Source organism: Argopecten irradians, chromosome 6, assembly GCF_041381155.1.
Source record: "Argopecten irradians isolate NY chromosome 6, Ai_NY, whole genome shotgun sequence".
In the NCBI taxonomy this organism is placed as follows: domain Eukaryota; kingdom Metazoa; phylum Mollusca; class Bivalvia; order Pectinida; family Pectinidae; genus Argopecten; species Argopecten irradians.
This window is the reverse complement of record NC_091139.1, coordinates 31,685,922-31,758,010: the sequence shown is the minus strand read 5'-3', so window position 1 is coordinate 31,758,010 and position 72,089 is coordinate 31,685,922. Positions and strand designations below refer to the sequence as shown.

The window sequence follows — 72,089 nt, the reverse complement described above, 5'->3', positions numbered from 1 at the left end:
GGTTTTGTAATGTCAACCCGTCCCGTATGTTTGTAATCATTGTGGAGTCTGCGTATAATGTCTACTCTATTGGAACGATATTTCCCGTTTTATAATGACAAAAGTAACAATGTAGGAATACAGTTCTATAATTACAAACGTTACTATAGTGACAATATTTGTTTACTTTCTTAGCAGTATAACACGTATTCAATCAGAATGGACGACTTTTTTATTTGAAGTAGTTGTTAACTTAATGTTTTGTCATTTTTTCGCTATATTTTATTTTACCTTTCTATATGATTTATTTTGTTAAATATTCGATTAGATTTTCAGTTAGAAAGCGAGATTATTTTAGGACGAACATCTATAACGGAAATGGACCCTATTGAACTTAATCAGGGGGTGTGACGCTTTAACTGCAGTGATTTCCGGTTTTTGGTTAGAATTGCCATGAATGAGTACATGTATATAAAAACGTTAGGAATGTGAACTAAAATGGTACACAAGACATTTCGTTTAAATGCTACAAGGGATTAACTTGTCATACACATGTTTAAGGACACCATGTTGTGTTGTCCGGTGTCTGTCTTTTTGCCTGTCCACTGTCATATCCGCACACCTATTTTCTTGTTCTGTAATCATGTCACGTGGTCAACAGCCTCACCAACCCACACCCGACACCGATCATGTGACCATTGACCTCTCAACTGTCACATCCAGAGAAAGAATTATAGACTGTGCCCTCTCAGATTTCCTGTAATTACATGTCACAAATGTTGTCAGAATTTAAATGTGTGCTTGATCGAAATACAACGACCAGATGGCCAAACAGTTTACGTGTCCAACTATTTGTAAGTCTACTTAAGGAAACATTAGAGATACTTAGGTGGCTGAAGGGTTAATAAAACCACATATCTACCTCATTGTGTGAGGTTCTATCTGATTACTGTGATAGAATATCGTTTGCCATTCCTGCATCTATTTAACGTATTTTATACGACGTTTATAAAATAATAAAATAACTAGACTCTAGCGAGTATTCAGTGTTGACTATAGCAAGAGATATTGGTTTAAGGCTTAACTTACATGTAATGTTATGCATTTGGAATATACTGTACATGTTTCATGTTATTTGTTTTTGTTTATACCACCTTAATAAGGTAAGAACAGAAATAGGCGTTGCCTAAAGTCCAATCATATTGACATCTTTTTTTTGTCAATAAAATATTTGGAAACGGAATAGAACCTACTACTCAATCCTACTTAAAATACATTTTACAGAATCATTATAAAAGACTAAAGGAGGGGTATCACTTTTGGGAGTTTTACGGCCACTCAGTGTTAATGAACATACATTAGGGTCAGCTGCATATTCTATGCTTCTCAGAATATCCGATTTTTTCTGCGCTCACAGTAATTTCAGAGGTCAAAAGTCAAAGGGTGAAAATCACTTGTTTATTATTTAAGTCCTAATTAATTAAATATTAGAATAGAGATAATAGTTTTTGCAGATTTTGCCTGTAAATATTGGATTTGTGAAGTTTAGTTAAGGAAACTGATAAAAAGTTCAAAAAGTAGGTCACAATGACCTAGTAAAGCATTTAATCTATTTTAGAATTAAACACTTTTGCTGAAAACTTGGATTTTTTTAGTGATTTGATAGCTTGAAATTGATGTTTAGTACTGCATAAGGATCTTGACACGACCTGCTTAAAATGATTACATCATATGGTCACATTGGCTAGGTCACGTGCATAAATTATGTCATATTCAATGAATGGTATCATCTGTCCACTTAGCATTGGCTGTGTTCCAATGTTTAAAACGGGATTTAAAATTGTTTAGACTTGTTTAATGAGCTTAATCTAAGCAACGTCTTCACTGAGGTTGGATTTTAGAATTAAGCCTTCTGTCCCACTGAATGATCGTAAAAGGCGACTAAATTTGGAATCTTAAGTTCATGGTTACCTATATGAATTTTTTTTACATTTTCATCCATTCCATACCTTCAGAGTGACGTTTAGAGTTTTATTTAGGTTCTGTAATGATCTGGTTAAGATGGTGGCAGCTAAGGGTCATATGAGCTGGGTGACGGGGATGGATTAGGTCATATTCAATAACGTATATTTTGTCAATTATGTAACTTTTGGAATTTTTTTATAAATCATATTAAGCAAATGTTTAAGCCATTTAAGTTTGTTTTATAAGATAATCTCAATCAACACATGTATTGCAAGTATTTTGTTAGCATTGTGCCTGCTACTCCATTGCATGATCGTAAAAGGCGACTAAATATGGAACCTTTATCTCGTGGCTTTAAGAAGCAATATCATGTATTTAACATCTAGTGTTCATTATAAGAGAGTATTATCTTAATATCAATAACTTGTATAAAGTGACAGGAATGTTTTCTGAGAAAGAAACATTCTCTATGATATTTCAGACAGAAATCCAATATATTTTGATCTAGGTAGCCACTAGAATTGTTTAAACACTGGGGTTGATTTAGTGCACATAGCATGTTGGGTCGAAATAACCCGCCGTATACATCAAACGGGCCGAGACATTTCGTACCTGCACACAATAGATGTAAACAAACATGTAGACGAACACGTTGTGTAAGTTTTATTTCGGACTGAAGAAGGCCCTTTAGTGGCTGAATATATATTCCATAGAAATGATTTTGATTTTACTTTGAATTTATTTTGGCCTTTTATTTCGGATTATTAATATACTAGCTTTATACCGTTTTTCCTCACTAGAATTGAGATCCCAGATTTAGTCGCCTTTTCCGATCATGCAATGAGGCAGCAGGCACAATTCTATCATCATACTTGCAATGTAGGTGTTGCTTAATATTTTCTCTTAAAACAAGCTTAAATAGCTTAAACACTTTCTTTAAACAAGGAAAATCCACAAGATACTTAGTTGACAGACAATAACATTTATTGAATGTGACCTAATTCATCAACGTGACCCAGCAAATGTGACCATATGATGCAATAATCTAAAGTAGTTCGTGACAAATCAAGTGCTAAACATTACTCTAAAGCTTTGAAATGGTTAAAAATTAAAATTTATTCATCTCAATAACCGTGAAATTAAGATTCCAAATTTAGTCGCCTTTCACGATCATGCAGTTGGACAGCAGGCATAATTCTAATATTCTACCTCAGTGAAGGCGTTGCTTGAAATTAAGCTCATAAAACAAGTCTAAATAATTTAAAATCCTACTTTAAACAAGGTAATAGAGCATATGCTTAGTTGACAGATGATACAATTTATTGAATATGACCTTATTTATGCGCGTGACCTAGCCAATGTGACTAAAGGATGTAATCATCTTAAGCAGGTCATGTCAAGATCCTTATGCAGTACTAAACATCAATTTCAAGCTATCAAATCTTTGAAACATCCTAATTTTCAGCAAAAATATTAAAGTTTTTAATGTTGAAATAGAATAAATGCTTAACTAGCTCACGGTGACCTACTTTTTGAACTTTTCATCAGTTTTCTTAGCTGAACTTCACAAACCAAATATTTACAGGCTAAATATGCAAAAAAAAAATTATCACTTTTCTCATATTCAATTAATTCGGACTTAAACAATGAAAATTTGAATTTTCACCCTTTGACCTCTGAAATTACTATGAGCTCAGATAAAATCGGATATTCTGAATAAAATACAATATGCAGCTGACCCTTATGTATCTTCATGCAAAATATTTTGCTTATCACTGAGTGGCCGTAAAACGGCCGAAAGTGATACCCCTCCTTTATTACATTATAAATATGTGATAGAAAGCAATATTCGGACTGATACGTATCGAATACTTATTAAGTGTCGATTACATATATGTTACCAGTAGATATTTCTTTTAATATTTTGTTGTAGGACCTAAGCTATATATGCTTCTTTAGATCTCGTCTTCAAATGGCGATTGGAGTCTCCGAGGCACTTGTAATCTTTAAACTTTTGTTGTGTTCTCGTTCTTGTATATTGTGTCATTGAATGATTTTCTTATACAACCGTCTGATTGTGCTTTTTTTTATAATTGTATTCGTATGAGACTCCCTAGCTTTGGGTGTCTTTATGGCAACCATCATCGCGTGGCCCTTCATCGGCTGTGTTTCCTTGATAACCGTCCTCTCATGACCCCTTCAGTGTTTGTATCTCCTTGACAACAGTCGCGATATGACGCTTTAAGTTTGTGATTCCTTGACAACCGTCCTCGTGTGATCCTGCATCACTGAGTCTCTTTGATTCTTCGTGTGACCTCAGCAGATGATATTTCTTCCATAATCGTCGTATACCGGTCTTGATGATGGCTGTTGGTGTTCATTTATTTCATTTTGACGGTTTGTTCCTTCTCGACACTTTCCTTCTGTTTAACCCCAGTTGTTGTCTTGCCTCCGACATTCGTTAAAGAACCTCATTTATACTAATCCACTGAATAAAGGTCAACGCCTTTAACACCAGTTATCAAAAGTATGCTATTCTATATCGGATTCACAAAAATATCTCATCAGACCGTCTTCGTCTAAAGTAGAATATTGCGTACCCTATGATGTCTGGGAGAAATTGATTCAATATCCGGCCGGACCAGAAACAATTAGACTTGATGTATGTCTAAACTGCTATTTTAGTCTTGCACGATCATTGTCTTGGTGCTGCATGTTCTTACAGACCAACATGCATTGAAGTAGTCTGTTTATACACGGTTTCAGATAAGGTAGATCACGAGGAGGCACTCGTATGTTAAGTACAGTTAAGTGTGAGAGGCACTGCTTTGTGTTGTCCTCTTATCATTGTGTTACATTTTCGGGGTCACTGGGTGAATCTCATTAAAACTGACGAGCTCAGTGATAGATATGTAATGTTTCTTCTGTAACACTTCACAGATGTCGGTGAAAACCTCCAGGGGCAAAACAGTTTTACATAACCTTGACGATGATTTTTCTTCTATGGTATTGCATTATATAAAGATTAGCAAACACATTTTACATTTGTTTTATTGTGAATATGACATATTTAAATGTTTGGTCTCGGCATAAGTCAGAAAATATTGAAAGTTGGAATCTTAAAATTACATGTTTCCACCTCTGTGTTACCTGAAATGACGTCTTACTATGTCTCTAATTTCAGTTGAAGTAGTCACTAACCAATTCTACTTTGAAAAAGTGATGCTTTAAACTAGATTTGTTTTGTCGTTTATGAAGTCGAGAAGGCTAGCTTTGCTGGAGCGCATTGTTATATTTTTATAAACCCATTTCACATAATTTGAATCAATGCGTCTTTATATCGTGTCCTTTTGCTTTGCTCTAGACGAACATTCACACGACAAAAGTACGAGACAGAGAAAATTTGAGACAGGATAAAAAAGTAACTCTTAGAAAAAGAAGACTGAACATAGGAGTTTTGGTTTGAAATAAACCAGATTCGGTGGACGGCGTTCAGACGGTCGTGTTGAGAAGTTTATCGAGCATGTAAAACTTAACGATAGATTAAACAGCCCTGATTATGACACATGTGTCAACATCAAGGTTATCTGCTGCCTGTGTCTCAGACTGTGGGGGAGTGAGAATATAATCCTCTCCACATATGATTTACTGTAAACTAACTTTTTTCAAGGCAAACTACTTTTAATAGCGGCTTAAATTCCTAATTATATTCGTATATTTCTACTACGGTATACAAATGCTTGGCACTTTTTCGTGACGTTTATTTACGTTTTCATTTATTTTGCTCTTTCTACTTGCCCTCAAAAATTTGAAATTCAATCGCACGCGAACGAAATCCGTTTTACTGCATCATACTAGTGTGAAACTAGGGTTGGAATGAAAGGAACATATATTTGGACAGAGGGGATAAAGTGAGTAATTCTCATAATTCGTATAAAGAAATGGAAGGTACAGGATTGAAAGATAATATTGGTAGCCATGATTGATATACAACCAGATAGGGTTTAAAAACTATGAAGAAAGGAATTTCTTTGTAGATAACAGAAAGTGAAATGATGATATAAAGAAAAGAATGGTATGGAACTGTGAAAGTTGAAGGAAGGCGGTGGGAATTAAAAGTGCACGTGCTAGATTGGAGTGGAAAACTTAGATTCTGTCAGAAAGAAAGCGTTCTACTTGAAGCTTAGATATGGGGAAGTTTATTTATTTCAGTATATCCAATTTAGATTAAATATAGTTTGGATTCGGTAAAAAAACACCCAAAAGACATTTAAAGCGTTTTTAAATCGTGCATATGAAAACAGCATGCTGACGTGGTAGTATATATCTGGTGTCGAGTTCAGTTATACTGTGCCTTATCACAACTTAATTACGCTATACATGGTATATCGCGTTAATATGATTTTGTTATGATCATAATGTTATCTAACACATAAAAATAACATTGCTTATCAGTGCGTGGCTAAACATAAAATATCTGAAGTCTATAATTTCAGTTTTAACCATAAACCATAAATTGAAACATCATAAAATGTAGAATTGAGAACGTAAACGATTTTCAAGCAATTCAATAAATACATGTATCTAATAAACGCTGTTTCATAAAATGTGTCCCGACTTAACAATATCATGACTTTCTTATGAATGTGAAGATATAGAAACAAAATGCTATCATTATTTATTGAAATAAATTAATTAAGCACATTTATGGTAATGTGTATTTCCAGTATCATGGTTATATCAATGTCAAGAAAGATGATTGTGTAACAAAGAGAAGTTCTTCGGATAGCGAGACGAGGAAAAAACGTTCCAATAAATTGATGCACAACATCATATGGGACATAAATTTTCTTTAATAACCAACATTCCAGTTACTTTATTATAATTCTATACTTTCGTTGACGTTTCGCAGTACATTGTATTTGTACTGTGCTTAGTCTTGATACGGTGTCATATTACTAAAAGAAATTGCTTGTTTGAGTTTACGGCTCATCGACAACTAAGGTCATTTAGGGCCAAATTACTATAATGATATGTGTAACATCATTATATTTTCCATCACAAGCTCTTAACCGGAGAGTGTAAAGTGAATGTTTGTTTAACAAACATGAATACGTAAGTGTAACACCGCTTGTAGGTAAAAGAAACTTCAGTGATGTTGACCCATTTACAGGTGTTAAACATTGAGTGTATCCAATAGAACTGTTTATACTGCACAATACATATAGGTATTTCTGGCTGATCATTGTTTGGTTTTTAACCCTATTTCTTTAAGACCATCCATCACTAAATATACAAAAGGTGTTGATTTATATTTATATTATACAATATTAAGTCATCTTTCTAAACGCAACCCAACACATGTAATTACGTATAATATTCTCCATGTCGGATTATTTAACTTAAAACAACGAATCGGCGACGTAAGCCTAATTCAATATTGTCTCCAAATTATCACATATTATGGTAACATCTATAAAGATTATGATCAACAGGATAAATCACACGAAATGGAAATCATAGAATGAGGTTGGAATGATTGATTAATAATTTTACCGTCTCGTTTTCAACAATGTTCGAGAACAGAACAGAATAAAAAATGACATAAATAATTGGTACTTTTGTCAACACATTTTCTGCCGACTAGACTCTATGTTGGTTTTTGTAAGATGACATTTATCTAACCTACATACCGACTAGGTAGTCAACAGTACTGTTACAATTTACGCTACATCATACACAGACTTCACCAAACTCTCATATTTCATGTGAATTGTGATTATCATAAATCTGGACAGAAAAGTTTTTATCCTCGAGATATAAACCATCAAGTATACACACTAAATATCTTTTTATACAAAATATTGTCTAGCGCGCGTCCCTTTGGAATGTCGTCTACTATGTCGTCGTCACGATGATAAAGTAGATGTTAGGAAAAGATGACAGGTTTCCTCCCACCCCAAATAACCTTTGTTCTCATCTCATTTTTTATTAATTATGTAAATGAAACAAGACTCTCTTGTAGATTTCTTTTTGGGGTTATTTTATAAGTTGGTATTTAAAGCACTACTAGGTAATTTATCTTGTTATTGTGTAAATATAGCAGACATACTTGTAGATTTCACTTTTTTTATCTTATCAGTCCCTGTTTTAATAACTGCTTGGTAATATAGCCATTGTTAGTATGTAAATGTAAACTATATGCTTGTAGATGTCACTTTTTATTTCACCAGTAGCTTTTTAAAGAACTACTTGATAATGTCGCTATTATTATTATGTAAATTTAGCGGACCTACTTGTAGATTTAACTTTCGATTAGATAGCAGTTACTATTTTAAGAACTTCAAGACAATATTGACATAATAACCGAAGTCCTCTGCTTTACTGAAGCGCATAGCCTCACACTGAAGGGCGCACTTACATTCTAATAGGGACAAACTCACAAACATTCCATAACTTTAATTTTCTATAGAAAAGCATTACAAAAGTCAAGAAGAGTTCCTTAACTATGGAGAAGTTCAGAAACATCCTTAAGCTGGGAAATGCTAGTTAAACTGAGCCCGGTATTTATTGCTAGATGACAAATTCACGAAAGCCGATTGGGCTCATTTTGGTAGAAGAAAACAAATTCGCGTAATTACGCGAAACTATCGCGTTATTAAGCGAAACTTTTGGCGTTATTACGCAAAACGTTTGCGTTATTACGCGAAACTTTTGCGTTATTACGCGAGACTATCGCGCTATTATCGCAATTAATTTTGTTTTATCATGTTGTACAACCCCAATTTACATAATCGGAAGTCTTTTTTTATATTTTACCGGGGCAGTATAACACCTATATGCACATTAAGCGAATCAAAGGCCTCTTATTTGATAAGATTTTTTTTCTGAAAAATGTCAATAAGATTATTTGAGGAGCTTGTTAGTAAGAAAAAGGATGGCCATAAGACACTACCCTGATGAACTCAATGTTTTGGATGGTGGAATTTAAAGGTTAAATATTGATGCGATTATGACGTCACAACACTAATATTAAACTGATGTTTCTAAAAATGATCCGAGTCCATATGCTATGCATCGACCTCCGCGTGACCATGGTATTAGTGGAAATTTTTGTCTTATACATTTGGATTTCCGACAATAAAATGTGATAAGCCGTAATGCGAACGCTTAAATACAATTCACTGTACATCATTGGATTTGTTAGGAAGTATAGATACTCATGGGAGTTATTTTATCAACAGTATAGATACAAGCAAAGAGAAAATTTGCTTCTTATAAATTGTGTGTAAAATGATAATCAGAACCTATTCTAAAATGAACATGAGAAGTGTGTGGATGCACGTGAGTACGGGAGTATATTGTAGCTTAACGCCTGAAAGTTAATAAAAGCAAATCAGCTGTAAAGCGGTATCTAAATCAATTGGAATTTAAAACAAGATGGAAACAGTTTTCAGATTTAAGCGATGTTTCAACATTTATTTTGAGTGAACTTCAGCATTCCGCACAACTTCATCATGTGTTTAGATGACAAAGTTCTTGCTCGTTCATATTAAATGTGGCTTCCGGAATCAAAATGTGGCTTCCGGTGGCTCAAACAATGTAAATATATATAGTTTTTTTTTCTTTTACCAAAATGAGCCCAATCGGCTTTCGTACAAATTAACTCCCTGGACCGTTATAGATATCGTTCATTATCTTTTGAATACATTGAAATAACTTTAGTCAACTCACAAGGTGTATTGAAAAGTGTGCAAAATAAGATTTGAGATTGAAACATACCCTATACAATGTATATTATATTGATGGACGGTTAAAAATGTATTTTGAGAAATAACTACATATATTCAACTCTAGAAGTGAATGAAATCCAACAATATTTTAATTCACATTTTATGGTCATCAAGTAAGTATTTAAGCCAATAAAAGTATCAAAAGAAATAAAAAATGATTATAATATTACTAATGATTTCCTCATTTAGTATGATAAGTCCGTTATGAAATGTTGCCTTTTTGATGTCTAACATTCCTTATGACATAGGTGGGTGTCAGCGAGGTGGCCAGGAGTTTCCTATCAACTTCGTCTTTACAGACAACTGTAACTCATGGTAAGTCTTTGTCTCTTACAGTGTCTTCAAGATGTATTTTTATATGTTTTCTAAAAGTATGAAAACTAAAAAACAAAGTGTAGTAGTATTGATGTTTTGATTTATTCCTTCTAAATGCGTTGATTTATTTTTGAGTTATCTACCAAATGTTTATTTAGCTATTCTCTATTTAATTATTTATTTCATTTGTAAACTTCTCGTAATATTTTTTTGATTTGATCGGTCAATTAATTTGTAAACGAGGATAGACGAAATACTTTTGCGAATGTTGTGTAAACGCCCATTAACATCAGATGTTCCAGTTACGAACCATTTATATGTAGGAATACTAATTGATAGAAATGCATATACATCATGCTTAGAGCTACACATTATTTGTTTTATAATTTCCTGAAAGGTTTCAATCATGTCTAGAGTCCAAAAGAACAGTGCAAAGTTGTGCAATGGCAAATTTGCGTAATACCAATATTTAATCCATTTACACAAATGTAGTGTCACGAAAGCGCTAAAATAAGGCGACTGCTAAAATATGTACGATTACAGTATCCAAGAAACAACAGAATAGAATAATGCCCTTTTTTCTACAGCACGTGTATCATTGATCCAGCATTCCAGAACCAGCAAAGATGGAACTGTACCAAACACGTGTGTCTCATTCAGACCAAGATGATAGGAGAAGTCAACAGCCATTATAGTGGGTAAGATACTGCGGTAGTTTGAGACATAAACGTCACTCGTCCTTCCTTGACCGTATCACAGGCTGGTGGTGGACAGGGAAACATGTCACATGTCGCTTTCTCCCTTGACAAAGTTAGAATAGTGTAGTCAGGGTAACAGTTCGTCCTTATCCTATATGTCCTTGATAACATCATGGTGTGAACAAACAAATGAAAGAACAAAATTTGTTGATTAAATCATGTGCTTGACAGTTGTCACTGAAATTGTCTTTATCTACTAACGTTATATACCAGCATGCATTTTCTCCCAAAATTAGGTATCTTACTCGGACAGTGAATATTTCTATGCCTTTATATACCCTAATTCTATGCCTATTTCTGTGGCTTGAGGCATTAAAAGTAATGATATCACTATCCCTAGTTAATCAGCCACATATTTGCGATCAAATTATCACTACCTCTTCTTAAGAACGTATTTAAAAAAACCCATCAATATTCAATATAGACTGGCGTAATGACACACCATAAAATATATATCAAGGCATTCATTAGATCTAGTCAAATGTCGTTGTGGCTCAAATAATGTGAATAATTTTAAGAACAATTTACAAGCAAATGGGGTTCTAATGTAATTGGAAATCCATGTTGTATCTAAGTCTTCTTGACATATATTTACTCTCGTAATATTTTGAGTTTAAACTGTGTTGCAAGATAATATTTATCGTGAAAATAACAACACCGCGAACTGTGGTGCTGTTATTATTCCAACAATTGAAAAATTCTAAGGACGATTACGACATATAAATCTATTTTCAGGAAGTGTACGAAAGACAAGCTATAGGCATGCATGAAAAATGTCCCTTTTGTATCGCTTTCCCATACGCATTCTTATTCATTTTTAATACAACGCGACTAGCGTTTGTATTAAAGTGAATAGTCGGGCAAAGAAAACCAGTCTAATTGCGTTCATTGGCCTTCCAAAAGTTCTCACATATTAATACGACGGTCAAGTTCTGCTTAGTTTCCCAGTTCTGACCAATTAAGTAAAGAAAAGTTGAAAGCATTGAAAGCGAGGCTGCGTGGAAATGTAACCACGGACATAGTGAGCCGGGAGGACGTTTTAGAATTTCCATACTTTAAATTGATTTCTTCGTACACAGACAGATTTTGACGAGAGATTTTATTTTGCCATTTCATAAGAAATTATACTGGGTACATTCACACCATTTTTACCGACTTTAGCCATCCTCGCCCGACTGTTCACTTTAATGCTATCCGGTTTACTATTGATGAGTAGGACTGAGTAGGACTTGCCCTACAATAACATCTAGTGGTAACCTGTTGAACTATTTCATTCATAAACTTCCATGCATAAATTCCCTATTCATTGAATAATATTCCTTTGGACCAATCAGTAGTCATGGGAAGACTGCCTTCTGATTGGTAGAACACATAGAGTGTTTATAGAATACACAGAGTGTTATATAATACACAGCCCATCTAGGTCAACTGTTGCCTGCTGGTGACTCCTTTGTCCAACTTACATCATCTCTGTTAATGATCATTCAAATTGGACTTACTATCTAAGGCTTATGGACAAAAGAGTTTTAACACAGATCTGAGGTAAAGGCAAAATAACTTATAAGGCTTCCCTCATATGCATGGTTTTACCAAAATAAATGTATGTGCAACGTAAGAAACAATAGTATATTAAGGATAAAAACTCATTTAAATGAAGAATTTTGTTTTCTTTGTAATTTTCATGTAGGAACTTTAATTAAGAAAAATGTCAAACAAAACATGTCTTTTCTGTGATCAGTTGAATGTTCTTGAAATAATTGATATTAAAGTCTTTATAATATGGTTTATATATTTTGATTTTGGAAATTCATTTTTCTTTTTTTTTCTGTTTCTGCTGCGTTGTGTTTGCAGTACTTTGAGTACTTTGATTTGTTGTTGTTTTCTTAATTGCTCTGATCTGTAACTATAGATGGCGTGCTGGTAACTACTCCGCCTTTTGGGGTCTAACCCTGGACGAGGGTGTGCGGTATAGACTTGGAACTATCCCACCTGATGAGGCCGTACGGAAAATGAAGCCTGTCAGGGGCCCCACAATACCTGACCTTCCAGAGGAATTTGACTCCAGAGACCAATGGCCAGGTCGTATCCATCCCATTCGTGATCAAGGCAACTGTGGGGCGTCCTGGGCATTTTCTACAGTAGGTAAGAGATCGTTGAGAATCGCAAAATAAGTATAATTAAGCAATTTATGTATTGACTGAAGTTTCTCGTTTTATACAAAATTAAGTAGAAAACGCGCACTCTTCTGGAAGCTGTGATTATGTTTCCTTGTTGCCTGATTCACGCTATATGCATTTTCCTATGTTTTTTTTATGTAGATGTTGTTAATTTGAATTTACATTGATATTCCGACGCGTTCAAAATATTGACTGTATGCACGTATTTATCTACAGTTGTCATGGATACAAATGGAATGAATTAACACGCACTTTTACTCTAATATTATGACTTATGTGTATTATGTTTGGTTTAGCTACTGCGTCTGACCGACTTGCAATAGAATCGGAAGGTATTCTTCAGGATGAGTTATCTCCTCAGCATCTTCTATCTTGTAACACCGCCAGAGGGCAGCTTGGCTGTGAAGGCGGATATCTCGATAAAGCCTGGTGGTTTCTTCGGAAGAGAGGGTATATTTTGATACACGTGCTATTAGTACGATAAATTTTATAATTATGTGATGTAGAAAATGGAACATTCTTGTAAAATCAATATATTAAGCATTATTTGAAGCTGTCGTTTTTCGTTGTAAAATTGTTTTCTTACTCTTTAAAAATCAATTTTCATATAAAATTCAATTTTCAATATCATCTTTCGAACAGGATAGTATCTGAGGACTGTTACCCGTACGTTAGTGGTGGCGATAACGAGGCTGGGATGTGTAACCTGAGGGCCAAAACGGACGCTAACACTGCCCCCTGTCCAAATGGACGGGTGAACAGTACTGGCCGGATTCTCTACTCTACCCCACCCTACCGCATATCTAACGACGTAAGTTACATAGTGTCTGGTTGAATCCTGAAAAATCGGAATTATTCGTGGCTTGGAAATTTTCGCTCATTTCACTGCTTCACGTCGCGACCATCTCGAGTTCAAATTTTGACATAAAAAAACTTAGTTTGAAAACTAACATAGCGAAAATATGCCCACGCAAAAATAATTACATTTATAGTGCAAGTGTCTTGCTTTTTGGATTCGGCTAGACGAATCCTGGGGTTTTGATTAGTATTTTGCTTCTGTGAGATTTATCAAAAAGTAAGCTCTTGTTACTGGAAATGATTTGAAAAAAGTTGTTTTGGATTCACCTTGAAAACTTCCACAGAAATAACAAATATCTTTATATGAGTTTTGTGATACATCATGACTATTATGCCATAGTTAAATGGCCATTATGGTTTTAAGCAATACATTTTGAGATCAGAATTACTTATTCAAAAGATATTGGTGTTTTCAGGAGAACGATATCATGAGCGAGATATACAAGAACGGTCCTGTACAAGGTAAGAGGTCCTATACAGCATTGACGTTTATCTCATCGCAGTGTTTGGTTACATGATTTTGTATCAATTACTTGTTTTTCTGCAATATGGGCAATATCATTTGGTTGACAGGTTTGAACGAATCTCTCTGAAGTTTTATAGAAATTTCAGTACAGTATCAACATTTGTCTTTCATAAAAATTCTCAAAAATTATAGTTCCTATGGTACCTAGAACAAAAAAAAAATTATTTTAATTGAAAATATTCTTTTTATCATTTGTTTGCCAAAGGTACCAATGAAACTTAATGAAGAATGTCGTGTCAAAGATATTTTTAAAAGCATTGCTAAGATTAAAGAGTCACTCTCTTCATGTTTTCTTCCTTATCTATGTTTGTGTCATTGTACAATTTGTCTGTCACCTTATTAAACAAAATGTATCTTGTCTTCTCCAGCTATAATGAAAGTAAAAGAAGATTTCTTTATGTATAAATCTGGTGTATACCAATATACAAATACGACTCCGGATCTACTTCCGGACGACGACGATAAGGGTTATCACTCAGTTCGGATAATAGGGTAAGTATTCTATTTATATCCCATTCCGGATAATAGGGTAAGTATTCTGTTTATATCCCATTCCGGATAATAGAGTAAGTATTCTGTTTATATCCCATTCCGGATAATAGAGTAAGTATTCTGTTCATATCCCATTCCGGATAATAGGGTAAGTATTCTGTTTATATCCCATTCCGGATAATAGAGTAAGTATTCTGTTCATATTTCATTCCGGATAATAGGGTGAGTATTCTGCTTATTCCCTACTCTGGATAATAAGTTGAGTATTCTGCTTGTATCCCATTCCTGTTAATAGGGTGAACATTCTGCTTATACCCACTCCGGATAATGAAGTGAGATTTTGATTATACCCCGCTCCGGATAATACTATGAAGATTTTGCTTATACCCCGCTCCGGATAATAGTATAAATATTTTGATTATACCCGGATAATAGTGAATAGCCTACTCATGATAATAGAATGTGTATTCTGCTTTTATTTCAAAGATGATAATAGGATGTGTATTGTGCTTTTATCCTACTCCGGGTACTAGGGTGAATATTTTATCCCACTCTGAATAATAGGATGAAAACTATTCTGTCGATATGTCAAATCGATTCAGTGATGCTGTTCAGGGATCGGAAAATAAAAAGTCAAATTTTTAATTGTACTTAATATACAATGTATTATACACCTCATTTTAAGAATTTACGTCCTTTTTGTACTTGTCGCATCGCCCTCATTTTGACAGTTATAATAAAGTGTTAGTGGACCAATAAGTGCCATTTTTCTCGGACGGAAACAAATGCGCATTTATTTATGAAAATGTAGTGTTATAAAATTGCTGTAGCGTGTAATTTCCTGAATCTTTTAAAGTCAGTGTAAATACCTCCTATTTGACTGTATTCGAGATACCCTGAATCATATTAAGGCTAATAAGTTCGTTTATATATTAGGTATTATCGAGCCCATCCTTTGTAGTTTAAAGTGTTGATATTCTCTTCGTTCACAAACCTACAGATGGGGTGTGGAGTCGAACACTACCGATGATGTCCCCGTCAAGTATTGGGTAAGTGTTATTTCCTTTCTAAACCAACAACACATTTCTAAAAGTTATGAACATCTGTTAATGATAAGATTCGTCATTTGGATTCCAATAACATATTATTTGTGACATTTGAATGTTACTTTGACATCGGCAATTATCATTAATGAAATTCGATTGTAAAAATAATTGAGATATCAAAAACATAAACAAACAAACAAATGTATTTATGGTTATTTCATGTCATTCATCAGTTACATGATTATTAATTTTGACTAATTGATTTTTAGTTATATAATAATGTTATTATGATATCACTGATGCTTCAAGTTTTCCTTACGCAAATTATGCTTATACTGTAATTTGCATGAATGTTTAGATGTACTACAGTCGAAACTCGTTATCTCGAAATTCAACGGACCAACGAAAATAATTCGACTCATCCGGAATTCGACTCAAACGTAATGCCATTAGGTTTGGGCAGAACGTGGTTTTCAACGGTCCTTATATCTTACATGTTACGACAGTCGGGTACATGGCCTATTACCGTGTTCAGCATATTATCGTGATTTTCCAACTCATAAGGTTTGTATTAAATGTTTTTAGTTATATGTTTTCAGATGTTTTCGGATTTTTTTTAAATACATTTGTAAATAAAAAAATTGAATTACGATAATATGATCGTCACGATAATAGGCATGCACCCTGATTGCCCGGTGGTATACGTATACTGACTTCAATGGTTCATACATCAAGCATATACGGAATATAGTACCTGAACAAATAAAAAAGCATCATTCTTATTTCAGAATTTAATGGTATTTCAAAATAGTAAAATAAACAATAGTTTTCACCTACCGTGAGCAGACTACACTCTCCGTTTCTATTGGTTAATATAATTTACGGTAAATGAAACGAAAGTAGATTTCTATTTTTCCAACGAAGAAATACATTGTATGACTAAGATACTAGTACATCTGCAACGACTAGTTAAACATTTAGCATTGTGGGTTTCTTAAATTATTTTACACTATCAACATTCCATACAAATCTTAGAAAACACTTTCGTTTCTAATGATTCCTAAACAAACACGCTTCCGGTCATGATCGAGCCATGCCGAGTGTGATTTTGCAAACACGCGTGTTTATGTACAGGTAAGTCACAATTTTAAAGTGACACTAATTAGGAAGCCAGCCTTGAGAGGATTATTAAACAATTATTTATTAGCAGTCATTGTTGTAGTATGTTCCCATAGGCCTGAATCTGCATATACCGATCGCGATATGTGCATGTAAACCAATCACGTGTTACGACAAACCACAGGTGAATTTCAATTGTTTGTATCCATGTTATATTTACGTAATTGTTGGGTTTTTTTATTTAAAATTTTGACTAAAATTAAATTCGAGATAGCGACTATTTTTTTCTCTGAATATCCGTTCTAGGGACCAGGAATTGACTTTGACACAACCGGAGTTTCGAGTCATCGAAATTCGAGTCATCCGATCTTAAAATACATACACAAAGAAGGACAAAAAACGGGACTTGAAAATTAATTCGACTCAACCGGAATTTCGACTCAAGCGATTTTGAGATAACGAGTTTAGATGTACTAGTTGTATGTTATATACAGAAAGGCATAACGATCCACACAGAATGCTGAGACATTTGACAATAAACAATTCCCATGTGGTGAAAAATATCACCGCTTGGGTAAGGTGACGCTTGTTTACTGACACTCATTATTTGATATTTGAAAAGGTATTTTCCTACAAAAAAGTTTTCTATGAAGAGTATGCTTTACGAAAAAAAAGCTGTTGAACTCTTGTCGATCGTTTTGCCTTTATTATCCCGAACTATGACAGTAGTTTGCATGAATACATATAAACATTTTACTGTAAATAAAGTTTTCAACCACTGATCCCTGCATTGTGAACTTTACCCTGATCAATGCATTAGTAAATATATTTGTACTGGCTATTTAAATAATGAACGTGTATGTCAATTCTACTGGATTGTTGCCTTGCTTCGCTTTGTTCCATGCTTTGCTCCATGTTTTGCTCAATGATTCGCTAAATGCTTTGCTTAATGCTTTGTTAGATGTTTTGCTAAATACTTAGTTTTACCAGAAACATGTAGTTTTCAAAGGAAGACATGCGCAGACTTCGGTGCATTCGATAAACACTTAGTCAGTTGTGAAGCTGATGCATTGTTCTTCACAATGGTTATATACAATGGACCTTTACACAGCAAAATGCACATCAATTGCACGTACATTATTCTATTTGATCTTGAAGTATTTTTAGACACCGGTGCACGTGTTTCAATGTTTAGCTTTAGTGTGCGGTACATATAGACATACCATATGTGTTTAAATGGCTGTCTGTATAGCTCATCACGGCCTGAAAAAATCTACAAGGATTACATCCACTGCAATATAACCCAAGTGGAATGCCAGCGGTTCCTCCATATATTGTACTGTATGCCGATTCCAGTATATCGATATTTTTTACCATTCAATATACCGGTATTTTATCAATCCATGCGTACTCCTGGACGCTTGACCCGAGCTGAATGGCAAATGCGAAAGAGGGAAAAATGAAAATACTGTGTGGTATGTAAAGTCCAATTGCACTACATAATAATCTTATTGAAATTATCCGACCAAACTAAACGGCCAACTAAACTCACAAAGATAGTAAAGTCGTTGTCATAAGCTCTAATGTCAATGTCTTGTCATACTTTATTTCTTTCGGATAATGGCATGGATTTAAATTTACACAATATCACTGAAAATCCATATTATAAAAATACTTCTTAACCCACACTAAAACATATCAATAACAAATAAATAAAGCAGGATCTTGATACCATTTGACACTTCAAAATGTGACATGGATAAAATTTACATATATAAAATACGTTTTCAAAATTAATATAAATTATCAAGAGTATTTTAGATTTCTTTTAATCGTCCATTCTTTTCACATTTCATTTTCAGCTTTCGAAATGTAAAATATTTAGAAGTTTGTATTTCAATTTCATCCAAGTATTATTATATGTATTATTCGCCGTTTCACTACTGACGAATCCTTGGGGAGGAGACGATCTTGTCTGTCACTTACACGTAGGGTTACTTCCGCTAAAGTCGTTTAAGTAGGATAACCCCCGCTAAAGTCGTTAAAGTAGGCTAACTCCACTAAAATCGTTAAAGTACGATAACCCCCTCTAAAATCGTTAAAGTTGGATAACCCTTTTTTAAGTCGTTAAAGTAGGCTAACTCCACTAAAATCGTTAAAGTAGGATAACCCCCTCAAAAATCGTTAAAGTTGGATAACCCTTTCTAAAGTCGTTAAAGTAGGATAACCCCCTCTAAAATCGTTAAAGTATGCTAATTCCCGCTAAAGTCGTTATAATAGAATAGCTCCCTCTAGAATCGGTAACACTACGTCTGATGTACGAGATACTGAAGGGTTGTGATTTCAGCGTAAACTACATGTGTACGTTACAGAAACGAAGAATATTAAACTATATGTATAATATTAAAGTGATTTGAATCGCATAATAAGCTTAGTGCATAAACGTTCGTCCAATAGTAGTTCTTAAAGCAGGCTAGTTTTTGTGCTTCCTATGTCGACAAATTATTCGGAAATAACATTACAATAATTTCTACAACTACCATCACCAATATCAATGGAAGACTATATCTTAACTCGTTACGCTACGCTATTACATGCGTGTTACCATTCTTAAATGTAAATGTACTCTATATTATTCATATCAGCGTCGGTGTTGGTTCATTCACCAAATGAAATAATGCTGCCAAACTTTGAATCAAATTAGTTTACCGGCAATTTCAGCTATGTGCCAACTCGTGGGGACCTCTTTGGGGTGAAAGGGGTTATTTCCGGGTCAAGCGGGGATCCAACGAATGTGAGATAGAAGAGTTTGTTATAGGATCATGGTGGAGTAGTCCTACAGTCGTCACTCACATCATTGACTTCCGTCAAACAGCTCAGGAACCCAGTTCTTTTATACAGCGGCCGTCCACAGAAGATGACAGTAATATCCCGCTTTATATTCGAACCCTCGGACCTATCAGATGGATACGAGATAATCAGAAAAGCAAGGTGAAAAGGAAACGAATAAATTAAAGCGGTAACTAATTCAGAAGGAAAAAACGAGCAAATCTAATCGCACCGGTTGTAACTATCGTCAACTGTGTTGTCGTCTTAAAATGGCCTGAACTTGTTTATGTTTATTCCAATTACCTGCCTTAGCGACCACCTCATATAAACACCACTTGCTTGTCCCAAATGATCAACTTTAACGCAAGTTAAGCCGTGCATAAGAAACACTTCGCTATAACGACCATTTTGGACTATTAACTATGTCCCATGATCAGTCTTCACACACAGATTTGACTAACGATGAATAAGGTAATAAATATTGTAGACAAATATTGTGTCAATTGCATTTTACATTTAAAACTACATTTTGTTTTGTGTAACATGTCTATAGTGCATATGAAACTTAGTCAACTAGGATACGTGCGGTTAAATGAATCTATGAAAACTAATTTTTTTGTTATACAATGTTTGCATTGTGCGTTTTATATATACAACATGCAAATATCAAATAAACTTGTGGTTGTAGTTTTAATGACACTATTTATCATACAGAATGTATTGAAAATCACTTATATGAATCCGTGCGTTTAATGTAAGCTTTATACTATTTCTACTACATATATGTGGTTTGCCTACCGGAGACACTCTATGAAATGCTCATTTATTGTGCACAATTAGAAATGACAACAAATGTAGTATCAGTCGGTTATGCATAAATTGATTGGTTTTCCGTATTGTATGTTACTGCAAATTGGTTTACGTAGCTGCATGCCAAAAAATCCTTTGCTTATATATCTGTGTAAAGTCCTATCCGATTTACCGCGTTAGAATCCTCCGATCTGAAGTAGACATTGTATTGTAGGTTTTTCGTAGTTTTTCATTTATTTATTTTCTACATAGAATCATATACTTTAGTAAAAGAAATCAACTTTTAGTTTAGTTATATTCCCATGCCTTGTGTAGATAGTTTACCTTATTTGTAAATTCTAATAGGTTTATGTTTCGTATGTTCTATGCACGTTGCTCCACTTCCTGGTCACTTCTACGCCTGTAGAAAATCACTCAAATCCCTATTTGCTCATACCTACTATAAAACGTCTAGATCACTTTGAATGTAGATTCAACATGACCACTTTTTCAACTCTTTCTCTACTTTATTGAAACTACGCATGTGCATGATGACCCCACTACCAGTTTAACATATGAATGTGCTACTTTGACCCTAATTTCAGCTGTGTATAAACTCATGGGGGACTGAATGGGGAGAAAATGGCACGTTTCGTATTTTACGAGGAGCAAATGAGAGAAGAATTGAGACTTTCGTTCTGGCTGTTTGGGGCCGTCGAAGAGTGAATCTGGCCCCTGGGGGTTTACGTGATGATGGCCTTTACAATGTGTACACTAACTACCGAATCAAAGGTCGGCGCCCTGTAACTCAGAGACCACCGTAAAAAGTCAGCCGGTCACTTCACTTCTTCTTTCTCATCACAGTTGCAAGTTTCGTTCGGGACGAAGTGACAATTTGAATAAAATACCGGTTTCACGTCACAGCAGGGATGATTTTCCCACTCATATGATGGTCAGGGTACTTAGTTATCCAAAGTTTTAGACATGTATGTTTTTACCATTTTCGTTGTTTTAGAATTTCAGTTTTCATTATTGTGTTAAATTATTGTTTTATTCTTGTAGTGCTTTTACGAAACAGATATAGTCTTATGTTAAATTCTGCATAGTGTGTATTGATTGCTATTTATAAGTGAGTACTGCGTCTTTTTTGCAACACGATATAGTCCGATGTTTAATATTTGAATATGTACCTGGCTTTTTCTCTGATTATGATATTAACAAACTTATATATTATGTAAAACATTGACAAAATAAATTGACAATTGATTCAGCTGTTTACAATGTAAATTGTTAAGAATATAAACTGTTACCTCATATTCCGTCTTTGCTTATTTTAGAGTTATCTCCCTTGCGTGAAGGTATCGATTTGAACGCCATTATTATGTGAGCAAAACTCACGTAGTTGAAGAATATTACGTTATGCTTTCAATAGGTGACGTCGGAATCTATATTTTTACCAACAAAGACAGATAGCTCTTTAAGACGCAAAGATGAGATCAACTAGCATTTCCATTCTACTATTGCTATGTTTTCATAATGCATATTTACAACTGTATCAGGTAGTGTTTAGCTTATATGTTAACATAGGTAATGTGTTATGATGACAATAGATTAACTCTAGATTAAATCTATACTTAGATTATATACTTTTAACAATGCATTCTGTTGAATTTTGTTGTGTAAAATATAAAAGTATATATCTGCCTTCTTAGAGGTATGGAGATAAAACGTCGCCTTTCCTTAACCCCTTCATTGCACATTTTTAACTAAACGTCAAAAACCGTTACTACTGTATTTATTATTTTGTAATACATAGCAAACATCTTATTTAATATGCATGGTACAAAAACCAATACAAAAGAAACACACTATAAGGAAATTGGTCAAATCTTTATTCTGAACATTTTGGATTATAGGATTGTTCCAAATCTAGAATTGTTAGTTTCTGTCATTTTGTCAAGTTCCAGACAAAACTTACATATAGATATAAAGGTAACCAACAATATAATTAACCAAGTATTATATTCCACATCGATTCTAATTTACACTTTGCATAGTTGTTTTGTTACAACGCTGAAAAATTGGAAACTGAACTTCTAATGCTACTGATAAGAAATATATTGTACATTTTATGAAATACATAAACATATAAGTAATAAAGAAGAACGCCGTTCGCCTATATTAGCATAGGAAAGCCAGGTGCTTAATATGCTTGTTTAATAGACAATATAATGTACAGATAAAGGAAGTGATTGAGTTTAATATTTTTTAACCTTTCGACATTCCATAGCACTAGTTTGGAAACAAATATTACTCACGTAGTATAAGGTTAGCTTACAACTAGTCAAGTCATTATTTTGATATCTATCTTAAAAAAACCTACGTAAATCCAATTAAAACGAGACAATCCTCTAATTGTATCACGCCATACCATCATCACAGGGGTAATTGTAGTATTCTATAATCTGTCTGAGGAAAATAAATTGATACAGTGAAATTTTCAACATTTTTGTATAGTATCACGCACCAATAAAACATTCATGAAATATCGTATGCAATCAAATATCAGTTTATAAAAGCTCTTCAGGCAATTAGATAATAAAATTGATTAAAATACCCGAATCACATAAATATCTTTTTTTGCCACATTATAATAATGCAGTCTATACCAAATTATGTTTTTAACTTTAAATAAGAAATTATCTCTTTGCCATTCTCTGGCGAACGAAAAAATATGCTGTATCAACTTATATATCTTGACGGATTTTAAACACTATATATATATATATCTTCAATTACCACCGAGAACATTCAAGGTAAGACAACGTGTCTTTCAAAGATATGTTTCAATTTTAAACAGTCGATTCATCATTTATATAAACCACGACATTTATGTAAATTAGTGTTCAATATTCTTAACTAAGGTGCAATAAAAGTTTTTTAAACGTTTCGTTTCCACCGTGGTCCTGAGTTTTGTATACCTCTTTATTGTATCGTTGTGTCGTTACTGCATTCAATGAAGATGCAATTAACTGCAATGGTAAACATCCTAGATTGCAACTGAAGTGCAAATTGAGATTCCTGTCCATGAAATTGAAATTTCAAGTACTGAAACTAACACTTTGTACATGCACATGCAGCTGAATTGGTTTGTGAAAAGAGAGCATGTGTGATCGTAACTCTTCAGATAATTGAGAAGGTAAATCCTATGCATAAGGATGCTTTGATGGACACAAGTAAGGTAAGATTCATGAGTATATCAAGTTAACTTGTCTATAAGACGACTATGTAAACTTTTACAAAACAGCAAAGATTGGTTGTCATTATCGATTGTCATCTATACCATAACCATTTTGTAAATAATAATTTCATATCGACATCATAGTTTTTTTTTCTCTCGAGAAAATAGAAATATCACAAATAGTGTGAAAAAACCCTAAATACACCATACCAGGTTTATAAATATTGTTTTGAATTAAGTGGTCACTGCTATTTACTAACAGCATTTAACAGATGAACTCATTTAGTTAAGAAAAGTTTGCGTGCAATATGACAGCTTTATATGCGCCTCAATATCTAACCGCAAACGCCTTTATAATAACAAATAACACGTAGTACAGTAGATGTGCTAAGAGCTAAATAATTAACAAAATATAATTGCATTGATGGTTATAATACACGACAGACATTGATTGTACTTATTTCTGTCTACTAGTAATGATATCAGGTTCAGCATGCGTCGAGCTCAACGGTGTAACAACGGATGAATGATCGGTGAAATATTTATATAAGAAACCCATATATCAATTTCGTGGATGGTTTTGTCTGCAAAAATATATGCATTTAGCATATCCCTAACACAATGTCGACAAATTAACATTAAGATGTGTCAAGAAGTGAATTGTATATATGGCTTTTCAGAAGTGCGCCAATTCATGGGGAGACAACTGGGGTGAAAATGGTTTCTTTAATATCCTGCGCGGAGAGAACGAGTGCAGTATAGAGGATTTCGTGGTAGCTAGCCACGTGCAGTTGCTGTGGTATGATGACGTGGTATTAGAGGACTTACCTTACCCTAATCTACCACCATCTCGGTCCAGGAACGCTACGGATGTAATCTATGACCCAGGATCGTTTGGGTACGGCGGCAGCAGAAGTCTGATATACAATGTATACAAACAAAGGCGGAAAAAGAAAGTTAGACAATAGTCTGATTATATCGAACTATTATAGTATCCTAACATTGACAATCGAATCAAATTCGTCACATATAATTCTAGGGTATACTAAAGAACCACGGTGGTTGAATTATCGTGTCTATTTTTGGCATCAGATATGCTGGAAACATTAGATTGGATTTCTTTTTCCCATTGTTAGAATCGAATTAAATCGAAGCAGAACTGATATTTTTGAAGTTATTAAACACGACTGTAATGCTAATTTTGACGAAGAGTGCTTAATTGTACCGATGATAAAATACCGATTCACTTGATGTCATCATTTCGATAATCGCTTCTTTGTGGCTGCTAAAGCAGCGTACGAATTTCGAGATAAAATGATGACTTGATAAAAATGAATTTCAAAAGAATGCCAATAAAATGTAGGTCAAAAGAACTGAAATAGATAAATGATACGTGCTCTGGAGTTATGACACAACGTAAGAGTTCATTCTCGTCGCAATCTGAGTTATTTTTAATCCAAATTTTGTTATCTTTCTATAGAAACAATACATTGACCTCTATCCTAATTTAGCATCAGTTAAACAGGTGACATTGAGGTTACAGTATCATTATCATATGGTACTAACCTCAACCATTGTTTCTATACTTGGGTATCCAAATACTTGCAAGGTCAACATATGAAATAATAATCTTGTAAATTCTAAAACCATAAAGTAATTAATAACCTCGAAATGATGTTTTGTGTTATTTGTATACGATGTGATATATCTTTCATGGTGAAGAATTACGTTTAATTTTAAAAGTGTCTCCGAACAATTAAACTGGATGAAATAAATATGAACACTCTACTCTATGACATACCTGGTTCGTGCAGTCCTCTACAAAAAATATGATGTCACCTACTTTCTTCAATATATATGGAAGGTAAAATAATCCTATGATTAATTCTTTACTTTGTTTCTTTCTTGGTGTTTCGTGGCGTCCAAATGACCGATGAAACAATTAACATTTAATAATAAAACATGTGCTACTTGTTAAACAAGTCGTAAGGGATACAATTATGTTGCATCTTTGTATAATAAAATCATTATATAGAAAAGATAGAGGCTATTTTTTAAAGATACTAATATAACGAATAAGATGAAAGTAAAACCATAACTGTATACCGATACGAAGCAAAGCAAGGCAACAGTTCTAAGTATTGTATGGGATTTGTCAGTTTGACATTTCTTCGAGGATTCAGTCGAATACATTCTTATTTATCAGTGTTTCTTTTCGTCGTTCGCTCCGTCATTACTGACGGACCGAAACGAGGGGAAGTAACTCTGGTAGATCAGAGTGTCCCTCCTTTGATATGTTACGATGGCCATATGTTTTATTCCATAAGATCAAGAATGTGAACCATAAGTGTGGTGAGACCTCAATACAGAGAACGATTGAGGAAACTTTGACCGATGGCGACTTTTGAAATTTCAGCTGTGTGCTAACTCGTGGGGAGACGAGTGGGGCGAGTCCGGATATTTCCGGATCAGCAGAGGAACGGACCATTGTTCCATTGAATCATTTGTGGTGTCGGTCTGGAGAAATGTCCGAGAAAAGAACAAGAAAACCATCAGGGACAGACTACGGTTACAACGCCTGCGCAAACTTGCCCGGAAACATAAGAATAAAGGCCGTAAAATCCGGCATATTGAAACCAAGCTGAATACTATAGCTAAGAAAATAGGAAACACATGATTGTGTGTTACTTGAATATATCTGAGAAAATAAATAAAATGAACGTACTTAGTTTTCTTCTGGTGTCATTGTGGCGATTAGGTATACTAAAAAAACATAGGCAAACAATGATTATCATTAAACACGGCAGTCTCCTTTCAAGGTTAAAGGAGCATTCTTCAAAATAAAGTACCATGGAGCACAAACACCCTGTAAACACACTGTCCATAGGTGGTGTATGTTGCTTTTTTCTAACAGCATATTATAAACCAACTGATTAAGTTAAAACAATGCCTGCGACTTATCAACTATATGTTCACAGCTTATGCTCCAAGATATGTTAGTGCAACATTATTTGTATAACTGGGTAATATGTAATAAAATATTTGTGTTATACTAAGAATAAAAAGCCATTGCTTCTTGTTTCATGACTTCACGCTATAAATGCATAAAAATATTCCGAAAACACTTTCTCATCGTCTACTAATATCAAACATAGCTTCAATCTCATTATTTCACATGAAAGAATTGCTTTGTATATGTATTTATAATAAGTGTCAATACATGTATCCCCAAAGACATTGGCACTTTAAAACATTACTTACACTAATTGTCGACAATAACACGTATTTCGAAAAATTTTATGGCTTTTCAGAGATGTGCCAATTCATGGGGAGACAACTGGGGTGAAAACGGTTTCTTTAAAATCCTGCGCGGAGAGAACGAGTGCAGTATAGAGGATTTCGTGGTAGCCAGTCACGTGCAGTTGTTGTGGTACGATGACGTGGTAATAGATGACTTATCTGAACCAATGCCACCGCCAGTCGGTTCCGGGTCGGACCCACCAAGAGGTTCGTTCGGGTACGGAGGCAGCCGAAGTCTCATATACAATGTATACAGACAAAGGCGGAAAAAGAAAAACCAATAAATAACATTATCGGACTATAAAGGCATAACTACCATGACAATCGAATTAAATTCGTCTATGTTCCAGGATATCAGTTCCAACTTCGATGTTTATTTTTACATATAAAGATGTTCAAGTAACTCATTGGATTTCCTGTTCCGATTATTGTTATCAATATAGACCTACATCCAAAGGATAATGATTAGTTATTGATTATTATACATAAGTATCAACTCGCAGTTAATTAAAGTAATCCACATCGATGAGATCATACAAAAAGATTTTCACTGACAGTATTCGTCGAAAATACGTTGTGTTTGTCACAACTTCTTGACAGTTGACGATGAGTCCTAATGCGGTGTCAAATGCTGATATACCTTGACATTTTGATCTAGCTTATAGAGATGTTTTCGTTGATTAGAAAACATAGAAAACCAATCATATTGATACCGTTTGAATTTTTAGATTTTACGTCCTATGAACAGCCAGGTTCCTACCGTTTGAACCATCACTTCTAATTTTCTTAATGTTTAATTTAAGAGCAATTTTTCAATACTCCAGTGCATGGTTACTCTCACTATCGTTATAGCTGGGCTATATCATAGCAAAACTGAAAGGTCTGTACCCAAACATTGGTGTATCTAATGAACTTTGTTGATCGAATAACAGTAGTGCATTGACTTTGAAGTTGGGCTTCACTCATCTGTAATCTTCAAAAATGCCCCTGTAAGCCTTGGTCAGGGTTTTTTTCTCATTTTACTGTCACAAAGAGATGTTGATATAACGACAGCGATATTACAATCCCTGAAGTATATCGATAATGGAATAGCGAAGTACAGAGTAGGAACAACATAAAATTTAGACAGGTAATGTTGACATTATTCGAATAATTCATACACAAGATTGTTTATTTCCTTATCGCAGATATTTCCATAATATGTATTATACCTACTAATTATGAGACCTTTATTTAGATCATTTATGAGACCTTTATTTAGATCATTTATGTTCCTCGAGATTAATTACCATCTATAAAACAGATGACCAAAATAGTACAGTATTATCCATAAGGTACACAATAGCCAACAATCATAAGATTGTGATAATAAGAAGCGTTTTTACTCAGGTATCTTAAACATGAAAAACTCTACAAACTGAGAAAAATGAAATATTCAATAATCTTAGAATGCCGTTTTCTATTATGTTTTTATAATGTAAAAAATCTTCAATAAATAATACTGTGTATGTTTCATTTTTATTTATTTATTTAATGTTTTCCTAAATAAAAAGTGTTTCTGAACATTTATAAGTAGGATCTTGCTACCATTTTACTCTATCGTGTATGGAACAGTTTACAGTTTAAATTGAAATCAAGGTATGACCCCGTGTTACAAGTTATATTTTGCGTGGTTGTTTAATCACTGTTTACATAACCAAGTTGATCAAACCTGTTGAGGTGTTAGGAATTGAAAACAAATATGCTTAACAAAGTACAATTCAGTAGAAAATCTACAAGTGTGAGAACATATTTATATCACCGAATGTGCATGCCATTATGTTTATTTTGTCAACATCTGTTTACATGTTCTACAACAATATAAGAGTCAATAACAATACCTAAAATTAACAATGATGCATTCACACTTTTGATCACCATGGGTTTGTTCATTATGTTTTTAATGTTTATTTATAGTTTAAGAAGGGGATGATATTTATTTTCTCAAACAAACATAACGTAAACGTAGAAATTTATGCGAGGGAGAATTTACGTTTATACCGTGAATGCCTTTTTAACGCGAATTTCCCCTTTGCGTCAGATTTTGTGTCAAGATATGAATCTAAGAGGTTAACAGTCATGTGTATCACGGAAAAAAAACACGAAATGTTTACACCTGCAAATCGCGAAATTTAACACTCGTGAATATATCCACGCTTATAAGGAAGGAAGCTTTTCTACATTACTATACTTGAAACAAGGGATAAAATCTCTACTGTACAACCGGTATATTCGGGGGTTAAAACTATTGATCTGACACATAACTAGAAAATAAAACTATAAACATATACGATTTCTAAGCCACACCGAAAGAAGTTATATCATTTATCCATCATTTTTTTTTATTTCGTGAATAAAATTTTCGCGTCCATAACTATCTCGCGTGAAGTTATCGTCCTCGCGAAAATAACTGGCTAACGGTAATTTTAGATGCTTTATTGGTGCCATCACAACAACCAACGATATAAGACATAATATGTGTTAAAGAATTAGGATGCTCTATACATGTACATTGGTAATAACATCATTATCTAGGGAAAATAATGCTGTCAAATCCTTAAATCGCGCTCAAAACTACAGAAAAAGTTCGAAATATTAAACACAAATTGACAATTTATATATTGGTGATGAAATGTGTTTACTATTTCGAATCAAAACGGATTTTTTTCTTCAAACTATGGACACAGAAAAAAAAGCAAAACGCCAATGTATTGTAAATTAAAGCGACAACGAACAATCAAGTTTTGTATGAAATCTTCTTCGACGATAATGGTCTGCAAATGTCCAAAAAATCGATTGAAAATATGCCGTCTAAAGAAGCTAGGACATCATCGTGATAATACCTATATATGCTCATATGCAATAGGACAAGCCTTAGCTTGTGATAGAAGTTTGAGATCAACTATTCCATTACACTACACATCTGTCGAGTAAAATATACCAATATTCTAGATATCATTTCCTACGGTTGCCCTCCATTGAAGAATATAAGCACTGCTTTCAAACATTGAGATGACCGCTTCCGGTGTATTCAAGCAGGCGGTAAGTACGCTAGTATTTTAAAGGACAAATAATGCAAAAGTTATCAAAACATTCACAGTTCTGGACTTTTAAATATTTAGAAACCCACATACACAGTTCTAATAAACGATCATATTTTTCAAGTGTATACAACTTCTGCTTATCATATAATCATATTGAAGTTGAAGGAACACATTTACAACAAACATGTATAATTTTACTGAATTTGGCATCGACAGAAAATAAATGTGTCATAGAATTTGAGCGAGTGTGCCGATAAGACTGTCCTAATTTCGACACGAAACATTGGTTGAAAGATGAAAGTATTAGCAAAATAATTGGCATAGTAAACTTCAAGGTTTTTTCCCCCTTTTTTTAATTTTAGATAAATGATATGAAGTATACATGGTCATTTTTCTAAAATATAAGCTGTATTCTGGCTCAGGACATATAGACAAAGGTCCAATTCAGCTTACATTTCAGGCGTCTGGTACTTTAAAGGAATTTTCAAAGGATTCATCTATTCTTCATCCTTGTAAATCAATTTTAAATTACCAATTCTAATATTAAATCATAGCAAAGAAACCAAAACGAAGTGTATCCATAGTAATATATGCATTTTATTGAATGCGTTCAATATTTAAAGATGCTCCACCGCTGACAAATGGTAATTTTCATATATCAAAAACAGCAGTAGACGATTGAGTAATTTTTTTCGATTACAAAAGTTACTTACTTTATACCATTACTAGCATTGAAAAATTTGAGCTTCTAATTTTACGTCAAGATAAACATATTAAAAATAATTAATTGCATCCCGAAAAAATTCCATGGCACTACGTCCTATATGGAATGAAATACTGATTGCGCATGCATCTAAAGCAAAATGAATAATTATGTTTTATTTTTTGTGTTAATTAGACATACATATACACAATTTGACACCAATTACTGTTCAAATGATCAGTGTCATTTATGCTCTGTCGGCGGTGGAGCATCTTTAAATCACATCAACATAGTCATTCGTTTACTTATCACATATACAATACTGTATAAGGATAATTACTAGAATTGTAATTAATTATCATGATTTAGATATCATTGTGTCCCTATATTTCAGAGCTTCTCTGCAATAAATGATATTATCGTATAAATAACAACTTAGGGAATATATACAATTTGTATATCTAAATCTTGACACGCATTAGAAAATATCTTAATTTTTCAATTCTTTAAGAGAATAGTCTATTGAAAAATAGTTTGATTGAATGAATAAGTTTGTGACTAAAAATGTTAGAGCAACTAAACTTGCTGTACCTCAGCATAATTTGATTCCAATCATGCAGGTATGTCATATAATTATAACGTTCATTAATTATCCCAATTGTATGATCCCCAAAAAAGAATTGTTTAATTTAAAATGACAGAGTACAAAATGTATCTACTCAACACACAAGGTTCATATGACTTAGTACTTTTTATGCATCAATCTTCTCAAAGCTTTCACCAAGCACAACAAAAAACATTTCTTTACTCCTGAGCAAAAATAAATTGAAAAAAATAGTAGAAGCAATCAAATATGAGATATCTGGTAAATTTTACTGTTTAAGGTCTGAAGCATATTATACTTTATCCCTTTGTTAATTGTTATACTTGTAACACCCCCTCATATATATAAACTTCCTGTACCCAGGATGAAATTCCAGACACTGTATTTAATAATTAAATGAATTGGTAAATAACTAAATCTATTTTGGCAAAATCAAATTTTAGTGTAAATCAAATCTACCCTGATAAAATCATGGTGAATGGCTAGAAAGAATGACACAGACCATAATATGATAAGCAGCCATACTTTGGCTGAATATTATTAATAAAATGCAAAAATTTGAAAAAAATATCTTACAGATTTATATTACTAAACCTAAAATATCCATGTTAACAGTATAATTACCAAGTCCAAAGAAGCATGTCAGTTTTTAAATTCTGTGATTAAATAGAACTTCAAAATAATAGAGGACCTAGAACGGCACCCTTTGGAACCCCAGCTTCAATAATACCTATTGTTGAAAAAGAGTCATTTACACAAATGTTTTGCTTCCTTTGAAATAAGTAGTTCACGACAATCTATTATATGGAGAGAGCTGTTCTTTATGATTATGAATTTAATGGGGTTGGCAAGTTAACAGATATAGTGTGAGAGTTAAGTGACTGTATGATCGGAGTATGATGAAATAGTAGCTGCTAGGTTACAATATCAGCAGATTTAGAAAATATGGCGCTTCTTCAACAGGTACCATATTTGAAACATTTCATTCAATTACAATCTGGCAATAGTTTTGATTATTTCCAAAAACAAAATGTTGGTCATGGACCGCGTCTGGCAAAAAAAGTGAGTGTAAGCCACACAAATGCATTCTGGTATTGATATTTAAGAGTCAACAGAAAATCCCATATTGATTTTCGGTGTGTGTGTGTTGTGTGTATGTGTGTGTGTGTGTGTGTGTGTGGGGGGGGGGGGGGGGGTAGCTTAAAAAGACCCAATCAGGACATCAAAACATTGGAGCCATTACCAATGCCTCATCATAAGTTGTCAGACTTACAATGAGGCCAATTATTGTGAATATATTCTTACATTAATACATTATGCAACACAAAGTGATTCAAATCAACTGTTCATATCTTACAATTTGGTTTCTTTAATACCACGTTGATCATCTGCAGGTTTAGTAATCTGTAGGGTGATGTTCATAGGACTTCTTGCATTAGTCAATCAAAGTAGTGTCTCCTTTGTAATAAATGATGTGACATAATCTAAGGGAACTTCAGATGTTGACACAACATTAAACCAAGATATTCCAATAAAATGGAATATATTTCCTATTTTCCTATACAGACCACCTCAATGGATTTATGGATCTAAATATAAGATGTATTTGTAGATCTTTTAATTAAATGAAACTATTATCCTCAAAATTTCTGTTGTATTTGTTTTGTTTCATTTTTGGTCATCTGATCGAATCTAACCCGGATACATTTAGCGATGCCTTCACATGTTCAGGTGATGTTAAGTCTAAGGTATGTACAGATGATTTTCATCAGATTGATATGCAACTCCTTTTTTCAATACATTGTACAACATAATTTTTTGCTATAGGCCCAATCCCTTGTAATTACTTAATTATGAATATAGATTTGGTATATATTTTGGCTAATATTGCAGTATTTATATCATCATAGCAAATATTTAAAACTTTGTGAAATATTGACATCACATATAGTTTAACTTGAAAAATTATGCATTTCTTTATATTTATATGAAATAGCAACTAAAATTATTTTAAATACGGTGGCACAGGCGGCTAACGGAAATCATCAATGTTTGAAGATAATAACAGACATATCATAATCTTCATCTACTTGTAAATATCATTGTACTTTTCTTCATCTACTTGTAAATATCATTGTACTTTGAGTAAGAGAAAGAGTTTTCTGATACCCAAGTAATTGAAAAACAATTGAAAATATTACTGTTATAATATATTATGTTAAGTCAATATTAGCTCCATATATCATAAAATGAAATAAAATGTGCATAGCTCAGTTTTTAATTACTTAATATATGACTATAGTCTTGTTTACCTGTAGTAAGCTATGAAGAAATCACAGACATTTGTAGAAGCTATCAATAACTTGAGATATTTGATGTCTATTAATCACAGTTTGTTTAGATATACGTGCGACAGCTTTCCTTATTGTAAGGAAAAGTAACATCACCACAGCTGTGCAATCCTTATTGGCCAGAGATTGTCCCTTTTTGTCAGGTAGATCTGACATCACTATGATCATCTTGCAATGTCCTGTTGTCATCACATCCTATGCTGTTCTCCCCAGAGATTGTCCCTTGTTGTCAGGTAGATCTGACATCACTATGGCTGTATCATCCTTATTGGCCAGAGATTGTCCCTTGTTGTCAGGTAGATCTGACATCACTATGGCTGTGCCATCCTTATTGGCCAGAGATTGTCCCTTGTTGTCAGGTAGATCTGACATCACTATGCTGTATCATCCTTATTGGCAGAGATTGTCCCTTTTGTCAGGTAGATCTACATCACTATGCTGTCATCCTTATTGGCCAGAGATTGTCCCTTGTTGTCAGGTAGATTACATCACTGCTCGTATCACTCACACTTATTGGCCAGAGATTGTCCTTTTGTCAGTAGATCTGTCACTATGGCATCCTTATTGGCCAGAGATTGTCCCTTGTTGTCAGGTAGATCTTACATCACTATGGCTGTGCCATCCTTATTGGCCAGAGATTGTCCCTTGTTGTCAGGTAGATCTGACATCACAATGGCTGTATCATCCTTATTGGCCAGAAATTGTCCCTTTTTGTCAGGTAGATCTTACATCACTATGGCTGTGCCATCCTTATTGGCCAGAGATTGTCCCTTGTTGTCAGGTAGATCTGACATCACTATGGCTGTGCCATCCTTATTGGTCAGAGATTGTCCCTTGTTGTCAGGTAGATCTTACATCACAATGGCTGTATCATCCTTATTGGCCAGAGATTGTCCCTTGTTGTCAGGTAGATCTGACATCACTATGGCTGTATCATCCTTATTGGCCAGAGATTGTCCCTTGTTGTCAGGTAGATCTTACATCACTATGGCTGTATCATCCTTATTGGCCAGAGATTGTCCCTTGTTGTCAGGTAGATCTGACATCACTATGGCTGTATCATCCCTTATTGGCCAGAGATTGTCCCTTGTTGTCAGGTAGATCTGACATCACTATGGCTGTGTCCATCCTTATTGGTTAGAGATTGTCCCTTGTTGTCAGGTAGATCTGACATCACTATGGCTGTATCATCCTTATTGGCCAGAGATTGTCCCTTGTTGTCAGGTAGATCTTACATCACTATGGCTGTATCATCCTTATTGGCAGAGATTGTCCCTTGTTGTCAGGTAGATCTGACATCACTATGGCTGTATCATCCTTATTGGCCAGAGATTGTCCCTTGTTGTCAGGTAGATCTTAACATCACTATGGCTGTGTCATCCTTATTGGCAGAGATTGTCCCTTGTTGTCAGGTAGATCTGACATCACTATGGCTGTATCATCCTTATTGGCCAGAGATTGTCCCTTGTTGTCAGGTAGATCTGACATCACTATGGCTGTATCATCCTTATTGGCCAGAGATTGTCCCTTGTTGTCAGGTAGATCTGACATCACTATGGCTGTATCATCCTTATTGGCCAGAGATTGTCCCTTGTTGTCAGGTAGATCTGACATCACTATGGCTGTATCATCCTTATTGGCCAGAGATTGTCCCTTGTTGTCAGGTAGATCTGACATCACTATGGCTGTGTCATCCTTATTGGTTAGAGATTGTCCCTTGTTGTCAGGTAGATCTGACATCACAATGGCTGTGCCATCCTTATTGGCCAGAGATTGTCCCTTGTTGTCAGGTAGATCTGACATCACTATGGCTGTGCCATCCTTATTGGTCAGAAATTGTCCCTTGTTGTCAGGTAGATCTTACATCACAATGGCTGTATCATCCTTATTGGCCAGAGATTGTCCCTTGTTGTCAGGTAGATCTTACATCACTATGGCTGTATCATCCTTATTCCCCAGATATTGTTTGTCCAGTAAATCAGATATCATATATAACGACCATACAATCCTTATTTGTCATGGAGATTGTCCCTTCTTGATAAGTAGAGACTGTGGTGGTTATGTTGACACATGTGTTGCCGATGGAATAATCATCAGATTTTGAAATATGGCCGTAATGTTGAGACCTTATTCATCCCATGGATTCACATCAGCATCCATGTCCATACAATTGTAAGAGGCATACCTAAGTTTCTCCTCTGCAATCTTGGCACTTCAAAAAATAGAAATTATTCATTTAAATAATAACGTGAACTCTGGCCTCCTGTCATGATAAATTAAATATAAATTATGAATAATTACTATTAAATTAATAACTATGAATATTCTTTTAATTCTTAACTACAGATGTACTAGGTCTTAGGTCATAAAGAATTTTGAATTTTATGAAATTGACACAATAAAACATTCCAAAATATAAAGATGATTTTATTTCTTAACAATATATCAGACTGTAGTGAAAGTAGCCAGCACATACAGTATACAAGACTTACAACTACACCTAGAAGTTATGGTACAGAAATAACTACATTTGTATTAAAATTGTTCATGGTAGAGCAATTATGTGCACGTAACTTACTTTTCATATTTAATGGCCATTAGAATATTACAATAACCAAAGTGATGTGGCTGGTTGTTTTTCCTCTTTTTTTTTGTGGTTTTTGTATTAAAAACACTAAATTAACATACCAGAAATTGAACGTCCTTGAAAACAATTTCACGCCTGAATAATTTTCTAGTCCATCCATCAACATGTATACATACCTTGTGTAGTTTGGTAAATATAGAATATTAGCACATGTCGATGACTCCGGTAAACAGTCAACTGAATCCCTGTAAAATAATACACTAGTTGGTTGGTTGGGATTGATTAAAGTTCTATTGACAGTTAAGGTAATTTACTAACGGCCTCCCATGTCAGCAATGTGTTGCACGTTGTGGGAGATTGCAGTGTATTCTTGTTGTGTTATCTTGTACATGTAATACTGAAGCATGTAGCCAAATGCACCATCTACACTATTAATAGAACATTCTATTGAATTTTTAAATCCGTGAAAGCTATTCTTGGCAAAGTTGTTTTGAAATGGAAATAACAAAATTCAGAAGATGGCAAAGAAAGTTGGTATACAGTATATACACTTATTTAACAATTTATGTTGTAATTTATTTCAAAACATAAGTAAAGACAAATACACATAGAATTACTATATATTATTTTATAATAAATATTTATTGTTACAATGTTGTTTACATTTATTTCACTAGCTAAAGACAAATAAACACAAATGTAAGGGACGGCATCCATGTATGCGGTGTGTTGTGTGTATGTTGTGCGAGGTGAAGCGTACTGGGAGACTGCGGTTTGTTCGCTGCTGTGTCTTCTTGTATAGTGGAACTGTTGCCCGTTTTATATAGTGCTATATCGATATCACTGAAGCATGCTGCACGAAGACACCAAGCAACACACCCCACCGGTCACATTATACTGACAACGGACGAACTCAGGTCGTCCCAACTCCCTGTATGCTGAACGCTAAACAGGAGCAGCAGAAACTACCATTTTATAGACGTTTGGTGTGTCTCGGCCAGGGGACACAGAACCCAGAGCCTTCCTCAAGGGGGCGAACGCTCAAATCAAGGCCAAAAGTGAGGCGGTGCCAAGGGACAGGCATTAGAAAAGATAAAGTCAGTTAGGAAGAAGAGAAAAGACAAGATCCTAAATTTAGTCGCCTTTTACGATCATGCAATAGGGGCAGCAGGTACAATTCTAACGAATGGAAGTGTTTAAATTATGGTTTAAATGCTTACCCTTTCCCTGAAGATATGTGGACTGGAGCAGGGAGACGCCGTCGTCCTGTCACAAATCGAAGGAAGCGGCTACGATCCTCGTTAGAAAAGACTTTCAGCGCTTCCCACATGTATTTCACTCTTGTGTCCGTCTCCTCAACATCATCATAGCGAACTGTGGAATAATAAACACATATATTGATATGGTACAATTTACAGAAACATGAAAAGACTTAAATTGATAAAGAAGACGGTTTATTTTTGTTTCCTGTATGTGTCCTATTAAAAAAATCAAAATTGGACTTGCCAGATTTTTAATATTGAGAAAAGCTAGAGTCACTCAAGGTTCAAGCGACATTTAGTACCTATAGGTTTAGAACATGCAATAAAAAGGTTTGGCATTTACATATCATGACACCTTATTTTCTTGGCAAACTCTCCCCTCTTATTACAATTAAGGAATTGCATTAATAATTGTGATAACAAACTAATTCATGGAATTTATAGCCCCCGCCTTCGTTAATCAAAGGACCATAATTCAGCCAAATAGGGTCAAATCAAAGTGCCAATTAAACTTGGCCTTAAGCCCGAGACATTTAACCATGTTACTAATTTTCGAGAAAATCCAGTAATATTTGCGAGAGTTATTATTTAAAACGGAGACAGCCGAAAATGCTGTTTTTTGTTAATCAAAGGGCCATAACTCAGCCAAATAGGGTCCGATCAAAGTGCCAAGCAAACTCATCCAAACCCTTGGCATATTTAACCATGTGACCAAGTTACAAAAAATTTGTGGCAGTTATTGCGCAGAAACCAAACATTATAGACAAACAGACCCAAATTAATATCCCCTGTTTCAGTAAAAGCAGGGGATAATTAGTTATTTAGCTACAAAAATGAAACTTTTATTATGGGAGGACATGTATTACAGTATGGTATCTTTTCAATGCAACAGATATGACCAAACCCACTGGAACGTTTCAGGTCCTCCAAAGAGATTTCTGGGTCACCACTGATTCTGTGTTCCAACTCCTGCCAGGTCATAAGGTCAAGGACAGCCTGAGGAACTACCTTTAATAGGCCTTTCCTTATTGCCTCTAACTACAACAGATACCAATCAAATATATACAGTTTCAAAACATATGCCAATGTATATGTAGTTCAAATTTACAATAAGTTACCTCTGTGTAACTATAAAAGTGAGCTATATTAATTAGAAGAATCATAATTACTGTACATCAAAGTTATTTACTAAATTAAATTAGGGCCAGTTTTTCCACAGTCAGTCAGCAATTTTTGTACATAAGTGATTATCTTTTCATATGATTTAAAGGGAAACAAACTAACTAAAATGATTCTTAAATATATTTTTGAGAGTTTCTCAATGCAATCATTTTTTAATTTAAAAGTTAGCATAACATAATCTCAAGAATTCCTTTGAAAAAAGAACCTGAAATGTAGATATGACGTATAATAGTTTGCAACTTCCCAAAACCGAACCTTCTCAAAACCGATCGCCTCTAGAAACCGAACATGGATGTCATGTACGGAATGAATTCCTCTTTATTAATAGTGTATATAAAACTTCTCAAAACCAATCCCTCCCAATTCCGAATACCGGACCGATTTTGAGATCGGAATAGTCAAATGTAACTAAAATACACTTCTGAAAACCTGCCTTACCTTAGCGACACCGAACTGATCATGATCAACCGGCCGTGAAATACACACGTACCTGTATCATAGTTGTCGCATGCCATGTCCTGGGGCATGTATACAGATGTGAAGGCTATAGGTACATGGTAATTATACCCGAGATGGTGGTGTAATTATTTACTCATGTCTATTGTTTAGATATGTAACGAAGGTCTACCACGTGCACGCGGTTTGTTTACTGTAGAAAAACAAGCAGAGTTAGTAATACAGAGAAAGTTTCGTATTCAAATCACACGGGTTTTTTATTTACATATGTAGTTGTTGAATAACGTAAATTATCTGTATGAAGAAGCCGAAGTCATGTATTGTTTTAGAAAATGACTATCATAATGACCGGCTTCGACTGATCATCGTGTAATTAGACCATATAATTTGATTCTTGACGTAACCGGAAGCGATCGGCCGTATGTAGGTTAGTGCAGACGAGAACATCCCCAAGAACATTCACGCAACTAAATAACTTAAAGGCCCACTACCTTTACGGAGCAAAATAAAAAGGTGTCTGAAAAAAAATTTATAACATTCAGAAAACATATGAGGCCTAAGATGAGGTTACAACACCAAAACATATGCAAGATTTCTTGCGTAACATAAGGGAAAGTCATTTCGCTGTATCCGTCTGCGCAGTGATCACTACCGCTGGTTAAGACGACCCGCGTTAATGCCAAATAATACGTGTAGTATTAACGGTAAGTTTTACCGATCTGAATACAGGTTCATTGTTTCTTTTCTTTTCTGAAGGAATTTTAATATTAACCTCTAAATCCACTAATGGGCCCCACCCCTCCTGCCCCCTGGGGGTCAGAGCCAAAATTTATACAAGTTCTGTTCCCCTTCCACAAAGGATGTTTCTGGCCAAATTTGGTTACAATCCATGCAGAACTCTATGAGAAGTAGCGATTTAAAGGATTTACCTCTATTTCCCCTATTGGGCCCCACCCCTCCTGCCCCCAGGGGATCAGAGCCAAAATTTATACAAATTATGTTCCCCTTCCCCCAAGGATGTTTGTGGCCAAATTTGGTTACAATCCATGCAGATCTCTAGGACAAGTAGCGATTGATAGGATTTACCTCTCTTTCCCCTATTGGGCCCCACCCCTCCTGCCCCCAGAGGGCCAGAGCCAAAATTTATACAAGTTCTGTTCTCCTAACCCCAAGGATGTTTGTGGCCAAATTTAGTTACAATCCATACAAAACTCTAGGACAATTAAGTAGCAATTTATAGAATTTACCTATAATTCCCCTATTGGGCCCCGCCCCTCCTGCCCCGGGGACCAGAGCCAAAATTTATACAAACTCAGTTCTTATTCTCCCAAGGATATTTCTGGCCAAATTTGGTTACATTCCATGCAGAACTCTATGACTAGTAGCGAATTAAAGGATTTACCTCTATTTCCCCTATTGGGCCCCACCCCTCCAGCCCCCGGGGGGCCAGAGCCAAAATTTATACAAGTTCTGTTCCCCTTCCCCCAAGTATCTTTGTGGCCAAATTTGGTTACAATCCATGTAGAACTCTATGACAAGTAACGATTTAAAGGATTTACCTCTATTTCCCCTATTGGGCCCCGCCCCTCCTGCCCCCGGGGGGGTCAGAGCCAAAATTTATACAAGTTCTGTTCCCCTTCCCCCAAGGATGTTTGTGGCAAAAGTTAGTTACAATCCATGTAGAACTCTATGACTAGTAGCGATTTAAAGGATTTACCTCTATTTCCCCTATTGGGCCCCGCCCCTCCTGCCCCTGGGGGGTCAGAGCCAAAATTTATACAAGTTCTGTTCCCCTTCCCCCAAGGATGTTTGTGGCCAAATTTTGTTACATTCCATTCAGAACTCTATGACAAGTAGCGATTTAAAGGATTTACCTATATTTCCCCTATTGGGCCCCGCCCCTCCTGCCCCCGGGGGGGTCAGAGCCAAAATTTATACAAGTTCTGTTCCCCTTCCCCCAAGGATGTTTGTGACAAAATTTAGTTACAATCCATGTAGAACTCTATGACTAGTAGCGATTTAAAGGATTTACCTCTATTTCCCCTATTGGGCCCCGCCCCTCCTGCCCCCGGGGGGTCAGAGCCAAAATTTATACAAGTTCTGTTCCCCCTATTCCCACAAGGATGTTTGTGGCAAAAATTTGGTTACAATCCATGTAGAACTCTATGACTAGTAGCGATTTAAAGGATTTACCTCTATTTCCCCTATTGGGCCCGCCCCTCCTGCCCCCGGGGGATCAGAGCCAAAATTTATACAAGTTCTGTTCCCCTTCCCCCAAGGATGTTTGTGGCCAAATTTTGTTACATTCCATTCAGAACTCTATGACAAGTAGCGATTTAAAGGATTTACCTCTATTTCCCCTATTGGGCCCCGCCCCTCCTGCCCCCGGGGGTCAGAGCCAAAATTTATACAAGTTCTGTTCCCCTTCCCCCAAGGATGTTTGTGGCCAAATTTGGTTACAATCCATGCAGAACTCTAGGACAAGTAGCGATTGATAGAATTTACCTCTATTTCCCCTATTGGGCCCCGCCCCTCCTGCCCCCTGAGGGTCAGAGCCAAAATTTATACAAGTTCTGTTCTCCTACCCCCAAGGATGTTTGTGGCCAAATTTAGTTACAATCCATACAAAACTCTAGGACAATTAAGTAGCAATTTATAGAATTTACCTATAATTCCCCTATTGGGCCCCGCCCCTCCTGCCCCCGGGGACCAGAGCCAAAATTTATACAAACTCAGTTCTTATTCTCCCAAGGATATTTCTGGCCAAATTTGGTTACATTCCATGCAGAACTCTATGACTAGTAGCGAATTGAAGGATTTACCTCTATTTCCCCTATTGGGCCCCACCCCTCCAGCCCCCGGGGGGCCAGAGCCAAAATTTATACAAGTTCTGTTCCCCTTCCCCCAAGTATGTTTGTGGCCAAATTTGGTTACAATCCATGTAGAACTCTATGACAAGTAACGATTTAAAGGATTTACCTCTATTTCCCCTATTGGGCCCCGCCCCTCCTGCCCCCGGGGGGGTCAGAGCCAAAATTTATACAAGTTCTGTTCCCCTTCCCCCAAGGATGTTTGTGGCAAAATTTGGTTACAATCCATGTAGAACTCTATGACTAGTAGCGATTTAAAGGATTTACCTCTATTTCCCCTATTGGGCCCCGCCCCTCCTGCCCCCGGGGGGTCAGAGCCAAAATTTATACAAGTTCTGTTCCCCTTCCCCCAAGGATGTTTGTGGCCAAATTTTGTTACATTCCATTCAGAACTCTATGACAAGTAGCGATTTAAAGGATTTACCTATATTTCCCCTATTGGGCCCCGCCCCTCCTGCCCCCGGGGGGTCAGAGCAAATATTTATACAAGTTCTGTTCCCCTTCCCCCAAGGATGTTTGTGGCAAAATTTAGTTACAATCCATGTAGAACTCTATGACTAGTAGCGATTTAAAGGATTTACCTCTATTTCCCCTATTGGGCCCCGCCCCTCCTGCCCCCGGGGGGTCAGAGCCAAAATTTATACAAGTTCTGTTCCCCTTCCCCCAAGGATGTTTGTGGCCAAATTTAGTTACAATCCATGTAGAACTCTATGACAAGTAGCGATTTAAAGGATTTACCTCTATTTCCCCTATTGGGCCCCGCCCCTCCTGCCCCCGGGGGGTCAGAGCCAAAATTTATACAAGTTCTGTTCCCCTTCCCCCAAAGATGTTTGTGGCCAAATTTTGTTACATTCCATTCAGAACTCTATAACAAGTAGCGATTTAAAGGATTTACCTATATTTCCCCTATTGGGCCCCGCCCCTCCTGCCCCCGGGGTGTCAGAGCCAAAATTTATACAAGTTCTGTTCCCCTTCCCCCAAGGATGTTTGTGGCCAAATTTGGTTACAATCCATGTAGAACTCTATGACAAGTAGCGATTTAAAGGATTTACCTCATATTTCCCCTATTGGGCCCCGCCCCTCCTGCCCCCGGGGGGTCAGAGCCAAAATTTATACAAATTCTGTTCCCCTTCCCCCAAGGATGTTTGTGGCCAAATTTGGTTACAATCCATGCAGAACTCTATGACTAGTAGCGATTTAAAGGATTTACCTCTATTTCCCCTATTGGGCCCCGCCCCTCCTGCCCCTGGGGGGTCAGAGCCAAAATTTATACAAGTTCTGTTCCCCTTCCCCTAAGGATGTTTGTGGCCAAATTTTGTTACATTCCATTCAGAACTCTATGACAAGTAGCGATTTAAAGGATTTACCTATATTTCCCCTATTGGGCCCCGCCCCTCCTGCCCCCGGGGGGGTCAGAGCAAAATATTTATACAAGTTCTGTTCCCCTTCCCCCAAGGATGTTTGTGACCAAATTTAGTTACAATCCATGTAGAACTCTATGACTAGTAGCGATTTAAAGGATTTACCTCTATTTCCCCTATTGGGCCCCGCCCCTCCTGCCCCCGGGGGGTCAGAGCCAAAATTTATACAAGTTCTGTTCCCCTTCCCCCAAGGATGTTTGTGGCAAAATTTGGTTACAATCCATGTAGAACTCTATGACTAGTAGCGATTTAAAGGATTTACCTCTATTTCCCCTATTGGGCCCCGCCCCTCCTGCCCCCGGGGGGTCAGAGCCAAAATTTATACAAGTTCTGTTCCCCTTCCCCCAAGGATGTTTGTGGCCAAATTTTGTTACATTCCATTCAGAACTCTATGACAAGTAGCGATTTAAAGGATTTACCTCTATTTCCCCTATTGGGCCCCGCCCCTCCTGCCCCCAGGGGTGTCAGAGCCAAAATTTATACAAGTTCTGTTCCCCTTCCCCCAAGGATGTTTGTGGCCAAATTTGGTTACAATCCATGCAGAACTCTAGGACAAGTAGCGATTGATAGAATTTACCTCTATTTCCCCTATTGGGCCCCGCCCCTCCTGCCCCCTGAGGGTCAGAGCCAAAATTTATACAAGTTCTGTTCTCCTACCCCCAAGGATGTTTGTGGCCAAATTTAGTTACAATCCATACAAAACTCTAGGACAATTAAGTAGCAATTTATAGAATTTACCTATAATTCCCCTATTGGGCCCCGCCCCTCCTGCCCCGGGGACCAGAGCCAAAATTTATACAAAATCAGTTCTTATTCTCCCAAGGATATTTCTGGCCAAATTTGGTTACATTCCATGCAGAACTCTATGACTAGTAGCGATTTAAAGGATTTACCTCTATTTCCCCTATTGGGCCCCGCCCCTCCTGCCCCCGGGGGGTCAGAGCCAAAATTTATACAAGTTCTGTTCCCCTTCCCCCAAGGATGTTTGTGGCCAAATTTGGTTACAATCCATGTAGAACTCTATGACAAGTAGCGATTTAAAGGATTTACCTCTATTTCCCCTATTGGGCCCCGCCCCCCCCTGCCCCCGGGGGGGTCAGAGCCAAAATTTATACAAGTTCTGTTCCCCTTCCCCAAAGGATGTTTGTGGCAAAATTTAGTTACAATCCATGTAGAACTCTATGACTAGTAGCGATTTAAAGGATTTACCTCTATTTCCCCTATTGGGCCCCGCCCCTCCTGCCCCTGGGGGGTCAGAGCCAAAATTTATACAAGTTCTGTTCCCCTTCCCCTCAAGGATGTTTGTGGCCAAATTTTGTTACATTCCATTCAGAACTCTATGACAAGTAGCGATTTAAAGGATTTACCTATATTTCCCCTATTGGGCCCCGTCCCTCCTGCCCCCGGGGGGGTCAGAGCAAAAATTTATACAAGTTCTGTTCCCCTTCCCCAAGGATGTTTGTGACCAAATTTAGTTACAATCCATGTAGAACTCTATGACTAGTAGCGATTTAAAGGATTTACCTCTATTTCCCCCTATTGGGCCCCGCCCCTCCTGCCCCCGGGGGGTCAGAGCCAAAATTTATACAAGTTCTGTTCCCTTCTCCCAAGGATGTTTGTGGCAAAATTTAGTTACAATCCATGTAGAACTCTATGACTAGTAGCGATTTAAAGGATTTACCTCTATTTCCCCTATTGGGCCCCGCCCCTCCTGCCCCCGGGGGGTCAGAGCCAAAATTTATACAAGTTCTGTTCCCCTTCCCCCAAAGATGTTTTGTGGCCAAATTTTGTTACATTCCATTCAGAACTCTATAACAAGTAGCGATTTAAAGGATTTACCTATATTTCCCCTATTGGGCCCCGCCCCTCCTGCCCCCGGGGTGTCAGAGCCAAAATTTATAACAAGTTCTGTTCCCCTTCCCCCAAGGATGTTTGTGGCCAAATTTGGTTACAATCCATGTAGAACTCTATGACAAGTAGCGATTTAAAGGATTTACCTATATTTCCCCTATTGGGCCCCGCCCCTCCTGCCCCCGGGTGTCAGAGCCAAAATTTATACAAGTTCTGTTCCCCCTCCCCCAAGGATGTTTGTGGCCAAATTTGGTTACAACCCATGCAGAACTCTATGACTAGTAGCGATTTAAAGGAAATGTTGACGGACAGACGGACGGACGGACGGACGACGGACGGACGGACGACGGACGACGGACGCCGCGCCATGACATAAGCTCACCAGCCCTTCGGGCCAGGTGAGCTAAAAATTAAAAGCTGTTTTGGAAAGGTAGTGGGCCTTTAACTACGTTTATAAGCGGTAACAAAGTCAAGATTGTTGTAATCCATTCCTTTTAAACGTATGATTATCTCTTTTGTGATATCATTCACAATTAATATATCGTTCGGGTTTTTAATGAACCCAAGGCATACATGCGGTACACTATTGTAAAAAACGACCCTCCGATCGAATAAATCCAGATTCATAATGATCGGTATTTGGTTTCACTTCTCCAAACCGAACCCTCTCTAAAACCGGCCGAAATTATATGTACCGTACCATGATTGGGTTTCGGGAGGTTCCACTGTAGTTAACTTAACAACTGACAGAAGACATTCAATTACCTGCTCGTCTGACTCTGACCATGCGTACATTCTCACTTTATCACAGTATATCCTTGCGGTCCTCGTACATTAAGTCTAAAGATTTCCTCTGTCGTCTGTCTTCATCAGAACCACTGAACCATCACTCAGAACAGTGCTCCATGTCCGTCCAAGGATTAGGAACTTTTCTTTTTCTATAGTCTCCATATTGTCTATCAGTGTCACCTAAAACCATATTCACAATAACAAATCAAACACAAGGTGTAGAAGGTCTTTCAGCTCACCTGACAATTTTTATAGTTCCTACCTTTTTAAAAGTGAAATTGTAGGTGGAATGGAAAACTGGAAAATATGTCAGCTTTACAACCTGTATTTTTAAATATAATCTACAAAGCATTTTTACAAAAACAAACACTTCATTATAAGTACAGTGGTTCAGTGAAAATTAAGAAAACCAACAGAAATATCTAGCCATCTGGATGGTTGGATCTTATACAAAAGTTAACAAAATCAGATGGGGTAAGAAAAATTGCTAATAGCAGATATGGTGATGCTACTAAAATAACATAAATCTGGACAATCACATATTTTCTAGCCATACCATAGCATAGAAATTTTGTTTTTAATATCCCTGTTAATGCTATCCTAAACAAGAATGAAAAACATTCTGCTGATTTTTGTAGCATTTCAATATATCATTGCCTACACTAGATAGAACTGTGACAGGACTAATTTGTATTCTTCATCAACCTCTGCTGAATCAACGGGGTTGAAAGTTTCTGGACCCTGACACTGTCTCTCCAGACTAAACCTTTCCATACAAATGATGGAAAAGCAAGGAATCTGAAAAGAAAAGAGAATAATTTAAAAAAAAACATTACCATATCCCAAATATTCCAACAAGTTGCTAAACCATTCACTGATCTGTTGAACGTTTATGGAACGAACGGATTGATAAATTTCCATGTTGATAAAATGTAGAGATTAAGATCAAATAAAAGTGGGAGGAAGTGTTATACATTACTAGGCTCCCATACCAGGTTAATCTTTGCCACGAAAGACAAGGCATCACCATAAGGCTGACGCGATCCACTCGTGACTTGGGGAACTCCTTACAGCCTGGGTTTGAGGATATATACACTCCTTTGTTAGATTGGCGTCATCACGCAACTTGAATATTTAATAAAAGTCATTTAAAATCAAATTATTACATAGGTACTATAATATTACCTTAAATTTTAGGACTTTATTCCACAAGTGTACTCGAGTTTACTTAATTTTTATATCTCGCCATTTTTGTGACAAAGGCAAAAGCTTACTAAAAAGCAATAAAATGAAGGTAAACTGTTTCAAAAACTCACATAAATATTTTATATTTTTTTTTTTTAGGGCATTCTTTACCAATTATATAAAACATACTTGATACTAGACTAAATGACCAAGATTCTAAATTTGGAAGGGAATTTCCTTTGAAATTAATCCTGTGCAACGGAATTGTAAATGATATTCATTAACTCAGAGATTAAGTTCTGGAGTTTACTTTGTTAAGGAATTAAATCACATTGTGATAAAGAAATCTGGTTAACAGTATATTCATATATAAATGATTATGGAATGGATATTCAACCAAAAAAAAATACAAAACTTTCTTCAACTATGATAAAATTTATGAATTTCTTTAATGCTGAAGATGGGAGTGTTTACCTGATTAGGAGCGCGGATAGAGCAGAAGGCAGAGGTAGTGGTTTTGTCTGATGGCCATTGGCAGCATTATCTTCGAGCGAGATTCTGATAGACTGTCCCTGAATCCTCCTCCCTGGTCTATCACCCCCTCCGACATAAACTTACACTCCCACCACTGCTCAAACCGCGACGTCCATCTACAAATGAACCAAAAACATTAAGTTCTACATAAACTTACACTCCCACCACTGCTCAAACCGCGACGTCCATCAACAAATGAACCAAAAACCATAAAACCATTAAGTTCTACATAAACTTACTCTCCCACCACTGCTCAAACCGTGACGTCCATCTACAAATTAACCAAAAACATTAAGTTATACATAAACTTACACTCCCACCACTGCTCAAACCGCGACGTCCATCTACAAATGAACCAAAAACATTAAGTTCTACATAAACTTACACTCCCACCACTGCTCAAAACCGCGACATCCATCTACAAATGAACCAAAAACATTAAGTTATACATAAACTTACACTCCCACCACTGCTCAAACCGCGACATCCATCTACAAATGAACCAAAAACCATAAAACCATTAAGTTCTACATAAACTTATTCTCCCACCACTGCTCAAAACCGCGACATCCATCTACAAATTAACAAAAAACATTAAGTTATACATAAACTTACACTCCCACCACTGCTCAAACCGTGACCTCCATCTACAAATGAACCAAAAACCATTTACACCCGGTCCACCCCAACTGCGAATGATAAATATTATGAAGTTCCTTACCGTCAATCGATTGATTTAGTAACACAGCGAGAAATTCACTGTACCGTGTAGCGATAAACGCTAACACTCTACCTGACCTACACAACGAGGCTATTTTTAGACTCGAGTACTGTCGCCAAATCCACAGGTAAACTGGTACAAGGATGCTACGCTCGGCCTCTCATCCACCTTAACGAAACTGAATGGCTAGTTAGCTTAACCCGATCTATATATCATCAACAATGCGTCTGTATTCTACCTTAAAAACAAAACAAATATTCTACAAATTGCATAATAAAATTCACTTGACTAGTATTTCTTTATTTAGATATTTTAACAAATCATCATATTTCTAGTAAAACTGCATATGAAACTCCTTATAGATCTAGCTATGCTCATTACGTTAGGGAACCGCCATAACATGTCCCGGCTGCAGGCCGTTGCGACAAAAAGTCAAAACACAAAACGTGGGATTTATAAGACGAGTCCTAAACTGTCCCTACTATTTAGGAGTTTCAATAAGTGGTTTGTATATTATTATACAGCAAAACTGACAAGCTAGACAGGTTAGTGGCATTTTAACCGTACTGTTATATATAATAAGCCATCAGCTTGGATCTGGTGCCGTACAGATAGTGAGTTCACTCACGATGTGATTATTGCAAGCCAACGTAAATGCTATCGGAATGCTCTTTAAAGTTTGTTAATGATCTCAAACACACTTAAAACTTATTGTGGCAATATTAAAGTAACTAAATTATAATATTTTCAATAGTTCTGATAACTATTCATGTGTAATATCTCCAGACATTGACATGTGTACGGATCGAATACGGCGGACTGCCAATGTTTTTGACATGTTCTGCAAGATATATTTCACTGTTTCAGTTACGGTGGCCAATAAAAGAAAACAAGCACAGTGCAATTATATTATGTTATTTCTTCTAAATACAACACTTTTTGTGCAAGTTGTTCGAAGCATTTATTAGTGTGAATAGTTTGACAATGAAATTTACCTACATTTATAAACACTGAATTTTGTCGGTTCCCCCGGACATCGTTTTCCCCAAAATTTCGATATGCGCAAAATCATTTACCGACTAGTAGATATTTTTTCAGTTTTTACAAGCCATAAGAAAAAATACCATGTGCAATGTAACACTGGTGTGTAAGTAAACAACAAGATTTTTACGGGTATTTTGTATACATTTACGATTGTGTTTTGGTATTGCTGATGTAGCCATTAAGCGCCACGCGATTTTACCTGTTGGATTTGGCGACAGAACTGACGAGTCTAAAAATAGCCACGTATGTGTCGGTAGAGTGTTTGCGTTTATCGCTACAACGGGGACAGAATTTTCTCGCTGTGGTTACAAAATCAAACTCGATTGAACGGAATAAGGAACTTCATAATTATTTATCATTCGCAGTTGGGGTGGACCGGTTCTACATAAACGTACACTCTCACCACTGCTCAAACTGCGACTTCCATCTATAAATGAACCAAAAATATTAAATTCTACATAAACTTACTCTCCCACCACTGCTCGAACCGTCATGTCCATCTAATGAGAAAAAAGATAAAAGTTGTACAATGTAACAGTGTTGTCTTCCTATATCAACCTTGCCTCTCAATTTTTTTTTTTTGAGGCTATTAAACAACACAGGATTCAAAAAGTTTGAATTTCTATCATCAACAAAGGCTACCAGTCTGACAGAAATGTTCACAAATATAACTTGTCTCTTCATGAAACAATACCTGTCAAATGTTTGGATTGTTATAATTAAATTATCAATTAATCATCAAGTTCTTGTGAGAGCAAAACAGGTCGTCATAAAACAAAGATTGGCTATTTAGGGTAATGTGATCCAAAAACATCAATTTACATTTCATTTCACCAACCAAACTTTTACTTAGTAAGCAAAATTCAAAGCAATTATTACAAAGTCATGTGCTGTAATGGCTAGATAATAACAGGTACAAAGATAACGTAATAACAAGTCACTTGGCATGTTTTATCTAAATCATAAATAAACCTATCCTCTAAAATAAAGAGTGACTGACCATGGACATATGAACAAATAAGGTTGTTTTATTAAGTTGAAATCCGACATTGCTTCTTTAAAACTTAAACAGACAAACTCACCTGTAATTTAAAGGTTTTGCTGTCCTGTCCCTAGGCTTAAGACCTTCATATATTTGCATAAAAATTGTATTTTTGAAGTCCGAGTCTGGATTCACATTACAACGGTGCTCCATGGCAGCTCGGCGATTTATAAATAACTTTGGAATCTCCACTGGTCTTCTGTAAACATAAACAAAACATCAAGTTCATTCTTTGGAAAAGAAATTTCATACCTAATAGTCCACAGTTTTTTTTTTTTTTTGCAGTGTTAATTATTAACGATAAATGTATTTTATTTTCAAATTCATAAACATCTCATTTAATACAGGAAAGTACATGTAAAATTACATATTGTAGTGCTTCAACAACCGATATTCCATTTAATCTAATTATGCCAGTAAGACAGGTTGCAGTTGAATCATGACACAAACAATATCACTATCTTATATTTATGTTAATTTCCGCAATTTCAGTTGGTAATTGCAGTTATTTGTGGATGTCTTTTGACAATAACTTACCAAAGTAATATAGAAATCTTGCAATTTTGTTATTATAGTTAATTACCAAGGTATGTGTTAAGTTTTTATAATTTTTAAAACTAGGCCTGATTTGATTCAATGTATGTATGAAGAACAAATATACGTAACCGGCCTACAATACCCTTTGGCTGGGTACGAAGCCGAAGCGACCCCTATGTGTCCTAGTGGAGCACTGCCTCCTAAAATCACTAGGACACAATTTTCTATTTTTTTTCTTTTTTTGTAGGTTTGAGAGATATTCCTTCAATACTTTCTGAGAAATAGCGGTAACAAACCTCAACTGCCATGATGGCGGCCTTTCGGCCATCTTGTTGACCAATTGGTCACAAAATACAATATGCACAACTAGGGCCCTAGGGGAACCTACATACAAAATTTGAGAAGGATCCCTTCAGTGCTTTGTGAGAAATAGTGGTAAAAAATTTCAATTATCAAAATCAAAGATGGCGGCCTGTCGGCCATCTTGTTGACCAATTGGTCCCAAAATGCAATATGCACAAATAGGGCCCTAGGGGGAACATACATGTGAAATTTGAGAGAGATCCATTCAGTACTTTCTGAGAAATAGTGGTAACAAACTTTAATTATCAAAATCCAAGATGGTTGTCTGGCAGCCATCTTGTTGACCAGTTGATCCCAAAATAAAATATACACAACTAGAGCCCTCGGGGAACCTACATACGAAATTTGAGAAAGATTCCTTCAGCCCTTTCTGATAAATAGCGGTAACAAGAAATGTTAACGGATGGAAGGACGGACAGACGACGGACCACGGACGAAAAGCCATTTGCATAGCCCACCATCTGATGAAGGTGGGCTCAAATATACTGTCTCGCTGTGAATGATATTTTATATGATTAAGTTTTATTGCCTTGTAGGTAAGTGATATAAAACAAGTACTATAAAACGAACACAAACGTCAATTATAGCTCTAAAGATGATACCATTTTCTGTAATAAAGTTTTTTGAGCAGATATGTATATATAACTTCATTCTAGTGACGACATGTCCAATGTGTCAAATCTAGTCAACATATCTCAATGAAAGCCATTTCATTACATTTTGATACTGTACATACAGCAGATCATTTTTGAGGGTAAAAAAAGAATAATATTGAAATGACTTATACTTACTCAGATGAAGATTCCTTGATGAAAGTTTCTATAAGGTTAAGGCGTTTTTTTGATAATGGTAATAACTGTCTCACCAGCTGAAAAAACCACACAATTACAAGGATTATAATGATATAAACAACAACCTTCTTAACCCAGTACTATATCATGTCAAAGTCAAATAATTTTAGCTTTTTCCCCTTTTGCCTTCCATTGTAAATTAAATTACTTTTAATCTATTTTTATCTTGAGTTATTGAGGTTTAAGTAAACAATACTCAGAATTTAAAAAAAGAAGGACTCAGATAATATGACCTTTGAGATATAGAATTTTAAGTAAGCGAAATTCAACATTATAGTTACATGATAACAAGTGTTTCTCCACAATACTTACTTCTAATGAACTGTAAGAACCTATAGAGTATTCCCAGGCAGGAACGATATATGGTAAAACACTGTCTAATATCACCATCAGCCTGTAACAACATTTTATACTGCAACATTACATTAATATTTCAAATTAACATAATCATTACTGTTTGCTGCTGTACTGTTACCCTGTAAAAGAGCCCTATGAGCTAACAATATAACACAGGCTACTACTACATATTCAAATTTAATAGCGTGGTAATGGTAGGTGCTATGTGTCAATTAACAAGAGTATTTGAATTTAATCAACAAAAATACTTTATTGGTATTTATAAAATTAAGTCAAAAACATGCTGAAAATCTAGAGTAACTTCTAGAATATCTCTGAAAATTAATGCTGGTTCTTTTCACTCCATCAATACCATACCCTTATTAGGGCTGTAAAGACACACTGGGGTCACGATACGATATGCTGGTTCTTTTCACTCCATCAATACCATACCCTTATTAGGGCTGTAAAGACACACTGGGGTCACGATACGATATGTATCTCGATACTAAACCTGCGATACAACATGTATCTCTATTCTTTAAGATCACCTGTGTGGCAACATTTTGGATTTCCTTTCGAGAGTGAAACTGTAAACAAAAATTAAGTAGTGTGTAGACTCTGTAGGTGTGCAATAAAATACACGGGATCCACCACAAATATGTCTCCTCAATCCAAAATGTCTCCATACGGATGATTTAAATGAGGCCAGTGAATCCGTTTGCTGTTGTAGTAACATTGAAAAGTGCGAGAAGAGCGACAACTCTTATTGAATTATTTTCATAGGTATCCCGATACTATTTCACATATCGGTATCATGGTTGGGGAATATAAGTGATATTATCGGTGTATCGTTACAGCCCTAACCCCCTATACAACAGGGATATTATTACCTCTGTAGTGTATCATTACAGCCCTAACCCCCTATGTAACAAGGATTATTTTACCTCTGTAGTGTATCGTTACAGCCCTAACCTCCTATATAACAAGGATTATTTTACCTCTGTAGTGTATCATTACAGCCCTTATCCTCTATATAACAAGGATTATTTTACCTCTGTAGTGTATCGTTACAGCCCTAACCCCCTATACAACAAGGATTATTTTACCTCTGTAGTGTATCGTTACAGCCCTAACCCCCTATACAACAAGGATTATTTACTTGGTATCTATTTACAAAAGACCTCTGTAGTGTATCGTTACAGCCCTAACCCCTATACAACAAGGATTATTTTACCTCTGTAGTGTATCGTTACAGCCCTTACCCCTATACAACAAGGATTATTTTACCTCTGTAGTGTATCGTTACAGCCCTAACCCCCTATACAACAAGGATTATTTTACCTCTGTAGTGTATCGTTACAGCCCTAACCCCTATACAACAAGGATTATTTTACCTCTGTAGTGTATCGTTACAGCCCTAACCCCCTATACAACAAGGATTATTTTACCTCTGTAGTGTATCGTTACAGCCCTAAACCCTATACAACAAGGATTATTTTACCTCTGTAGTGTATCGTTACAGCCCTAACCCCCTATACAACAAGGATTATTTTACCTCTGTAGTGTATCGTTACAGCCCTAACCCCCTTATACAACAAGGATTATTTTACCTCTGTAGTGTATCGTTACAGCCCTAACCCCCTATACAACAAGGATTATTTTACCTCTGTAGTGTATCGTTACAGCCCTAACCCCTATACAACAAGGATATATTTTACCTCTGTAGTGTATCGTTACAGCCCTAACCCCTATACAACAAGGATTATTTTACCTCTGTAGTGTATCGTTACAGCCCTAACCCCCTATACAACAAGGATTATTTTACCTCTGTAGTGTATCGTTACAGCCCTAACCCCCTATACAACAAGGATTATTTTACCTCTGTAGTGTATCGTTACAGCCCTAACCCCTATACAACAAGGATTATTTTACCTCTGTAGTGTATCGTTACAGCCCTAACCCCTATACAACAAGGATTATTTTACCTCTGTAGTGTATCGTTACAGCCCTAACCCCCTATACAACAAGGATTATTTATTACCTCTGTAGTGTATCGTTACAGCCCTAACCCCTATACATAAACAAGGATTATTTTACCTCTGTAGTGTATCGTTACAGCCCTAACCCCCTATACAACAAGGATTATTTTACCTCTGTAGTGTATCGTTACAGCCCTAACCCCTATACAACAAGGATTATTTTACCTCTGTAGTGTATCGTTACAGCCCTAACCCCTATACAACAAGGATTATTTTACCTCTGTAGTGTATCGTTACAGCCCTAACCCCCTATACAACAAGGATTATTTTACCTCTGTAGTGTATCGTTACAGCCCTAACCCTATACAACAAGGATTATTACCTCTGTACGTACAGCCCTAACCCCTATACAACAAGGATTATTTTACCTCTGTAGTGTATCGTTACAGCCCTAACCCCTATATCCTCAGTCTACAGCCTACCCTATACAAGGATTATTTTACCTCTGTAGTGTATCGTTACAGCCCTAACCCCTATACAACAAGGATTATTTTACCTCTGTGTAGTATCGTTACAGCCCTAACCCCCTATACAACAAGGATTATTTTACCTCTGTAGTGTATCGTTACAGCCCTAACCCCTATACAACAAGGATTATTACCTCTTAGTAGTATTTTACCTCTGTAGTGTATCGTTACAGCCCTAACCCCCTATACAACAAGGATTATTTTACCTCTGTAGTGTATCGTTACAGCCCTAACCCCCTATACAACAAGGATTATTTTACCTCTGTAGTGTATCGTTACAGCCCTAACCCCTATACAACAAGGATTATTTTACCTCTGTAGTGTATCGTTACAGCCCTAACCCCCTATACAACAAGGATTATTTTACCTCTGTAGTGTATCGTTACAGCCCTAACCCCCTATACAACAAGGATTATTTTACCTCTGTAGTGTATCGTTACAGCCCTAACCCCCTATACAACAAGGATTATTTTACCTCTGTAGTGTATCGTTACAGCCCTAAACCCTATACAACAAGGATTATTTTACCTCTGTAGTGTATCGTTACAGCCCTAACCCCCTATACAACAAGGATTATTTTACCTCTGTAGTGTATCGTTACAGCCCTAACCCCCTATACAACAAGGATTATTTTACCTCTGTAGTGTATCGTTACAGCCCTAACCCCCTATACAACAAGGATTATTTTACCTCTGTAGTGTATCGTTACAGCCCTAACCCCCTATACAACAAGGATTATTTTACCTCTGTAGTGTATCGTTACAGCCCTAACCCCCTATACAACAAGGATTATTTTACCTCTGTAGTGTATCGTTACAGCCCTAACCCCCTATACAACAAGGATTATTTTACCTCTGTAGTGTATCGTTACAGCCCTAACCTCTATACAACAAGGATTATTTTACCTCTGTAGTGTATCGTTACAGCCCTAACCCCCTATACAACAAGGATTATTTTACCTCTGTAGTGTATCGTTACAGCCCTAACCCCCTATACAACAAGGATTATTTTACCTCTGTAGTGTATCGTTACAGCCCTAACCTCTATACAACAAGGATTATTTTACCTCTGTAGTGTATCGTTACAGCCCTAACCTCTATACAACAAGGATTATTTTACCTCTGTAGTGTATCGTTACAGCCCTAACCCCTATACAACAAGGATTATTTTACCTCTGTAGTGTATCGTTACAGCCCTAAACCCCTATACAACAAGGATTATTTTACCTCTGTAGTGTATCGTTACAGCCCTAAACCCTATACAACAAGGATTATTTTACCTCTGTATTGTATCGTTACAGCCCTAACCCCCTATAACAACAAGGATTATTTTACCTCTGTAGTGTATCGTTACAGCCCTAACCCCCTATACAACAAGGATTATTTTACCTCTGTAGTGTATCGTTACAGCCCTAACCCCCTATACAACAAGGATTATTTTACCTCTGTAGTGTATCGTTACAGCCCTAACCCCCTATATACAACAAGGATTATTTTACCTCTGTAGTGTATCGTTACAGCCCTAACCCCCTATACAACAAGGATTATTTTACCTCTGTAGTGTATCGTTACAGCCCTAACCCCCTATACAACAAGGATTATTTTACCTCTGTAGTGTATCGTTACAGCCCTAACCCCCTATACAACAAGGATTATTTTACCTCTGTAGTGTATCGTTACAGCCCTAACCCCCTATACAACAAGGATTATTTTACCTCTGTAGTGTATCGTTACAGCCCTAACCCCTATACAACAAGGATTATTTTACCTCTGTAGTGTATCGTTACAGCCCTAACCCCTATACAACAAGGATTATTTTACCTCTGTAGTGTATCGTTACAGCCCTAACCCCCTATACAACAAGGATTATTTTACCTCTGTAGTGTATCGTTACAGTCCTAACCCCCTATACAACAAGGATTATTTTACCTCTGTATACAACAAAGGATTATTTTACCTCTGTAGTGTATCGTTACAGCCCTAACCCCCTATACAACAAGGATTATTTTACCTCTGTAGTGTATCGTTACAGCCCTAACCCCCTATACAACAAAGGATTATTTTACCTCTGTAGTGTATCGTTACAGCCCTAACCCCCTATACAACAAGGATTATTTTACCTCTGTAGTGTATGTTACAGCCCTAACCCCCTATACAACAAGGATTATTTTACCTCTGTAGTGTATCGTTACAGCCCTAACCCCCTATACAACAAGGATTATTTTACCTCTGTAGTGTATCGTTACAGCCCTAACCCCCTATACAACAAGGATTATTTTACCTCTGTAGTGTATCGTTACAGCCCTAACCCCTATACAACAAGGATTATTTTACCTCTGTAGTGTATCGTTACAGCCCTAACCCCCTATATACAACAAGGATTATTTTACCTCTGTAGTGTATCGTTACAGCCCTAACCCCTATACAACAAGGATTATTTTACCTCTGTAGTGTATCGTTACAGCCCTAACCCCCTATACAACAAGGATTATTTTACCTCTGTAGTGTATCGTTACAGCCCTAACCCCCTATAACAACAAGGATTATTTTACCTCTGTAGTGTATCGTTACAGCCCTAACCCCCTATACAACAAGGATTATTTTACCTCTGTAGTGTATCGTTACAGCCCTAACCCCCTATACAACAAGGATTATTTTACCTCTGTAGTGTATCGTTACAGCCCTAACCCCCTATATAACAAGGATTATTTTACCTCTGTAGTGTATCGTTACAGCCCTAACCCCCTATACAACAAGGATTATTTTACCTCTGTAGTGTATCGTTACAGCCCTAACCCCCTATACAACAAGGATTATTTTACCTCTGTAGTGTATCGTTACAGCCCTAACCCCTATACAACAAGGATTATTTTACCTCTGTAGTGTATCGTTACAGCCCTAACCCCCTATACAACAAGGATTATTTTACCTCTGTAGTGTATCGTTACAGCCCTAACCCCCTATACAACAAGGATTATTTTACCTCTGTAGTGTATCGTTACAGCCCTAACCCCCTATACAACAAGGATTATTTTACCTCTGTAGTGTATCGTTACAGCCCTAACCCCTATATAACAGGGATTATTTTACCTCTGTAGTGTATCGTTACAGCCCTAACCCCCTATACAACAAGGATTATTTTACCTCTGTAGTGTATCGTTACAGCCCTAACCCCTATACAACAAGGATTATTTTACCTCTGTAGTGTATCGTTACAGCCCTAACCCCCTATACAACAAGGATTATTTTACCTCTGTAGTGTATCGTTACAGCCCTAACCCCCTATACAACAAGGATTATTTTACCTCTGTAGTGTATCGTTACAGCCCTAACCCCCTATACAACAAGGATTATTTTACCTCTGTAGTGTATCGTTACAGCCCTAACCCCTATACAACAAGGATTATTTTACCTCTGTAGTGTATCGTTACAGCCCTAACCCCTATACAACAAGGATTATTTTACCTCTGTAGTGTATCGTTACAGCCCTAACCCCCTATACAACAAGGATTATTTTACCTCTGTAGTGTATCGTTACAGCCCTAACCCCTATACAACAAGGATTATTTTACCTCTGTAGTGTATCGTTACAGCCCTAACCCCCTATACAACAAGGATTATTTTACCTCTGTAGTGTATCGTTACAGCCCTAACCCCCTATACAACAAGGATTATTTTACCTCTGTAGTGTATCGTTACAGCCCTAACCCCCTATACAACAAGGATTATTTTACCTCTGTAGTGTATCGTTACAGCCCTAACCCCTATACAACAAGGATTATTTTACCTCTGTAGTGTATCGTTACAGCCCTAACCCCTATACAACAAGGATTATTTTACCTCTGTAGTGTATCGTTACAGCCCTAACCCCTATACAACAAGGATTATTTTACCTCTGTAGTGTATCGTTACAGCCCTAACCCCCTATAAAACAAGGATTATTTTACCTCTGTAGTGTATCGTTACAGCCCTAACCCCCTATAACAACAAGGATTATTTTACCTCTGTAGTGTATCGTTACAGCCCTAAACCCTATACAACAAGGATTATTTTACCTCTGTAGTGTATCGTTACAGCCCTAACCTCTATACAACAAGGATTATTTTACCTCTGTAGTGTATCGTTAAAGCCCTAACACCCTATACAACAAGGATTATTTTACCTCTGTAGTGTATCGTTACAGTCCTAACCCCCTATACAACAAGGATTATTTTACCTCTGTATACAACAAAGGATTATTTTACCTCTGTAGTGTATCGTTACAGCCCTAACCCCCTATACAACAAGGATTATTTTACCTCTGTAGTGTATCGTTACAGCCCTAACCCCCTATACAACAAGGATTATTTTACCTCTGTAGTGTATCGTTACAGCCCTAACCCCCTATACAACAAGGATTATTTTTACCTCTGTAGTGTATCGTTACAGCCCTAACCCCCTATACAACAAGGATTATTTTACCTCTGTAGTGTATCGTTACAGCCCTAACCCCCTATACAACAAGGATTATTTTACCTCTGTAGTGTATCGTTACAGCCCTAACCCCCTATACAACAAGGATTATTTTACCTCTGTATTGTATCGATACAGCCCTAACCCCTATACAACAAAGGATTATTTTACCTCTGTAGTGTATCGTTACAGCCCTAACCCCCTATACAACAAGGATTATTTTACCTCTGTAGTGTATCGTTACAGCCCTAACCCCTATACAACAAGGATTATTTTACCTCTGTAGTGTATCGTTACAGCCCTAACCCCCTATACAACAAGGATTATTTTACCTCTGTAGTGTATCGTTACAGCCCTAACCCCCTATACAACAAGGATTATTTTACCTCTGTAGTGTATCGTTACAGCCCTAACCCCCTATACAACAAGGATTATTTTACCTCTGTAGTGTATCGTTACAGCCCTAACCCCCTATACAACAAGGATTATTTTACCTCTGTAGTGTATCGTTACAGCCCTAACCCCCTATACAACAAGGATTATTTTACCTCTGTAGTGTATCGTTACAGCCCTAACCCCCTATACAACAAGGATTATTTTACCTCTGTAGTGTATCGTTACAGCCCTAACCCCTATACAACAAGGATTATTTTACCTCTGTAGTGTATCGTTACAGCCCTAACCCCCTATACAACAAGGATTATTTTACCTCTGTAGTGTATCGTTACAGCCCTAACCCCCTATACAACAAGGATTATTTTACCTCTGTAGTGTATCGTTACAGCCCTAACCCCCTATACAACAAGGATTATTTTACCTCTGTAGTGTATCGTTACAGCCCTAACCCCTATACAACAAGGATTATTTTACCTCTGTAGTGTATCGTTACAGCCCTAACCCCTATACAACAAGGATTATTTTACCTCTGTAGAAGTAAAGAACGTCTGTACAGCTGATCTGGTGGGTAGGACTCCAATTTAGGATATCTAACTAAGTTCTCTCCCTTGAAAAAATCCCGATCAAAACCTAGATAGCGTCCCTCCGATGAAGAGATCTTTAAGCCACGTATTCTTGTATCAATACCACCAGCTGAAAAATGGATTTTGATGTTCAGCAATAAAAGGAAGTAATTCATGTAAAGGTTAAAGATTCTCTCTTAGTGAAATATTCAAAAACCTTATCCAGGTCATCTCATCAGGCCTTATCTTAGTCAGTGTCTAAAAAGGACATTCTTCTTTGTTCCTTCGGTGTCATGGATGTCTGTATTACTTTACAACTTTTTTTGAAAATAATGTTTATAGCTTAATTGAACTTCTTATTGATTTTTAGTTATTACATAAATGCAAGATAACTTTAATATATATTGCTACTAAATCATAATCCGGACATTGTTGAAAGTATTAATTATGTTATAACGATACATGTATGTAAAATGTCATAATTTTCTTAAGTCAAAATGTAATACCAGCGCAAAGGAGAACAAAATTCAGAACAGACAATTTCCAAGGCAATTGTCATGACATACCTACAGATTATGCACTGGTAGGTGTAACTTTGACTAAAAAAATAAGGTCACTGTCACAGGTAGCAAAGGGCATAACTCAATTCTAGGGTAGACTTCGTTTTCCCTAGAAAGACATACCTTTACACTCTTTGATGAGGATCATGATTACAGGATAATGTTCTGTCATGTTTTCTAGTATTGTTATATCCTCTACATCTTTCACTTCCCTAAAATAGATAGACATCCTCAAAATATTAATGATAAAATAAAAGTAGATTATGGGACAAAGTTATGTTCTAAATACAGAAACATGAATTAATGACAAAGCAATAAGACTTGCAACATTATAAACAAAATATAAAAAAAATACATTGTTTCTGCAAATCTCTCCAGTTATAAACTGAAAGTATTTTGTAATACAATATACCGGTAGAAATAAAGAAAGTTATCCAGCAGGTGAAAAAGGAACAATTATTTTTGTTTTGTTTTTTAATTAATACCCCTTATGATAATATGTAGGCGTACCAGAACTTTTGAAGGGCAATGAATATACATGCATCTCATATTAATATCAACATTATATGAGATATCTAAAATTTTCAACTTTCAAGAGCGGAAAATTTCAAGAACTTAGGAGCATTAAGAGCATTGCATTGTTATATGATCTTTATGAAATACATGTAGAATATACTGTGTACTTATTGATGTTACTCAAACCAGCATCAAATAAAAGTGACCAATGTTAAATCAGCTGTTATCATAACTTTACTACTGACCAGTCGATGGCCAGTGTCCGCAATGTAGAAAGGTTTTCATGTTCTCCACCCTGGACTGTTATGCGGGCCGGCAAGTAATTATCATCAGAGCCATCTAGTGTCAGTTGTAGTTTTCTGTAGTGTAACAATCAATCATTCTGTATACTGCAACAAAAAGGCCTAGCAAAACCCTCACTTAATTACTTTTCCAGCATGTCTATATATTATATACTAGGACTGGGTATTGGAAGGGCTAAAACGATATGATGTGTATTGAAAATATACTAAAACAATACACGATACATATTGACGATACAGTGGACCTCTTTTTCAAATTCAATCGACTATTACTTTTTTAAATATTGTGACAGTAAAAGACAATTTTGATGAATCATTCTATAACCTGACAAAAATCTACCAAACATTTTATTCAGTTTTCTCCATGACATTATCGTTGATGTTAAGCTTTGTCCAAAAGCATCTAGGTGACACAGATGCTTAACACTTTCTTTTGATTGAAATGCTAGTACTTGAATGGTATTTAGAATAAATTTGGTTTGGATTTTCCTATTTTTATAACAAAAACAGTAAGTTTAGTTGTTACAGTGATAGCGATATACAGCATGTTTACATATTGATAATCAATACGCAGTTGAAAATCGATATGTATCAATATATTGATTCAGCCCTATTATATACTGGTAAATTGTGTATTGCCATAGGGCAAGTGATTTTGGTGTGAACTAGACACTTAGATCAGACTACAAATTCAAAAAGTTCTGAATATCAAAAGTACATAGCAGACACAAAGCTATTGTATCAAGATCAAGGCTTACACTGGTGCCAACGGCAAATTCAAAATGCAATGATGACAGAAGAAATTTTCATACATCAAAAATTGTCAGATTTGTGTACGGAGTTATTTCTGTATCTGGACTTGTGAATTCTCTTAATCTGATAAGTATAAATACTAGTTCTACAAACAAAACCATTTTTATGCCTAAAGATGAAATGGTGAGGCATAAAAATGCATATCATGTAGCATGAGTAAAAAATTTAAGTTAAAGTTTGTCAAAATATTTCAGGATCTCTTTTTTCCATTAATGAATCACAACAATAAAAGAATGAACAGTAACTTATTTAAAAGTTATTTACAGAAAACATCAACATGATATTTCAAACTGGTATGATAGGAATCCGTGCTCAGACTACTCCACTGAAAAAAATACTTTGACTGATTTAAATTGTAAGAAGTAAACATAGATAACTTACAATATCACAGTTCCTTTTTTCATTTTAAGGAGAATCCAATGGTTTCCCTGACTACCATCACTCTCCCAGTAGGTGTCTGGGTCAGCATCAGTGAGACAGGATGGCCCAGCCTCATCATCCTGTGTGTTAATGTCATACATAGTTATATGGTAACATGACAATTCATAAATACAGCTTGGTTTGTTTGGTTTAACTCCCTATTAATATAAGGTAATTTAAGTATGTGTTAAAAAGGTGGAGAAAAGCTGGGTTACCTGAAGAAAAATCACCGACCCACTGTCAGTGTCTTGCAACTACCCTACATCAGATTAAAAGTCAAAACCAAGAGGTGAAGGGCTTACAGTATTATTTCTCAATATCTTAACCACTGGAACACCACAGCACCACTCGAGAATGTGTCTGTCTCCTACCAATTATAGCACATAGAAGGACCCCAGACATTTGTTTTCTTTATTGTAGGTTCAAGATCAAAATTTAATCACAATGACTTTGATAAATCAACTAACTTAGTTGAATCCATGAGTAAATTAATCTGAAAATATCTTAATCCTCTCTATATGATATACCACTTACACAACACGATGACACATCCACTGACTCCACAAAACTTTTTATGCTGCCCAGGTGGTCATTGTCAGGTGGAATGTGATGAGACATTAGCCGAACCAGTTCTTCATCTCCCTCCAATGTCCAGCACGTGGGGATTTCTGCGAGGCGAGACATAGCGGACTTGTCACACTCTGCCAGCTGTACTCGGTGGGTAAGGAACTGGCCTGCAAAGTGCTGCTCAACTGCATCTTCCCAGCTGAATAATAAAGTAGAGAATGCTTACTCTTTAGAGCATCTGGTTCTGTTTGCTTATGTTTTCCATAAATGTTTTTTTTTTTCTTGCAAAAAAAAAACATTTGTGCATGTAGTTTGGATGATAGTTAGTTCCATAATAGTGTTTTTTTCATATTGCAGCTTTAGTTTTATTATAGAATATTAATGTTATATAAATCATATGTAGAACTATTTGGAATTGATAAAACGCAAAGAAATTGGAGGTGAAAGGAAAGAGAGTGAAGTTTGATCTGATTATCATAAATTCAATATTTCAAATGATATGCTCAAAGCAGCACAATGATTTTTTTTTTTAATTCATATGTTCTGTAATTACGATTGTTTCAAAGAATAAATATATACACTGTATACCATGGCATTTGGCACATGAATCATGATCAAATGTCTGTAAAGATTTCTTTACCGTTATAATAATCTTTATTTCATTAAAGCAAAAGGCTAAAAAGCCTTTGTGCAAAACAAATACAGACATGACAATGGTAAACAGACTTTTCTGGAAAAAGGATGTACATTATATATATATAAATCAAAAAAAGAAATCAGCGAAAGGATGCACACAACAAATATATCAATGATCAAATAATATTGAATTTCTAACTTCATTAGTTCTGTGAACAAAGATAGCTAAATTTTTAACAATGCTACTATTTTCTGAAGTCAAGAGATCTATAAATTTAGTCATATTAGGCCTAAACCAAAGTTTCTTTTTTAACAGTTTTGATCTAATATCTACATAAATAGGACATTCCAAGATAAAATGATATTCATCTTCAATTTTTGCACAATTAAAACAATACCTCAAATCGACTGGAATTGGATTAGGCTTATGCCACTGACCTGTTTCTATGTACAATCTATATGTTCTAATCTTCATTTGAGTTTTTTTAATATTTTTCAATATTTACAGTATCGAGATAACTCTTATATCCAAATTGATTTGTAAACAATAAAGAACATCTTGTCCTTGGCGAATCTACCAGCTCACTATGCCAGTTTTGTATAAAAATATCTTTAACTCTAGTTTGGAATAATTCTAAAAATACCTTCTCGTTTCCAACTTGTTTTTCTAACCAAACTTAACCAAAACCATATGTACATAATAATTGTTTTACTAATTTTGCCCAGTTAATTAATTATTCTACATGATTCAGCTTGTTGATAAAGTTTATCATAGACTGACTTCACCAATACATTTTTCTTATGATGGACAATCTGTAGCCAATACTTAATTATCTTAAAATATCTCTTGAGTTTAAGTGGCAAACATCCTAATTCTCCATAAATAAAGTTGTTCTATGTCAAAGTTTTCACTCCAAGTAATCTTTTACAAAACCTTAAATGAACCTTTTCTACTGCCAACCCAGAGTGAAAGCCCCATACTTCACACCCATCACTCATTACGGGACATACTAATTTTTCAAATAAATTATATGCATTTGTTTTGGTGAAAGGTTAATAAATATTTGCAATCAGCTGAAAAAGTGATTTATTTCCTTGTCCCGTAAGAGTTAATTGGGCATCAGAAAATGACCCACTGGATGAGAGTACTAAGCCCAAAAAAGAAAACTTTTTAACTATCTGCACCTCCTCCTCACCTAAACAGAATTTTAAATCTTCTAGGTAATCGACCACCGTTTCTGAAAATCATGACCTTAGTTTTCTCAACATTTACTTTTAATTTCCATTTTTCACAATAACCGTGCAGAATATCCAGACCCTTTTGTAATTCAGTACTAGTGCAGGCCATCAAAGTGATGTCATCTGCATAAAGTATTATAAATAATTTCAAAAAATTTATTGACACCCCTTCAAAACCTTTTAAAATCAGCTCTCCTTCAAGATCATTTACATATATTGCAAAAAGAAATGGGGACAAACTTTCCCCTTGTTTTACCCCGGTTACACATTCGTACTCATCAGAAAGTTCATTATTAACTTTCACCCTAGCTTTAACTGATTGATACATTGACTTGACGATATCAAGCATCTTGCCTTGAATTCCCAATTTCAATAACTTTAACCACAAGTTTTCCCTCACAACATAATCAAATTACCTGTCTGAGCGTTTGCGGTTTTTTTCCAGAGAATTACAGGGGATGATTTGTAGAGCTGGATCATCAGAGACTGACTTACTGCTGTACTGAAGTATCCATGCATCATTGTCATATGTCACATACTCACTGGACTGGCAGCTTTTGAACTATATAGAATATAGAGTGAAAATACATGTTTATAACCATGGAATAGTTGTTTTCCAACCATATGGACAAAAAAAATGTCAAATTTTCGAGGGGATCTGCCCCTTTATCAAGACACACTAAACGAACACGATTACATAATATGATACAAACAGTAATATGGGAAAATGAAATTTGACAAATATATAGCAGTACAATGGAGCACAATTAACTATTCGGCAAGTGGCAGGCGAAGGCCGGATCTACCAACATGTTGTAGCCATGATGTTCGGCAGATCCAAGCGTTGATCAAAAGAGAGATTCTGGATTATCTATCTACAGACTAGCTATCCAAAAGGCATTAACGAACATTTTCAAGAGCTGTAGCTATATAGGTAGCGGACCATAAACAGGCCATCAGTCAGAATTTAGAGCCTGCGATTATGATCAGTTTTAGCCAAGGATTAAATTCATAAGTGAGAAGGATTCATGACTGTCTCTTTACACTACTAAACACCACGCGAGACGCCTATGAACCGTGAATAAAAACCGTTTTTCCCAACAAATACTTGTCTTATCAAGTCAAAGGAAACACCAATATAAAGTTTATCTAAATTCACAACGTTTATTACTTGCTCTAATGACGTAAGATTTAGAAGATATGTCATAAATTTTCGTTAAAAAATACAACAGCTCATGAAATGACGGCCCCACTTCAGAAACCCTCGCACCTGCTAGCTAAAAAGGAAAATCAGTCATCGCCCAACGTCACGGTCAGTGCTCAAACACAAAATCTCCTGCGTTGTACTCCCCCAAAACCCAGTGTGACTTATCCTTCTCATATACGTCCTTGGTTTTAGCAGACTAACCCCAACCCTGAGTGTTAGTGTGTTCTCCCTCCCTCTCTTTATTTATTTATTTTTACCTTTTTCACCTTTAGCCATTTTCCTTGAGAATTACAATACTCTTCACCACTAACTACTATTCGGGATTCATTAGTCAATACAATCTCTCCAACTCTTTTGCTATTCTTTTGCACATCCTGGTAGAGTTTCACAACAGTTCTTTGTTGAGTTTGGTATTCAACTTCCGCTGGAATATAACACAGACATTCTGGAAGGGGCTTGCCTTCGCTGAAACATCGAATTGATTCAAACAAACAACGAATTCGCGCAAGGCGCCGTCTGGAATTCCATGCACTATTATTGTTAGTCATATCGAACTTTCACTTTTGATCTGGATCCACAATCAGTGGGGCAGATCGGCAACCGGACTGCGACATGTGAGAGTACGACCACTTAATTTTAAAATCATAATTGTTCAAATTTCATACGCCACCATATGCATTACTTGTTTTATCACAATTAATCTATCTTAATCTATCTTAGGTTAGAAATAGCGTAATCACATAAGGTCTACAGTCTTTTGCTCCGGAAGGATCGCTCCGGAAGAAAAGACGATTTACAGGATCGGGCAGGATCGGGCAGAAACGGGCAGAATCGGGCAGGATCGGGCAGAATCGGGCAGAATCGGGCAGAATCGGGCAGAATCGGAGTACAAAATAGTCGTTAAAATTATAAATATGTATTTAATTATAGTGTAGCTATCAGTTTTATTAATTTGTTAACCGATTTGACCAAAAAAAGGTATAAAAATCATATTTTTCTTGCATGGTCGGACAGAAAATTACCGAGCAGGATCGGTCAATTTTAAAACTGATTGCTAATTTAAATCAGAGAAAAAATATCTAAAATAGTTAATATGACTATGATCTTGATAAATAAATGTGAAATATATAGGTATTTTCACAAAACCCACGTAATACTAATGGCGCAAAGATCAATTGCAATTTGCAGTTCGGATAAAATGGACTCTATATATACGGCCGGGCAGGATAGGTCTTTCGTAAATATAAACATTCATAAATCGTGCTCTACTTTTAATTAGATTTAATAAGAATAACTATATCATTATTAGTTAAACTAATTGATATATGTATGAACTGAAAAGGGAAAATTTATCAATGTACATTGCGCTAGCTTAGATAAGTGTTAAATGGTCCGAAACGACGATTTACAGGATCGGGCAGAAACAGACTTTTTGATTTATAGTTTTTACCGAAATGTAAAATATTATATTTTATATACCTTATTTTATACAACCAATACCGGTATGTATGGACTATGACGAGAAGTTTAATGTACTGCACAAGATAAAAGTAAAGTGGCTTGAATTTAAAAAAAAAATACGGTATACATATTTGCGCAGAAACGGACTTTGATTTGTACTATATTTTCTACGTTTATATATCAATTATAATTAATATTAATACATTGTATTATGTCTTTTACTGAATAGGTTCCATTAAAGTTAAGCAGGACAGTGTGAGATGTAATTTGTTTCCTTTATATGCAGGATCGAACTCTAACAAGGCAGGATAGAACTCTAAAAAGGCAGGATCGGACTTTATTTCCGCAGGATCGAACTCTTATAAGGCAGGATCGAACTCTTATAAGGCACGATCAGGCTCTAAAAAGGCAGGATCGGACTTTAAAAAGGCAGGATCGGACTTTAAAAAAAGCAGGATCGGCCTCTAAAAAGGCAGGATCGAACTTTATTTCCGCAGGATCGGACTCTAATAAGGCAAGATCGGACTTTAAAAAGGCAGGATCGGACTCTAAAAAGGGGCCGGATCGGACTTTAAAAAAGGCAGGATCGGACCTTAAAAAGGCAGGATCGGACTCTAATAAGGCAGGATCGGTCTCTACAAAGGCAGGATCGTACTTTAAAAAGGCAGGATCGGACTGTAATAAGGCAGGATCGGACATTAAAAAGGCAGGATCGGACTCTAAAAAGGCAGGATCGGACTTTAAAAAGGCAGGATCGGACTTAAAAAGGCAGGATCGGACCTTAAAAAGGCAGGATCGGACCTTAAAAAGGCAGGATCGGACTTAATAGGCAGGATCGGACATTATAAGGCAGGATCGGACTCTAAAAAGGCAGGATCGGACTTGAAAAGGCAGGATCGGACTTTAAAATGGCAGGATCGGACTTTAAAAGGCAGGATCGGACCTTAAAAGGCAGGATCGGACTTAAAAAGGCAGGATCGGACTTTAAAAAGGCAGGATTCCTCTAAAAAGGCAGGATCGGACTTTATTTCGGCAGGATCGGACTCTTATAAGGCAAAATCGGGCCTTAAAAAGGCAGGATTGGCCTCTAAAAAGGCAGGATCGGCCTCTAAAAAGGCAGGATCGGACTTTAAAATGGCATGATCGGACCTTAAAAAGGCAGGACCGGACTCTTAAAAGGCAGGATCGGACTTTATTTCGGCAGGATCGGACTCTTATAGGGCAGTATCGGCTCTAAAAAGGCAGGATCTGACCCTAAAAAGGCTTGGGTTAGTTTGGGCTAATCTTTAAATCTTAAATAATTGTTTACCTTGATGGCATCCTGTGTATCATTTTCAAAATATTAGGTATACAAAACAATATATAATCGGAAAACATACAATCCGAGAAAGATTTTTAAATTCTTAATTGCATTTTATGTTTTGCATTATATGCGAGTTCAGTAAAAGTTGAATGTTTGCCAATATTTGTTTTCTTTTTCTTAAAGTTATATGTCATAATGTGTCATAAACTGGACGGAAGTTTCCTTCAGTAATCTTTTGAAAACCATAAGGTTTCGTGAATTGAGCTGTGAAAATTATTCAAATAGGCAGACAAACGTACAAACATTAGTTACAATTCGTTTCGAATGTAATAGATATAAATGATTTTTTTAATCGTCAGTAAACATTTCCATATATAAACAAAAGAAAAACATAACAGGTGGGGTGGGTTATTAGGTACGATTACTATTTAATTTATATCCCTCATCTAGTGTAGTTTTCCTAATCAATAAAAAACTGCATCTATGTTAGGATCGAATACATTGAAATAAACTTGTCTAAATTAATTCCGATTCTGCCTTATTAGAGTCCGATTCCTGCCTTTTTAAAGTCCGATCCTGCCATTTTAGAGACCGATCCTGCCTTTTTAAGGTCCGATCCTGCCTTTTTCAAGTCCGATCCTGCCTTTTTAGAGTCCGATCCTGCCTTTTTAGAGTCCGATCCTGCCTTTTTAATGTCCGATCCTGCCTTATTACAGTCCGATCCTGCCTTTTTAAAGTCCGATCCTGCCTTTGTAGAGACCGATCCTGCCTTATTAGAGTCCGATCCTGCCTTTTTAAAGGTCCGATCCTGCCTTTTTAAAGTCCGATCCGGCCTTATTAGAGTTCGATCCTGCCTTTTGAAAGTCCGATCATGCCTTATTAGAGTCCGATCCTGCGGAAATAAAGTTCGATCCTGCCTTTTTTAGAGGCCGATCCTGCTTTTTTTAAAGTCCGATCCTGCCTTTTTAAAGTCCGATCCTGCCTTTTTAGAGCCTGATCGTGCCTTATAAGAGTTCGATCCTGCCTTATAAGAGTTCTATCCTGCGGAAATAAAGTCCGATCCTGCCTTTTTAGAGTTCTATCCTGCCTTGTTAGAGTTCGATCCTGCATATAAAGGAAACAAATTACATCTCACACTGTCCTGCTTAACTTTAATGGAACCTATTCAGTAAAAGACATAATACAATGTATTAATATTAATTATAATTGATATATAAACGTAGAAAATATAGTACAAATCAAAGTCCGTTTCTGCGCAAATATGTATACCGTATTTTTTTTTAAATTCAAGCCACTTTACTTTTATCTTGTGCAGTACATTAAACTTCTCGTCATAGTCCATACATACCGGTATTGGTTGTATAAAATAAGGTATATAAAATATAATATTTTACATTTCGGTAAAAACTATAAATCAAAAAGTCTGTTTCTGCCCGATCCTGTAAATCGTCGTTTCGGACCATTTAACACTTATCTAAGCTAGCGCAATGTACATTGATAAATTTTCCCTTTTCAGTTCATACATATATCAATTAGTTTAACTAATAATGATATAGTTATTCTTATTAAATCTAATTAAAAGTAGAGCACGATTTATGAATGTTTATATTTACGAAAGACCTATCCTGCCCGGCCGTATATATAGAGTCCATTTTATCCGAACTGCAAATTGCAATTGATCTATGCGCCATTAGTATTACGTGGGTTTTGTGAAAATACCTATATATTTCACATTTATTTATCAAGATCATAGTCATATTAACTATTTTAGATATTTTTTCTCTGATTTAAATTAGCAATCAGTTTTAAAATTGACCGATCCTGCTCGGTAATTTTCTGTTCGACCATGCAAGAAAAATATGATTTTTATACCTTTTTTTTTTGGTCAAATCGGTTAACAAATTAATAAAACTGATAGCTACACACTATAATTAAATACATATTTATAATTCAATTTTGCTTGTTACGAGCATTTTCATTGCTGCTGAAACATCGAATTGATTCAAACAAACAACGAATTCGCGCAAGGCGCCGTCTGGAATTCCATGCACTATTATTGTTAGTCATATCGAACTTTCACTTTTGATCTGGATCCACAATCAGTGGGGCAGATCGGCAACCGGACTGCGACATGTGAGAGTACGACCACTTAATTTTAAAATCATAATTGTTCAAATTTCATACGCC

At 36.0% G+C, this 72,089-nt stretch overlaps 1 protein-coding gene and 1 pseudogene across 5 annotated transcripts in view; one reads left to right on the top strand and one right to left on the bottom strand.

Moving 5' to 3' along the window:
- LOC138325644 (tubulointerstitial nephritis antigen-like) overlaps positions 1 to 28,416 on the top strand; it is a 40,454-nt gene extending 12,038 nt beyond the window's left edge. The window contains exons 2-10 of one of the 5 annotated variants that reach the window (XM_069271443.1): positions 9,986 to 10,052; positions 10,640 to 10,750; positions 12,720 to 12,952; positions 13,284 to 13,437; positions 13,630 to 13,798; positions 14,262 to 14,307; positions 14,740 to 14,863; positions 15,864 to 15,912; positions 27,199 to 28,416. In XM_069271443.1, the coding sequence (XP_069127544.1) occupies positions 9,986 to 10,052; positions 10,640 to 10,750; positions 12,720 to 12,952; positions 13,284 to 13,437; positions 13,630 to 13,798; positions 14,262 to 14,307; positions 14,740 to 14,863; positions 15,864 to 15,912; positions 27,199 to 27,471 (1,226 nt within the window). In that variant the 3' untranslated portion in view covers positions 27,472 to 28,416. Of the gene's footprint in view, positions 1 to 9,985; positions 10,053 to 10,639; positions 10,751 to 12,719; positions 12,953 to 13,283; positions 13,438 to 13,629; positions 13,799 to 14,261; positions 14,308 to 14,739; positions 14,864 to 15,863; positions 15,913 to 19,749; positions 20,552 to 21,251; positions 23,603 to 24,567; positions 25,560 to 26,303; positions 26,617 to 27,198 lie in introns of those variants that run through there. The other 4 variants (XM_069271444.1, XM_069271442.1, XM_069271445.1 and 1 more) reach the window with 4 other exon arrangements.
- A 6,890-nt stretch (positions 28,417 to 35,306) lies between these two features.
- On the bottom strand, positions 35,307 to 67,905 carry LOC138326459 (E3 ubiquitin-protein ligase HECTD3-like; annotated as a pseudogene).
- Between the last annotated feature and the right edge of the window lie 4,184 nt (positions 67,906 to 72,089).